This window comes from Rana temporaria, chromosome 3 (assembly GCF_905171775.1).
Source record: "Rana temporaria chromosome 3, aRanTem1.1, whole genome shotgun sequence".
Taxonomy (NCBI): Eukaryota; Metazoa; Chordata; class Amphibia; order Anura; family Ranidae; genus Rana; species Rana temporaria.
This window is the reverse complement of record NC_053491.1, coordinates 294,548,977-294,621,065: the sequence shown is the minus strand read 5'-3', so window position 1 is coordinate 294,621,065 and position 72,089 is coordinate 294,548,977.

Here is a 72,089-nt window from a genome sequence, read left to right as displayed (position 1 = left end):
TCCTATTCCTGTTTGGACTCCCCCATATGGGGGAGTCTCTTGGTTTAATCCAGCCGCGTGAGCCGCGTGACGTCATCGGCCGGAGGCGGGGAGGACTCGGAGCGTGCAGGGAGCTGTGTCGCGACTCGTCGGAGCATAGGCTGAGAGACTGAGGCAATCACACTGCCTGCCTAGGAGGAACCTAGCAGTGTCCTCCACTACAGTAAGCAAGCACTCTAAGTTCAATATGTACAAAACCAAACCTGTTAGGACTAACTAGTAACTACTGTGTTTAATCTGTTAAATCGCTAGTTCCTGGTGGGGGGCGGAGGCAAGTGGTTAACTAAGGTGACCAGGTAAAAAAATAAATAATTATCTGCCATTTTTTCACAGTAGCACAGTGAGGCTGCAATTGATATTTGTTTTGGTAGTCAGATAAGGCAAGCATTGCTCAATAACACACAAACGTTTTTTAAAAAAAAAAAAAGTTTGTGTTATTGAGCCATGCTTGCCTTATCTGACTACCAAAAAAAACATTAATTGCCGCCTCACTGTGCTATCACATGCAGCCACTGTGCCCATTAAACGCAGCCACTGTGCCATCACATGCAGCCACTGTGCCATCACATGCAGCCACTGTGCCATCACATGCAGCCACTGTGCCAACACATGTCGCCACTGTGCCCATCAAACGCAGCCACTGTGCCATCAAACCCAGCCACTATAACCATCAATTATTGCCACTGCCTGTTTGCCCCATCAATTGCCGCCAGTGTGCCCATCACACGCAGCCACTGTGCCATCACACGCAGCCACTGTGCCATCACACGCAGCCACTGTGCCATCACACGCAGCCACTGTGCCCATCACATGCAGCCACTGTGCCCATCACATGCAGCCACTGTGCCCATCACATGCAGCCACTGTGCCCATCACATGCAGCCACTGTGCCCTCACATGCAGCCACTGTGCCCTCACATGCAGCCACTGTGCCCTCACATGCAGCCACTGTGCCCATCACATGCAGCCACTGTGCCCATCACATGCAGCCACTGTGCCCATCAAATGCAGCCACTGTGCCAACACACATCGCCACTGTGCCCATAAAACGCAGCCACTGTGCCAAAAAAATGAAATAGGGGGGAAAACAAAGAAAAGTAATTTTCGGTTTCGTTTTCGGTTTCGGACTGAATTTTTTTTTTATTTCGGTTTCGTTTCGGTTCTGAAATTTCCATTTCGGTGCATCCCTAATATATATATATATATATATATATATATATATATATATATATATATATATATATACATATACAGTATATATAAATAAAATAACAATTTGTTGTTGGGTTCAAATACACATTAATGTCAAAGTGATTTAACCACTTCAGCCACAAAAGGCTTTACCCCCTTAATGACCAGGCCATTTTTTGTGATGGAACAGGCCTCATCCTGATGGCCACAGGACAAGCCTGAAGACTCCACACATTCTGCTATCTTCACTTCTAAGCAGCCCATGGATCCGGGACGAGGACTACAGGATGTTACAGATGAGCCTTCTTTCCTTACCTTATTGTAAGTGTGTTTTGTACAATGTGTCATTAAAAGAACCTCTTTAATATTGCACTTAGGTGGCGCTTCCTTTCTCTACCCCTCTTTTGTTTACCACAGAGTCAGCTCTCTGAGGGCAGCAGCCGCCATTGAACAGCCACATCACCTGCATTTTTAACCATTGAACTGCCTGTTACTATTATTTCTAATGGACTAATCACCATACCCCTACTTATACATGCACTTTGTATCTGCGCTGACAGCTACCTCTCCTATTGTATATCTGTGTACCATGATTGTGGGTCGTCTGCAAACTTTGAATACCAAGGATCCACGGGGGGAACTCCCGCGAAGTGCAGCTGGTGCACGTGCATGCCCACAGTGTCGCATTCACGGATCGCCGTACAGGTATGGCAGTTTGCACAATCAAGCCGACCTGCCGCTGTATATATACAGTGGCTGGTCAGCAAGTGGTTAAGCTAATTACAATGAAAAATCACAAAAATTATTGCCACGTTTCCTGATTGTTAATCTGGTTTTGCTCTATTAGTTTGCATGGGCATTGTAGTTGAACAGTCTTTTTCAAATCCAGCCACAAATTATTCGATTAAGATCTGGACCCTGACTTTGTGATTCCAAGACATTAAAGTGATATTAAAGGCTATTATTTAAAGTGTAACTCCACTTTTGTTGAGAAAAAAAAACATTCCCCTCTGGATGATCTATGAACATTGCAAGGATTTTAACAAACTTTGTTGTAGATTCCTACCATTTGTTATTCTGAAGAAATCCATGTATGTTTGTATGTGCTAAGCAAGTCTAATGGGAGTGGTTTTATAATTATCAACTGCTGCAGAATCAGGGCTCTAATGAGGAATCCCTTTAGACATTGGCCCAGATTCAGGTAGAATTTGCCCCTTTTTTACGGAGGCACAGGGCAGCGTTTTTGCCCTGCGCCCCCGCAAATTATCTGCGCTGCGCGCGATTCACGGAGCAGTAGCTCCGTAAATTGCGTGTGCGCTCTTTAAAATTGCCCTGTGTAAGGGCGCCTAATGTAAATGATCCCGTAGGGGGCGGGAATCATTTAAATTAGGCGCGCTCCCGCACCGAGCGTAGAGCGCATGCTCCGTCGGGAAACTTTCCCGACGTGCATTGCGGCAAATGACGTCACAAGGAAGTCATTTGCTTCCAAGTGAACGTGAATGGCGTCCAGCGCCATTCACGAGTCACTTACGCAAACGACGTGAAATTCAAATTTCACAACGCGGGAACGGCGGGTATACTTTAGTATTGGCTGCCCCTACTATTAGAAAAACCGGTTTAAAATATATTAAAAACAAAGCGTGGCCACTTACGCTAACAAGTGCCCATCCCGGCACTGGGTCTGCAGGCTCAGAAAAGGAGGCGGCTGCCTCAACTCCCGTGTCGGCGTGCGTCCGCCGACGATCGTTTCGTATTACGTCTTCAGGGGGGCGTCACGCCCCCCTGAAGACGTAATACAAAACGATCGTTGGCGGCGTAGCCTGGTCACGCTTTGAATCTGATCCCCCATCCGCACCTGTCTATTGCGAGGTGATAGGAGGACGCACGCCGACACGGGAGTTGAGGCAGCCGCCTCCTTTTCTGAGCCTGCAGACCCAGTGTCGGGATGGGCACTTGTTAGCGTAAATGGCCACTTAGCCCCGCTTTGTTTTTAATATATTTTTTTACAATAAACCGGTTGCACTATGAGCTGTCTTTGTATTTTCATGTCCCATCTGTAAACTCCGTGGAGAGGTGTAGCCTGTGACAACAGTGGATGACGCATCATATGCTTGCAGGCATAAATCTGCACAAGCGATTTTGGCTTCCTTTTAATTAAGAAAGCCCAATCGCTCTGGTAAGAGCCCATTTCTATCAGCACTTCCTGGGTGTCATCTTATAAGCGGTGGAAGAATTTAAATATATGCACATGATCTGAGAAGATTGCATGTTCCTCTGATTTCCATATATAAGCTGAAGTGTTATCATTTGGGAGAGTGGTCAATCATCACTTTAGGATTTCACGGACGTTGTTTATCATTTTTTTCTTCTTTTGGACTTTTTTTGGCCCATGGCTTTGGGAGCACTGTTTCTTTACTGTGTTTTGCTTATATATTGTTCACCTTTATGCATAATATTGTTTATTGGCACTGCTTACAAATTTCAATTATTTATATTTATTTCTGCATATATCACCTTTACTTGCAATTCATATTGTGAGTGTTAGATTTGCACATATTTATTCACATATTTATTTATGTTTAATTTGGGTTACACCTTTTTGTCACTTCAATAAGGTTATCCTTATTGCACCAGCGCCCCCTATCACTCAATTATTCACTGGATCAAGAGGTATAATAATCCCTCCTTTTTCTCTAGGGGAGCAGCTTTGATATATATTTATATTTTTAATTATTCCACGTTTTAGTTTTAATTTTTTTGGCGCGAAAATCACTTCTTACTTATATTGCAGTACTGGATCATGAGAGAAAGCAATGCCCCGTACACGCCATTGAAAATTCTGCCAGCAAAAGTCTGATGTGAGCTTTTAAACGGAAATTCTGACCGTGTGTATGCTCTATCGGACTTTTGCTGTCAGAATTTCCGCCAATGAATGAAGGAGAGCTGGTTCTAAAATTTTCAGACGGAAAAAATTCCTATTGGAAAGTTTGATCACCTGTAGGCATTATTAAAACTGCAGTTTTTAAAACTTTTTTTTGCATTGATATATGTCCCCTGGGGCAGGACCCAGGTCTCCAAACACTTTTTATGACAATAACTTGCATATAAAATTGTTCGCTGTTCGCCGAACGGGCGAACAGGCAATGTTTGAGTCAAACATGAGTTCGACTCGAACACAAAGCTCATCCCTAGCTAAAAGTACTGTTTAGATTATTGTAAAAGGGCTATTTTGTGACATTGATGCAGCAAAAAATAGCTAATAATTTACAAATTATAGTTTGAAGGTACCCCATGTAATGTCTGGTTATAGGCGAGGCATGACAATATTTCAAACTTACTGACAAGGCTGTGAGTAGATCACAGACTTCGATCAAAAATTGTCAATCTGTCACCCATAACCCATTTGCCACCCACCCACAGTAGTTGTACTAAGAACAGGCGGCAGCTGCAGGCTGGGCTATGTACTGGTACATTGAGGCATTTCCTACGAGTTCTGGGCTTGCATGTGTGCACCCCCTGTTGACCAGTGCTGTGATTGGACACAGCACAAGTATGGCAGCTTATTTCAGCCAATGATCTCGGATGAAGTCAGCTGATTGGCTGCGGTCAATTACACACAGAGCTATGTGTTTACAAAAAATACAGAACTCTGTATACTGTGAACAACGATCTGGCTGTTTCTTCTCCCTGCAAAGCAGGGAGAAAAAAACAACCAGATAGTAAAGTAAAATCAGTACCCATTACACATTGCTAGGCACACAGTTTTTCGCGTTCGTTACGTCGTCGCTAGTAATTTTTTCCCGTCGCAAAGTTAAGCATGCTTTTACATGGCTTAACTTTAGACGAGCCATGTTAAAGTATGGCCTTCGTTCCCGCGTCGAATTTCCCCAAAAATTTTTGGCGTAAGACGTCCGGGAATACGAAAGTACGTTACGCACGTCGCCGTTCAAAAAAATGACGTCACTTCACGCAAAGCACATCAGGAATTTTAAAACGGAGCATGCGCAGTACGTCCGGCGCGGGAGCGCGCCTAATTTAAATGGTACACGCCCCATTTGAATTAGGCGGGCTTGCGCCGGACGCCTTTACGTTACACCGCCGTAAGTTTACACGCAAGTGCTTGGTGAATCAGGCACTTGCGCTGAAAACTTGCGGCGGTGTAACGTATAGACGATACGTTACGCCGCCGCAGTTATATGTGAATCTGGCCCTGAATGTTTAGGGATTGATGCACATTTTCTTGAAGCAGATCACATACACTGCAGAAAGGTCAGTGAGGAGTTACATTTTTTCAGCTGGGGAAGCTAGGGGTGAACGCCTCTTCAGCAGGGCTGCCAACCTCTAGCGGAATTTTTTACTGACAAAACATAAGGAATTTACTGACAGAACACATTTTTACTGACAAAATTAAAAATGATAGAATTCCTTTTAAAAACTAAGAGAATCAATATTTAAACAGTATAAACTTGAAAGACTGACAATACACATAACATGTAATTTGCCTGGTTTACACTTACAAAAGTCAAAACAGCATGACAGGTCCTGATATTTACGGACAGTTGTAAAAGTCACAGATCTTTACAAACTGTAAGTAAATTACATAGTTACATAGTTAGTCAGGTTGAAAAAAGACACAAGTCCATCCAGTTCAACCACAAAAAATAAAAAAACAAAATAAAAAAACACAGTAAAATCCTATACACCCAACTCCATACCCACAGTTGATCCAGAGGAAGGCAAAAAACCCCAGCAGAGCATGATCCAATTTGCTACAGCAGGGGAAAAAATTCCTTCCTGATCCCCCGAGAGGCAATCGGATTTACCCTGGATCAACTTTACCTACAAATCTTAGTACTTAGTTATATTCTGTACATTTTACTGACGGTTGGCAACCTGGCTCTTAACTAGCTGCTGATAACTGAATAGTTGTTGCACATACACTGCAGACTGGACACTGATGGATTAATTGGCATAAACTGCAGAATAGTCACTTCTGGATTCATGCTCATGCTCTGCTGGTGTAAAACTGGGTAGAGAGCTTCATGTACTGGAGGAGCATCTTACTACTAGTATGGACACTAGTTAATGATGTGTGTGTTCTGGATGCAGGATACAGAGAAGAGACCAATGTGTGTCCTAGCAAAAACACAAACACAACAGGGCCTTTGATAATTTGTTTCCTGGGTTGGGGTTTAGCTCTCTCACATTTTAAAGCTGGCCATAGACAGGTAGCATTCTTTTTGTTCAGCCCATGGGCTGAATGAGAAAAAAAAAAACTGTTTCCTCTATTCACACAAATTAGGTGAATGGAGAAATTCCCTCTGACGAGGCATTGTATTCTGACAGTAGGACCTGCCACTGTCAGTGTACACTGATCAATGGCTGCAACCAGTTGTGTTAAAAAAAATGTACATGAGATTGCTTTTAAGAGATTAAAAAATAAATACAAAAAAATCAGTGAGTGTACTGCCTACCAGAGGATTGTGCCATATGCATCTGGTTAGTAGGGTTGGCTATTATCCAGTCTTATGTCACGTACACACGATCGGTTCATCCGATGAAAACGGACCGATGGATTTTTTCATCAGATATTCAATGAAGCTGACTTTCATCAGTCTTGCCTACACACCATCAGTTAAAAATCTGTTCGTGTCAGAACGTGGTGACGTAAAACACAACGACGTGCTGAGAAAAATGAAGTTCAATGCTTCCGAGCATGCGTCGACTTGATTCTCAGCATGCATGGATTTTTAACCGATGGACTTGCCCACAGACGATCGTTTTTTTCTATCGTTTTTTTAACCATCAGATGATTTTAAAACAGGTTCTAAGTTTTTTCACCGATGGGAAAAAAACGATGGGGCCCACACACAATCGGTTCGTACGATGAAAGCGGTCCGTCGGACCGTTTTCTTCAGACGAACCAATCGTGTGTACGCGGCATCAGTGTGCAAATTGAGCAGGTGCAAAGGGCACAATATTGTGGTAGGCAGGTCTCTCACTCAAACTTTTTAAACTGTCATAAGGAATTTTATGAAGTGCACTGCCTACCACAAAATGGTGGCCTTTGCACCTGCCAGGGTGATACACTAAACCAAACTTATTGTGCAACCTGAGCATTGCAAGGGTACCATATTTGGAGAGCAGTGCAATCACAGCTTCAGAGTTAAAAATCTAAAAACAGTACACTGCCTGACACAATATGGTGCTCTTTCTTTGCATCTGCTCAGGTTGTACAGTAAGGCTGAGGGTTGCTGCTGCCTATGTCAGGTTAGGAGGCCCTGGACAGACATGTTGGACTCAGAGCACAGTGGTTAGAAGAGAGAAGAATGACAATTTTACCGTTATGCTGATCCATCTGTGAGATGCCAAGCAGCTCAGTGGTGGGCTACAGGCAGATACTTGGATGTTTGCTGCCTTACCTGCGCTGCATGTTTCTAGACACTCCAGACAACAGTTCCCAAGTGCCAGCAAGAGCTGCAGTAGAAACCAAAAGTAGAGTGTGGTGGGCTGGACTTAAGCAGTGTGCAGGTTATATTACATCACATTGTGATGTTCAGTTGTAGATCACTTGGCCTGTCCAACTGGCAATACTTTATTGCACTGTTGAATCTGTGTACTGCGCTGTCACTGCTGCTCATTAGCATTGGGCAGGACACTCTAGGCCAGATCCACGTACCTCGGCGTAAATATAAGCGGGCGTAGCGTATCTCAGATACACTACGCCACCGTAACTTAAAGCGGAGGTTCCTTATCCACAAAGAATTTGCGCCGTAAGTTACGGCGGCGTAGTGTAAATGTGTCGGCGTAAGGGCGCGGAATTAAAATGACAAAGATGTGGGCGTGTTTTATGGTAATTCAACTTGACCCCACGTAAATGACTTTTTTTTTAACGGCGCATGCGCCGTCCAAGGGGGTATCCCAGTGCGCATGCTCGAAATCATGTCGCAAATAGTCAATGCTTTCGACGTGAACGTAATTTACGCCGATTCGCACATTTTTTAACGCAATTGACGTAAACAATTGTCCATGCTTTACATTGCGTACGCCTCATAGAGCAGGGGTAACGTTATGCCGAAAAAAGCTTAACGTAAACGACGTAAAAAAAATCACCGGCCGGACGTACGTTTTGAGAATCGGCGTATCTAGCTAATTTGCATACTCTACGCGGAAATCAACGGAAGCGCCACCTAGCGGCCAGCGTAAATATGCACCTAAGATCCAACGGCGTACTAAGACGTACGTCAGTCGGATCTAGCCCCCATTCAGGCGTATCTTGTTTTGTGGATACAAAACAAAGACACGCCGGAGCATCCTAGAAGTTACGTGGCGTATCAATAGATACGCAGACATAACTTCTTTGTGGATCTGGCCCTCTGGGTGGAAGGGGTTTGGACCCCATATCCCTCCCCCCCTTAGCTACGCCTCTGAAATTGAATCATGGTCTACTTAATGGGAAGAAATAAGAAACTTACTCCTGCAGAGGGGCAGAGACTGATGTTGGACAAAGCTTCATTCTGATCTCTGAAGTTACAGGCTGTATGGTTGGGCTCTGTGTGCAATGTCTATGGGGAGGTCATGTTCATGAACAGGGTTCAATTAGAAGTTTTTGTGGTGGAAGTTAGACTGAAGCCTGATGAAACTCTGGGGGAGAAACTGGGGAGTTTATGCTGGAGGAGGTTTACAGGGGTAAGACCAATGTGTGTGCTGAAGGAGGAATCTTACTGGAGAAAAGCTAATCTCTGTGCTGGAGATGGGATGTCACTGTAAAAAAAGGCCAGTCTTTGTGCTGGAGGTGGGATGTCACTGGGATAAACCAAAAAGAGGCTAAATTTTACAGTGGCAAAGTGAAAACAGAACTGATAAATTATATAATAATAAATTAGTTTTGACACCATAAAAGGGGCAGAGGGATAAAAATCAACAAAAAAATAATAATATAGCAAATAGGTCTCTAAGGTTAAGTTAAGGCAAGTTAAGGCAAACCTAAGTTTTCTTAGGTAAGTTAAACTTACACAGGCTGTATGTTTCTCCATTAGCCACTCTTGTATGTGCCCTTTCTGCTCATTTCTTTAATTTTGAACACTGATGGCTCTCTATTTTAAATAAAAATTAAAAAAATAATGCTTTTTCATGGTAAAGTTGAAGTATTAGAGCAGACCATTTCCCCTTCCCACTTAAAATTACATCTTCATTGGGGATTAGCTGGACTGCCTTGGATTTAGTTTGAGTGAGGTTCAGTGAACTTCAAAACAATTGATACTGAAAACCATTGAAATCAATGGGAGCTGAATCTGTAAAATCAAAAATGCCAATTTCCTTGTGCTAATATGCAAGGAGTCTGCCTGTGAAAGGGCGCATTCCCCGTGATGTACAGAAAGTGCCGCATCAGCACTGACATCAGCAAAGGAAAAAAAGTGTTATACATTTCCCTGCTGGCTTCTTAAAAAAAAAAAATGGCGCACATACCTCTCCAAATAACTCCCAAAATAAATTTGCAGGCAGTGGGGTTGATTTACTAAAACTTGAAAGTGCAAAATCTGGTGCAGATTTTCTTAAAAACCAATCAGCTTCCATATTTTTTGTCAATGCTTATTTGAACAAGCTAGAGTTAGAAGCTGATTGGCTACCATGCAAAGCTACACCAGATTTTGCACTCTCCAGTTTTAGTAAATCTTTCCCATAGGGTCTATTTACAGGGCTCAAAATTTCAAATCTTGAGCTACTAGCCAGGTCTTAAGAGTAACTCGCCAGCAGTTCCCCCACCCAAACCCCACCCTGCCCCGCCCTTAATTCCCCCCTATACACGCCCTTGTAAATTATCTCATGAAATGACATTTTTTTAATGCTTTATTCAGTATTAGGTTTTGTTTCGCCTCCCCTAGTACGCCTCTACCTCCAACACCTCCCCCCGATAAACCTCTACCTACAACGCTTACCTTAGTACACCTCTACCTCCAACTCCTCCCCCAGTACATCTCTACCTCCAACTCCTCCCCCAGTACATCTCTACCTCCAACCCCTCCCCCAGTACACCTCTACCTCTAACGCCTCCCCAGTATGCCTCTACCTCTAACACCTCCCCCAGTACGCCTCAACCTCCAACGCCTCCCCAAGTACACCTCTACCTCCAAAGCCTCCCCAGTACACCTCTACCTCCAACGCCTCTCCCCAGTACACCTCTACCTCCAACGCCTCCCCCAGTACACCTCTACCTCCAACGCCTCCGTAGTACACCTCTACCTTCAACGCCTCCCCCAGTACACCTCTACCTCCAATGCCTCCCCAGTACACCTCTACCTCCAACACCTCCCCAGTACACCTCTACCTCCAACACCTCCCCCAGTACACCTCTACCTCCAACACCTCCCAGAGTACACCTCTACATCTAATTCCTCTTCCCAGCATATCTCTGACTCCAATGCCCCCCCATCTGTGCTTTTAACTACCCCCCCCCAGCACACTTCATCTTCTGTTCACCACTGCTCTTTGCTTATAACTGTTTAGTCTTGCTTATCAAATAATTAATAAAGTTCTATTCATGCATGGTTAAGTAAGCAAGAATTAAATAACGTTTAAAACAAGTGATATTCCCTATGTGTAAGTTCAAATATACTTAGAGAAAAAAATATAAATATAAAAAAATACAAACTTATAAAATGTCTTTCTGCAAAATATATATATATATATGTATATATATATACAGTATATATATATATATATATATATATATATATATATATATATATATATATATATATATATATATATATATATATATATGTGTATAAGTAGTCCCAGTGTTTCTCTTCAGAGATGATCAGCTGTATCCTATGTGCTCAAAATACAGGATGCTTCCTGAAGACGCAAAATTGATTGTGAAACGTGTAGATTGGGTAATGACAACGTCACTTCCTGCCATAACCCACCATAACCCACACAGAATCGAGGCTTGGACCGCACGCCAGCCACAGAGAAACTAACGCTATACACTAGCTCCAAAAGCACTGCTAGAAAGACTCTGTGCCAGTCTCTAGGCACATTAACTTGTGAGTGAAGATTTTTATATTTTTTATATTAAATAAAGCACAAATATATTGCACAATGATTGATATTTGGTTTTTATATGGTATATAAAGTGAATATTGGCATATCGGTTGGATAAACTATAGATAGGTTCCTAGTTGTGGATTGGTTAACCCTGAGATAAACCAAAGGTGTTTATGCATCTAGTTTCTGGTAAGTGTCCATTTCAGAAGGTGGTGGTGTCTGCACGAATTGGTGGATAATTAGTTGCTTTCAGTCACGAATGTCGATTTGAACACATGGGATGCAGCTGATCATCTCTGAAGAGAAACACTGGGACTACTTATACACATATATATATATATATATATACCGTATATTTTAAAAAAATTGCAGAAAGACATTTTTTAAGTTTGTATTTTTTTCTATTCTATTTTTCTATAATTTTTTTCTTTAGGTATATCTGAACTTACACATAGGGGATATCACTTGTTTTAAACGTTATTTTGACTCTTGCTCACTTAATCATGCATGGAATAGCACTTTATTAATTATTTGATAAGCAAGACTTAACAGTTATACCATTAATTATCCCACAATATTGGTGGGGAATACTGAACTGCAGCAGATCCATTGTCTAAAAGGTTTTTGCGCCGGTGACACACACATCAAACTGTCTATTGATTATTTGCACCTTTTAAGTGAAGTGAGAACACTTGTTAGTGATAGCAGCTATTATTAATTATTCAAAATAGTTCACACCACTTTATTTCATGATAAAGATTGATATTCACTTTATAAACATTCCCATAAACACACTCCTATACCTTGTGAACAGCCTTCCCAGAAGAGTTCAAGCTGTTATAGCAGAAAAGGGTGGGCCAGCTCAATATTGAACCCTACAGACTAAACAAGAATGCAATCAGTGCAATGTAATGTCCTTATAAAAAGTCCAGTTGCCAGGTGCCAAGTGATTCTTAAAGCGGAGGTTCACCCAAAAAACAAGTATATAACATTACATTCAGTATACCTCAAACATGTACAGTATGCCGTTTTTTTTTGGGGGGGTGTACATACGGTATTATCGGTATTTTCCTCCCGGCTTCCGGGTACTCCCTCACGCGATAGTGGGCATTCCTGTGCAGTGCCGCAATGTCATCTGGGACTTCGCCCATATGATTGACGTGCCTGAGAAAAACTCCCCCCGGCGGATAAGGCGCGTCACGACTTTCCGAAAGTAGCCGAACCGCAAGTTGGCTCTATACGGCGCCTGTGCAGTCAGCTCTACACGGCTTCTAGTCGATGCGCAAGCGCCATATAGAGTCGACTTGCGGTTCGGCTACTTTCGGAAAGTCGTGACGCGCCTTATACGCTTGGGGGAGTTTTTCTCAGGCACGTCAATCATATGGGCGAAGTCCCAGATGACATTGCGGCACTGCACAGGAACGCCCACTCCCGCGGGAGCGAGTACCCGGAAGCCGGGAGGAAAATACCGATAATACCGTATGTACACCCCCCCAAAAAAAAAAAAACGGCATACTGTACATGTTTGAGGTATACTGAATGTAATGTTATATACTTGTTTTTTGGGTGAACCTCCACTTTAAGGTGCTTCGTGCTCAGTGTAAGAAAATCTTGTTATGTTCCGTGATCACTGCAATCCGTGCTCTTACACAGCCCGCACTCACCAACTATTCCACCCCTTCTTAGGGTCTGGTGCCTTCACAGTGTAGGCCACTGGCAGTCACTCGTCCCCCTGTGCTTTTGTTTGTGGAGAAATAATTATTTATTTCACCAGCTGGATATAGATTTTCTTACACTGATCACAAAGCACCTTTAGAATCACTTAGCACCTGGCAACTGGACTTTTTATAAGGACATTACATTGCACTGATTGCATTCTTGCTTATCTGCACAATTTCAAATTAATAGGGGCAACATAGGTACCCCAATGCAATACTCATAGAATAGGTTGTATTTGCACATTTTTTCTACTTTGCAGTGTTTGCACAGGCACATCAGCACTTTGGTTTGTATAGCACTTTGGTATATTTATTTTTTATATTTTTTATTTTATTTTATTTTACTATTATTGTTATTTTTATCAATTTGGATATATAAGCTGTCTTTCGTGTTACATTATTGTGCAATTAATGCAGTGGATTGCATAGGCACATTGGCACTTTGGATCATATAGCACCTTGGTACATTATGAAGTTACATTTGCACACTGCACCTTATACTAGGATCCTTTTTAGGGAGTATCTGGCTCCATAGGGCCTCAAGGGACTAGCGCCAACTCTGCTTTCTTTTCTTTTCAATACTTTCTTGCTCCACTCAGGTGGAAGCAATCAGTAGAGGCAGCTGTCCACTGATCGCCTTGAATCCAACCTATTTTAATTATTCTATACTTTTGCTGGCATTGGTGTTTTCAAATATACTTGCGCGGATTTATTTTAATACACATCTTTGTTTTTATAGTGACATTAGTAAAAAAAATGCACACAAAAAGTGTAAGACGTAATTGAATAAAAATGCATTTGTTAAGCTGTATAAATGATATCTGTAGCACTACCCCCGAAGGAGCTGCTGGTTTGATTTGGGTGGCACGTTATCTCTGTCTTCTCGCCGTCTAGGGTACTGGATGAGAGCTGTAATAAAGTCAATGTCTTTTCTGTGCTTTTATTACCCAGCTGGGTAAAAACGATAGAAGTAGAAGTGGGTGAAGGGATAGAAGAAATAGAAATGGCGTATTCAGGGTTAACTGGCGTCGAAACAGTCCTGATTTCAATGATAAATCTCTTCACCACTCTAGCCAGAGTGGGTACAGTGCACCTGGATAGGCCTCTCTCATTAGGCTAGCAGCCAGGGTGTCACTCGGAACTTTAGGTTAAAGTCTCTGCCACAGACCCTCCTAAAGGTGGAGAGAGTCTCGGTCCAAAATCCCTCTCAACTCGATTCAGCACCCGAATCTCCTTCAAACAGCTTCAATTGCATCAATAACCGATAGGCGACCACCGTCCAGCCTCTCAGGTACGAAGTGTCCTTCAATGAGCAGATAGGCCTCTCCTGCGACACCAGCCTCGTGCTTGGTGTCCCCCAAACAGGTTCTCCATCGACCGGCTTCCTCCACTTTGGACGGACAGCACAGAACCACTTTTAAATTTGTAGACCCAGTCTGCTTACTGAGCCTACGAGGTAGATTAATGCTCCAGACCAACGTGGTCCCGGAGCCAGGAACACAGCAACACACACTGTGTGTGTTGCTGTGTTCCTGGCTCCGGGACCAGGAGGGCCACACACAGGGGTGGTGGGACGACTTCCCAGGTGGAAGGCCTGGGGCGGCGACGACCTGAACCAATGGCGTCTGCCCCTAAATACCCCCCCAGCATGCACAGCGAGGCAATCAACCCTCCTGATTGGCTGCCGAGGAGAAGTATCCACACGACCCTGATTCTACTGCTACCCCCTACCATCCGGGGGTGACTGAAGTTCCCAGACAGGAGGATAGGCACACAGCACAGCCAGGGCTAGAACAGAGGCCTCAAATTTAGCCAAATTAACATGGTCAGAGCCAATTAACTCTCTGACACCCTATTAAATTTACAACAGCACCTGCTATAAAAGTAGCCAGGCACTACATATCATATAACAATTTGTTTTGTTCCAAATTCGTTTTTCAATAAAACTCGACAAATTCGTTAATTCAGAAATATTTGAATTAACGAAAACCCATTAAACAAATTTTCCCAGAAAACCCAAATTCTTAAATTAAGAAAATCGTAAACTAGGAAAAATTCAAAAATACGAAAATAAGAATGAAAGTCTGAAAATTCAAAAGAATGTAAATATGAAAATAGGAAGCGAAAATCCCAAAATTTGAAAACCTGAAATAATAACTAACTAATAATAACCATTACAAACTATTAAATTATAGGTATTGGAATTTCTTTTCAAATTTGGCTGTTAGTGAATGTAACGAATACAAATTTATCCGAAGTTACAAGTTATATATAACATATATTTATATATATTTTTATATATTAAAAACATTTTATTATTAATATTATTAATAATATCATTATTATTATTTATTATTATTCATTTGTTGCGTTCCAATCATTTAGATGCGGCATTCGTTATTTCGGATAGTTCGTACCTTCGGATAAATTCGTTTTAGTTATGTTCATAAACAGCCAAATTTGAAAAGAAATTCCAATACCGCATGTACTCGAGTATAAGCCGACCCGAATATAAGCCGAGGCACCAAATTTTACCACAAAAAAATGGGAAACTTATTGACTCGAGTATAAGCCTAGGGTGTCCATCTGCATGCCTCACTGTGCCTCACTGTGTCCATGTGCATGCCTCACTGTGTCCATGCCTCACTGTGTCCATGCCTCACTGTGTCCATGCCTCACTGTGCCCATGCCTCACTGTGTCCATGACTAGACTGACGTTTAACATGGGAGTTTATGTAAGGGGTGCCCGAATTGAAAAATCAGTGCTCCCCAGCCATAGGTCCCCCAGACAAATAACTTTGCACACTTGTAGAGGAGAAATGGGGCTACATGTGTGCCAAGTTCCGGGTCCAGGGAACCTAGGGCCGGCCGGTACCGGGTCCCCAAAGTCCCCAAAGGGTACCCAAAGTCCGGGAGATCAGGCGCAAAAAGGTGACTCGAGTATAAGCCGAGGGGGGCATTTTCAGCACAAAAAAAATGTGCTGAAAAACTTGGCTTATACTCGAGTATATACGGTACCTATAATTTAGTTATTATTAGTTATTAATAGTTATTTATTCTTTCCGATTTTTTAATTTAAAATTTTTGGGGGATTTTAAAGTTTTAAAATGTCTGAATTTCAGAGTTTTTGAATTTACGAATTTATGGATTTTAAAATTTACGAATTTTTGAATTCACGAATACCGCATATAAACGAATGGAACATGACGAATTAAAACATTTCCGAAGTTACTAATTTATTCGAAATAACAAATTTCGATCATAACGAATCACCCGAAAAATGAAAAAAGGAAAACAAAACTAAAACAAACAGATTTTTCTGCAGTGCACATACCTACATATAACAAGCAATTCATCCAGATTTTCGAATAAGATAATGTGATTAAAAAAAAAACATGAACAAAATATTTTGAATGTGAAAATAATTACCGTATCATTTTGGCTAATATCCATAAATATATTCTATTGAGATATTTTAATTCAGTTCTTCCAGCAGCAATGTTGAATTTGTGTTTGGTGCCCAGTTGACAAATATATGTTTTTGACTATTTATGTTGTCACCAAAGCATCAAGTGTTTCTATATTGTCTTGGACACAGTCAGTTATGGTTCTTTTACATGACTTAATTTTCTGTTTGTTCAAGTGCTGACATCCATACAAAGAGAATAAAGAGCACTAGTGTCTGCTCTCCAGCTACCATTCTGCATTCCAGGTTTGCTTGTTGTTTACAGGCATTCAGTGACACTAAGAGAACCTGCTTCCAATCTAAATGTAACCTACTCGTGAACTTAGATAAGTCATGACTAGGTATTATTGATTTCATGTAACAACATTATTCATTAAGGCACTACAATGAGAAATGATTATGCGCAAATGCAGAAAGACATACTGTAATAGGCCAATTAGATTTCAAGTCAGATCAATAGAAGATTAATTCTGAATTATTGCTATGTATCACTGCCCTGTGCAGTTGCCCTGATTTGATAAGACCCTCTATGTGTAAAAATAAAGACATGGAAGTATGGTAAAGTAAAGTAAAGGATAAGTCCTCCTTTTAGTAACATGTTACATAGCACGCAGAGGATCTTCTCCCCACACCCGACCAATCACAGCGAACACATAACAAGCAAACACAACTGTAATGAATAGCTTTCATTCATGACAGCTTACTTACTATTGTGATCTATGTGATCGGTACAGGCATGGTACAGGGCCAATCACAAGGGCCCTGTATAATGTGATAGCTGTAGCCAATCACATCAATCACAATAGTAAACAATAAATCGTGAATGAAAGCCATTCTTGATAGTTAAAATATTACCAAAGTAGTACAGTACAGTAGTAGTATCAGTATAATTTTATTTTTGTACATACTGTCACCAGTCAGTGTTCCTAAGTAATCACCACCACCCACTCAGAGTGTCCCTAATTACCGTTGCACCAGTCGCAGTGCTCCAGTTTACTATTATACCAGTCATATTGTCCCTAATAACCATCACAGCAGTTACAGTAACCCTATGGTGCCACACTATTCACAGTGTTCCTGATTGCCACCACACCAGTTACAGTGTTCCTAATTACCGCCACCCTAGTCATTGTGCCCTAATCACTGCCACCCCAGTTACAGTGTCCCTGATAACTTCCACCCCAGTCACAGTGTCCCTGATCCCTGCCACCCCAGTTACAGTGTCCCTGATCACAGCCACCCCAGTCATATTGCCCTGATCACCGCCGCCCCAGTTACAGTGTCCCTGATCACCGACATCCAAGTCATGTTGCTCTGATCACCACCACCTCAGTTACAGTGTCTATGGAAAATTGGACTAGGCGACCAAAGGGTGGTGGCTGCTAGTACCGCCTATACCCATAAATGGTCACCTAGAGGGAACATGTTGATTGGACTTTCTAGGTACTGATAACAAAACGCAAAAAATTGATACAAAATGATTTATTATACATAAAACTATACAAAACTAAAACCACTTGAGCCAAACCCCACATTCAGAACAGTAGTTGTTAATGACGGGCACCCCGTCAAATGTCTTTTGCAGTGGAGGAACAGCCACTAAAGTTTGTGCTGTTCATTGGTGCTATTTGTATCACCACTAACTGCCTGCCACACCATTGGAACTCATAATCCGTCCTTTACTGCCATCTTGTTATCCCAGCATACCTAGTCTCTCCTAGACTGTGGTAAGAAATATACTTTTAAGTGCCTATGGTGGTGGTATCCTACAAACTGCACTGCCAGTTCCTTGGACTTCACTCCCTTCCTCCCCTCCCCCTTCCCCCCCCCCATTCCTTCCCTCCCCTTCCCCCACCTCCCCCCTTTCCTCCCTTTCCTTCCCTGCTCTCCTTCCCCTCCCCTCCCCACCTTTCCTATTCCCCCTCTTCCCCCCCCTCTCCCCCTCCCCGCCTTCCCTCCTTCCCTTTCTGTTTCCTTCTCCCTTTCCAAGGCTGTCACCATACCTCACGTGGTGTTTCCTATTAACAAGGTATATCTCTAACCTTGTATTTGTACTATCATCTAATTACCTTATCAGAGAGCGATACACATTCCCCCTCGACCTCCGCTGGGGGTTCCTTTCGAGCCGCTGCCTAGGTCATGGACCCAACTTGGTGAGCAGTTTGACACAATCGTTTTGACATTGACTGTACACAAAATGCTAATTTACTGCAATTCATATTTATCTCATTGTTATGCTTTTGCTAGTTTACTGTATTATATTTTTTGTCATATAGATATCTCTCCTGAAGAAGCGGTCCATTCCGCGAAACTGTTTGAGGTTTTCGGCCTTCCTCCACTGCAACAGACATTTGACGGGGTGCCGGTCATTAACAACTAATGTTCTGAATGTGGGGTTTGGCTCAAGTGTTTTTAGTTTTGTATAGTTTTATGTATAATAAATAATTTTATATCAATTTTTGCGTTTTGTTATCAGTACCTAGAAAGTCCAATCAACATGTTCCCTCCAGGTGACCATTTATGGGTATAGGCGGTACTAGCAGCCACCACCCTTTGCCTAGTCCAATTTTCCATAATATCTCATTGATGATGGTACTAGTTTATTCAATTACTAATTAGTTTTAACTGAGGCTATACTCACATTCTGGTCCAGTTACAGTGTCCCTGATCACTGCTACCCCAGTTACCATATCCCTAATCACCACCAGTCCAGTGACAGTGTCCCTTATCACCGCCACCCAGGTTACAGTGTCCATGGTCATTGTCATATTTTTTCCACCCAAATGCATTATTTTACATTTTTCTACATTAAACCTAATTTGCCATGTAGTTGCCACCCCATTAATTTGTTCAGATCTTCTTGCAAGGTTTCCACATCCTGTGGAGAAGTTATTGCCCTGCTTAGCTCTGTGTCATCTGCAAATACAGAGACTATGCTGTTTAACCCATCCTCCAGGTCATTTATGAACAAATTAAACAGGATTGGTCCCAACACAGAACCCTGGGGGACCCCACTTCCCACACCTGACCATTCTGAGTATTCCCCATTTATCACCACCCTCTGAACTCGTCCTTGTAGCCAGTTTTCAATCCATGTACTCACCCTATGGTCCATGCCAACGGGCATTACTTTGTACAGTAAACGTTTATGGGGAACAAGTCCAGATACACCATGTCTACTGGCCATCCTTTATCTAGATGGCAGCTCGCCTTCTCACAGAAGGCTAATAGATTGGTTTGACAAGAACGATTCCTCATTAATCCACGCTGATTACTGCTAATGATACTGTTTTCATTACTAAAATCTTGTATATAGTCCCTTATGCCTTAAGTGATTGTGTTCTATCAGTGTCAAAGGTCCATGAGCTCACACAAACCTGTTATCTTTATAGCTAGTTCTTCTTACTTTTGTACTTTTTTTAATGTTACCAGAATCTCGCTGGAGAATCTTAAACATCAACTTCAAAAAGGTGCATTGGGTGGAAGGTGGGGTATAAGGTTAAGTATATTTTTCTCAAAAAGTGTGTTTTTTCCTGCAGTGTTCTTACAGGGAAAGGTGATTAACAAGCAAACTTTAAACAGTTTTTCTTGAATACAAGTACATGGAAATGAAAAAGCAGCTTAAAACAAATTGATGCAGCTTAGAAGAAGGCCTTGTACACACGATAGGTTAACCAGAGGACAACGGTCTTAAGGACCGTTGACATAGGTTAACCTATGAAGCTGACTGATGGTCCCTCGTGCCTACACACCATCAGTTAAAAAAACGGTCATGTCAGAACACGGTGACGTAAAACACAACGACGTGCTGAAAAAAACAAAGTTCAATGCTTCCAAGAATGCTTCGACTTGATTCTGAGCATGCGTGGATTTTTAACCGATTGACGTGCCTACTAACGATCGTTTTTTTCCCATCGGTTAGGAATCCATAGGTTAATTTTAATGCAAGTTGGCTTTTTTTTAACCTAAGGTTAAATAACCTATGGGGCCTACACACGATCTGTTTGGATCGATAAAAACGGTCCATCAGACCGTTGTCCTCTGGTTCACCTATCGTGTGTACGAGGCCTAATTCTGCCGACTGCCTATTCTCAGTCTAAGGTAAGTATTTTAGTGGCCAATAGGGATGAGCTTCGAGTTCGAGTCGAACTCATGTTCGACTCGAACATTGCCTGTTCAACTGTTCGGCGAACAACGAACAATTTGGGGTGTTCGCGGCAAATTCGAAAATTCGTGGAACACCCTGTTAAAGTCTATGGGAGAAATTTAAGTGCTAATTTTAAAGGCTAATATGCAAGTTATTGTCCTAAAAAGTGTTTGGGGACCTGGGTCCTGCACCAGGGAACATGTATCAATGCAAAACTGTATCAATGTATCAAAAATGTATCAATGCAAAACAGTTTTTTTTTTTCGGGAGCAGTGAATTTAATAATTTAATAATGCTTAAAGTGAAACAATAAAAGTGAAATATTCCTTTAAATTTTGTACCTAGGGGGGGTGTAAAGTAAGCATGTTAAATAGCGCATGTTTGCCGGGGATCGAGAGTGGATTACCACCGCTGGATTTTTTATTTATTGTTTTTTTAAAAGTACTTTTTTCCACAGTGTGTGTGTTTTTTTACAACTATTTACACTTCCTTTGTGAAATGCTAGGGGTACAATGTACCCCATTACCAATTCACATAGGGGGGACTAGTACCTGGGGGTCCCCTTTGTTAAAGGGGTCTTCCAGATTCCGATAAGCCCCCTGCCTGCAGACCCCCACAACCACCGGGCAAGGGTGGGGGCGCTGTCTCTCGTCCCCCCCTCTTTTCTGCTGCCGGCCAGGTTATGTGCTCGGATAAGGGGTCTGGTGTGGATTTATGGGGGAACACCATTTTTTTTTAAATTTGGGGTGAAGTTCCCCTTAAAATCCACACCAGACCTGAAGGGTCAGGAATTGATATTTGGGGGGAACTCCACATCATTTTTTTTTAATTGACGGCTGAGTTCCCCTTAATATCCATACCAGACCTGAAGGGCCTGGTAATTGAATTTGGGGGGACCCCACGTTTTTTTTTTTTTTTTATGAATGAATTCTCTCTGAATTGCCGGGAGCCGACAATTCATTATAGCCACGAGTCAATTTTAAATGACTTTTTTCTTTCAGAAATTACACTTTGTGCAGAGACAGTTCTAAGTAAACATGCGCTATTTCACATGCATACTTTACACCCCCCCTAGGTACGAAATTTAAAGGAATATTTCACTTTTATTGTTTCACTTTAAGCATTACTAAATGCACTGCTCCCGAAAAAACGGGCGTTTTTAAAACTTTTTTTTTAATTGATACATGTCCCCTGGGGCAGGACCCAGGTCCCCAAACACTTTTTAGGACAATAACTTGCATATTAGCCTTTAAAATTAGCACTTTAGATTTCAAACGTTCGAGTCCCAAGGTTCTAAAGTTCGCAAGAACGTTTGGTGTATTCGCAGGTTCTGGTGCGAACCGAACAGGGGGGTGTTCGGCTCATCCCTAGTGGCCAATAAAAGCCATTCTCACTGGACAGTTACTGACAAGTGGCAGCATGTGCTTCATCAGATATTGAAGGAATAGCTCGAGAAAAATCAGTAATTATATACTTGTCTGAAAACATCTAAAAAGTAATATTGAGAGTCTGAAATGCAGAAAGTAAAATGTCCTAAAAAGTTTTCTCCACATATTGGACTTTTTCAATCATTTAAAAAATCTAATGTGATCAAAGTAGATGTAACCCTGAATTGAATGACTTTTCTAAATTTGGTTTGCTAAAGCATTGTGTATCAAAACAATTGTCATTTTGGTAAAATATAAATATTAGTTTTCATCATATTGACATTTTTTGTTCCATCTTTGTTCTCATTTAGCCTCTTTGGAGCCACTTCCTCTCTACATATGTCCACGTGATAAGGACAAGTGACAAGAGTAGATCATACTTGTGTAATGTGTGTTGGCACGCACACTTGTAGTTTCCTTTGTAAAAGCATATGACAGTATGCCAACACGGAAGTTGGAAGGCAAGGACAACAAGAAGTGCCTGAATAAGGACCTTCATGACAGTATCACCAGGTATTATTCTTAAAGAAAGCTACTGATTGAAAAATGTTGTTTAATTTGTTTTTATTTAAAAAAATATACTTTTGAAATTACTGTATATTCCGGCGTATAAGATGACCTTTTGGGTTTTAAAAACTTGCCTCAAAACCTGGGGGTCGTCTTATACGCCGGTACCAGACCTTGGGTATCCATTATTCAGGCGGAACACTTGGTTTCCCAGTGGAGCCTCTGTTCGGTGTTCCGCCTATCACTGAAGTCTTCTCATCCTCGGCTTTGGACAAGAGGACCTCCTTGATAGGCGGAACACAGGCGCCTATCACGGAACAGCATGAGGAGGAGGCGCAGCTTTTGAATAATGGATGCCCGTAGTACAGGACTAAAGGTATGGCACAGTGAGGCATGGGGTGGCACAGTGAGGCATGTTGATGGCACAGTGAGGCATGTTGATGGCACAGTGAGGCATGTAATGGGCATAGTGAGATTGGAAAAAGCTGAATAAAGCATGTTTCTGTCAGCGTTTTTTCGTGTCAGCGGTTGTTCTGGCTACCCCTCGGCTTCCAGATAGACTAGTCGGAAGGGGGTCGTCTTATACGCCCAGTCGTCTTATACACTGGCAAATACGGTACATTAACTTCATAAAGCTTATATGAGAATTTAATGTTTGGGTTTGCATACATTTTAAGATGATTTTTCAAACATCATTTCCTGTTATTGACTATAAGAACAGCTTGATCACCAATAGCAACTGCTACTACTTACTACTACCTCTGCTAACATTACTCTGTTATTACTTATTCGATCTTCACTGTCTTGAAGAGATCACTGCTATAGAATATTCTTTACCAGTCACTCTTTGAGTTATGTTGGATGCCTGGTCCCTGTTGTGTGCTGTGGTTCAGTCGACCAGCCCCTGCATTACTACCTTGTCATGTAGTACCAGGATCAGCAGATGAAACAACAGAGGGCTGGGAGAGTTTTTTCATTATTTACAAACTTCGAATTTCCAAAATTTCAAATTTCCGAAATTTCTCATTTCCGAAATTTCTCATTTCCGAAATTTCTCATTTCCGAATTTTCAAAAATGCGGAAGTACGAAAATCAGAAATTCGAAAATTCTAAATTTGAAAATTCGAAAATCCGAAAATTCGGAAATTCGAAAATTCGAAAATCCAAAAATTCAAAAAGCGGAAATTTTGAAAATTGAAAGTTAGGAAATTCAAAATTTAGAAAAAATCTAAAGAAAAAATCAGAAAGCACTGGTCCTGTTTAAAACCCCAGTTTGGTGCCGGGAATCAGCAAACGTGCACCAGCCAGGCCAGCAGCAGGATTCCTTCTGAGGTGCATTTCCTGATACTACCTGAGCCTGATGTCGATCCAGTGCTATGATTTAGAGCAGCAGCTTTCTCCACTCTCTCTCTCCTCACAGGACAGAGAGGCAGCAGCTGGAGTCATTGGCTCTTGCTGCTGTCACTCAAATCCTGTGCCGAGGGAGTGGGGGTTGGAGCCAAGCCACACTGTCTGTGTTTATTGATTGCAGACAGTATGTCTCAAGATTGAGCCTGCACAAGTGCCCCTATATGAAGTAGCTTCTTATGGGGGTACTCATTGAAAGGAGGAGCCAGAAGTACTGGGAAGGGATATGAGAATAGGACAATCAGGACTACTCTGTGCAAAACCATTACACAGACTATGTAAGTATGACATTTTTGTTATGAAAAAAAAAGGAGGTTTAGAATCACTTTAAGCCCTGCCTTGCTGTCTTTTGCTAGACTACTGAATCCTTTCACCCATCCTCCTGTCTCATTCATAGTGTGTAAAGTTGGGTATAGATTACTCACATTTTGGCCTTTTAGCTCACAAGAGACAGAAAAAAAATCAATTGATTCCCTATCCATGCTAAACAGTGGATGAAGAAATCTCCATTGTATTCAGGCAGCTGATAGGATGCAGTCACTTTTCAGACAGAAATTTTCAACTTGGTTTAGTCGACTTGTAACTTAACATTTTGTGAGATTAGGATTAACTGATATTTTTAATTTATAGAATAGATATATAAAAATGCTTTTAAATGTATATTTCATAGAGGAAAAGGGAAGAAATAAGAGAAGTTTTTTATGAGGTTGACATACACTTTAATGGTAAGAAAAAAATCCTTCAAGGTGCAATGTAAAATAATGTAATAAGTTAAATATTTCTCAGTGAGAAATACCCGAGAAATAAGTAATTGAGAAATAAGTTCACTGTCATTTAATGAATTGATTTGAACGTGTTTGGAAATTCAAATTGAAAAAGAATGGCTGTCAAAAAATAATAATATTAAAAAACAAACAAACAGGCTGCTTTTGAACCACAAATATAATACAGGTACACCCATACAGTACATTTGGGTTGAATTGTGTGTTCTAAAAGGTTTTAGTGTCTTTATTACCCACAGAAAAGAATTGTGTATTGGGGCACTCTTTCTAATAAACATCAGAAAATGCAAGCATGAATCTTTTTTCCGGTTTTTGAAACAGTTCAACTGACTGATGTCTTCCCAAATAAGTTTGATTTGTCTATTATCCATCTTAAAGAATTAAAATATTTATTAAATAACTTTCTGAATGGAAATATCCCTGTTTAAAAAGTCTGCTTTTTGGCACAAAAGCAATGAATTGGAAATACTTTAATGGAAGCCTTTCCATCCAAACTCAAATCTTTATTTTACATTTTGAATTGTGTGATTTACCATATTTAGTCTTTTTACAAGACCTCCCATACCTTGTAGTAAGTAGTGTGTGTATAATGTATTTATTCCAAGTAAATAAAAGTTATTGACCAGCTGCTGCATTTCACCCTATTTATCCATCATTTTTCTGTAAACATTAAGTAGACACATTTAGAAAATACTGTTAGTGCTTTTGTTCTAAGAAATAACAGATTATACATCCCCAACACTCAAACTGAGAAAATTGGAAGAAATCTTTGAAATATGATCCACACTTTTTTATTTCTGTGTTTTTGTATTTTTCCTGTTGCTTAGAGCTGTATAACAATATTGCGTTTTGTGTCTTTTGTTCTTGTGCTGTAATGTTTAAATAGAAAAAGCTGCAGGGTTGATTTATGAAAGCTGAAATCATGAATACTGGATGTAGAAACAGGGCAGTTGTCCATAACAACCATATAGATACAGTACATCTTTCTAATGAAACAAGGAATTTGCTTAGGGCAAAAGATCTACTTTAGCTTTTTTTTTTTTTTCTCAGCTAACAATATTTTCATACTACTGTCAACAGACATTGTCTCTCAGTTCATGTTCCATGTAAGTTTTTACAACATTGTCAATTGTATGTTTTAATTGTCTTTCAATAAAACTTTTGATTGTAAGAAAAAAAAAATCATACATTAGCACACTTTTCTCCAAATCTTCAAAATTGCACCAGATGATCTAAAAACATCTAAAAACTAAAGGCAGGCAGTGGCAGAGCAAACGTTAAACAGCCGCCTTGGGCCAATGGTAATACAGCCAACAATGAAAGTTAGTTCTGTGAGTCACCTAACACGCCTCTTGGATTAACATTTGTCTTTTTTTTTCTGATAATGCTCTTTCTTTCAGATAACTGATATAATGGTAGCTAACCGTGTTTGATCCAGTTGTATGAAATGGACATGTGCCATTAAGGATTTCCATTTAACCAGTGAAATCTCACTAGTTGTCATACCTATACATAGGGTAATCCACTTTTTTTTTCTTCAAAATTGAAAAATGATTTGTGTTCACATATTTATTTAGTGCTTAGTTGGTATATTTAAATTGATGTATATATTAAAGTTGTTTTTGGAAAATGTGTCACTCATCATTTAAGAACAATGCAATTGCTATTATTTGTAGCTGAGTTCTGAACTGGACCAGAAAATATATATTAATCATCTGCATTGGGCTTCACTAATATTAAAGTGGTAGTAAACTGCAAGTAAAGAGCACTGCACTGCATACTAGCACATTAGACTTACCTTAAAACAAAGCCCTCCACCAGCATGCTGTCGCCACTGACAGGGCTTCCATCTTCACCCGGTCTTCCTTCTGGGTTTGTGGGCGTTGGCCCTACGAATGGCCGAGCCAAGATGACGTCACTACCATGCATGCGTGCAGCTTTCATGACATAGCTCTCTCCAGGAACAGCACGACAACTATTAAGAGTGAGGTGCCCATGCGCCGGTGTTGTCACTGGTGAAACTAAAGTAAATATCTCTTAAACAGAGCACATTTAGGAGATACTGGGCCAGATTCAGAAAGACTTACGACGGGCGTATCACTAGATACACCGTCGTAAGTCCTAATCAGAGCCCGTGCACATTTAAGCGTATGCTCATAATGAGATATGCTTAAATGTTGCTAAGATACGACCGGCGTAAGGCACTTACACCGTCGTATCTTAGATGCATATTTATGCTGGCCGCTAGGTGGCGTTCCCATTGTTAAATATGCAAATGAGCAAATACGCAGATTCACGAACGAACGCCAGGCCGCCGTATCTGTTTACGTCGTTTGTGTAAGACTTACGTCCGGCGTAACGTTACCCCTGCTATAGTGAGGCACAGCCAATGTTAGGTATGGACGTCGGGACAGACGTAATTTACGTTGTTTGCGTAAGTCGATTCACAATTGAGCTGGGCGTTCACGTCGCTTTCATTGACAAGTAGTGACGTGATTTGGAGCATGCGCACTGGGATTCAGTCGCGGCCGGCTCATGCGCAGTTCGTTTGGCGTGGGGACGAGCTTCATTTAAATGATACACGGCCCCTACCCACCGAATTTGAATTCCGCCGGGTGCTTTACGCTACGCCGCCTCAACTTTACAGGCAATTGCTTTGTGAATAAAGCACTTGCCTGAAAAACTTGCGGCGGCGTAACGTAAATGACATACGTTACGCCAGCAGAAAGATCTGCTGATCTTTCTGAATCTGGCCCACTTACTGTAACTACAGCTAAGCCTTATTATAAGTTTACCTATAGGTATAACTAAATAAAAGGACTTTACTACTGCTTTAATTGTCCCATGAAGTGTCTTCTCAACTCCATTAACACTCCCAAAAGACAAAAAGGGTGTTATATTTATATGCGAAAAAGATCATGTAATGACATAAGTGGAACTTTTGTTAACTTAACAGTAGAAGTCCAACTGCTACGACATTTAACATGACATTTGACCTGCGAATGCAGCTGGCTTCAGCTTCCAACCATGTGCTGAGATACAGAGCCACATATCAATCATGTAGCCGGGTGGATCCTAGCAGTTTGGTTAGGATCCTTTCAGAGACTGGAACGGCTCTGTGATGTCACCTGATATTGAGCAATAGCCCACTATAAGCTAACTCTGGGTCATAGGAGAGCAAAAGTAACTGCACTGCTGTGATTCACAAGAGAAGTACAACAAAAAAAGCATTGACAGTACTTTTCTCTTAGTCTGGGTTCACATATAAACCGCATGCGGCTCACAGCGGGGGTTCGGTGCATCCTGGTTCACCGTTTCAGGTCCAATTTCAGCCTAAATTTTAGATCAGACCCATTGCTGAGATATGTGAACCAGCCTGTCAAACTCTTCTGCTACTGCTATTGCGAATTGGATGCAGGGAAGCCTCATCCAATTTGCAATAGTGTGAACCCAGCCTAAAGTTATTTAGTTGACATATGTAATTATGTTTTAATAAATGAACCCACAAGCAAGTGTAGCACCTGGCTACTTTCATAGCCTTTCCTGTTGTAAATTTAGAGGGTGGTCAGAGAATTAGTTGCCTCTGACTGTGTTTATTTTGCTAAATTCAGGACTTCTGTCCCAGCTTTGGCTGTACTGTGTGTGTACACTGTCGTTGTCTGGGGAGTTGGTCCCACCCCAGGCCGACAGGTGGCAGCAGTAGAGTCAGGGTAGTGTGGATATTTCTCCTCGGCAGCCAATCAGGAGGGTTGATCACCTCGCTGTGCATGCTGGAGAGGGGTATTTAGGGGGTGGACCCCATGAGTTCAAGGTCGTCTTCACCGCCATCCGCCTGGGCAGTCATCCCACCACTCCGTGTGTGGCCCTCATGGCCGGGGTGTGTGTTTCAGTGTTCCTGGCTCCGAGACCACGTTGGTCCAGAGCAAAGACTCTACCTGGCAGGCTCAGTGTGTAGACTGAGTCTGCAGCTGCTGTGCTGTCCGTCCCGAGGGAGGAAGCCAACCAATGGAGAACCTGTCTAGAAAATACCAAGCATGAGGCTGGTATCTCAGGAGAGGCCTACTGCTTCATCGAAGGACACTTCGTTTCTGAGAGGCTGGACAATGGTTACCTTACAGTACCAAGATTACTAAACGCTGTTCAAGGGAGATCCGGGTGCTTAATCCAGTGTTGAGAAGGATTTTGGACCGAGAAAATCTCCACCTTTGGGAAGGTCTGTGGCAGAGACTTTGCTAAGTCTGGTGAGAGCGGCCTATCCAGAGGCACTATACCCATTCTGGCTGAATGAATGAATGAATGAAAGACTTATATAGCGCGGCACATGCGAACTAAATCGCCTCTGGGCGCTTGTTGTTCCTGTCTCTTGACATCAGAAGAGCAGAGTTTTAATCTGTCTTCTGAAGGCCAGGTGGTTTTCCTCCAACCGAATGCTGGTTGGTAAAGCGTTCCATAGTCTAGGACCTTGGAAAGCAAACCTTCTTTCTCCTTTGGACTTGTATCTTGCTTTGGGTACCTTGACCAGATTTTGGTCGGTGGATCGCAGAACGCGATTGGAATTGTGGGGTTCTATCTTGTCGCAAAGATATTGCGGAGCCTTCCCATGGATGCACTTATGCGTCAGACAGAGTGCTTTAAATGCAATTCTGTCCTTTACTGGCAACCAGTGAAGGGTTCTCAACGAAGGTGAGATTGATTCCCATGTTTTTTTCCCAGTCACAAGTCTGGCGGCCGTATTTTGAACGACTTGCAGACGAGAGATTTGGTACTTTGGGAGTCCGAGGTACATGGCATTTGCATAGTCCAGTCTGGAGTTCACAATTGTTACCACCACGACTGCTACGTCTTCTTTGGGAATAAATGGAATAAGTCTGCGTAGTAGGCGCAACAGATGGTGCGATCCGCTGACTACTGACCCAATTTGTGCGTCTATTGTCATGTAGGTGTTGAAGATGACCCGAGACTTTTGACTTTGGAGCTAGGGGTGATGATTTGGCCCAGAATGGGCGGGGGTGTCCAGGTTGGTGCCAGTTGACTCTTGCGGCTGGCATGAAACATGAGAAGTTCTGTTTTAGAGCTGTTGATTTTAAGATAGCTCTTAGTCATCCAGTTTTCTATTAAAGAGAGACATTTCTCTAAACTGAGATGATGATCCTTTTTGTTGCAGATGCGAAAATACAATTGCGTATCGTCTGCATATGAGTGATAGAGTAGTTCTTGGCTACTGATGATTTCAAAGAGAGGGCGAAGATAGATGTTGAAAAGCACCAGCGACAGGGGGGACCCTTGGGGGACTCCACATGACACAGTGCGCTTCTCAGACATGAAAGATCCCAGTTTCACTGTTTGTGATCGGTTTTCTAGAAAGGAGGAAAACCATAGTAAATCACCTTCTGCGACTCTGGCTACTTCAGCCAGTCGCGTCAGTAACAGTTTATGGTCTACCGTGTCAAAGGCTGCACTTAGGTCCAGCAAAACCAGGAGACAAGATTCTCCTTCGTCTGCGGCCTCAAGAGCGTCGACCCATATTTTAAGTAATGCTGTTTCCATCCCGTGTCCGGGACGGAAACCTGATTGAAATGGATCAAGTGGATTATGGGTATCTAGATGCTGTTGCAGCTGTTGTACCACTACTTTCTCCATTACCTTGGAGAGAACGTTTAGACCTGTTATGGGACGGCGATGAGTTGGGTCCTTAGGGTCTAGGGTAGGTTTTTTCAAGATGGGCTGGATTGTGCCCTCTTTCAGCAGGGAGGGCACTGTGCCTTCCTTAAATGACTGGTTTATAAGCTGCGTGATAGGTGGTGCCAGGATGTCGGCACATTCCTTCAGCAGTTTAGTAGGAATAATATCATTAGGTGCTGTGCTGTTTCGCAAAGTACTAATGATAGTTTTTGTGGCATCGATGGAAGTGGGTTCCAGAGTGAACATTGTTGATTGTGGAAAGTTTTCGTGGGTGTTATATGGTTGATTGAGGGGGGGTTGAAGGGGGTATTGTTTTGCCAAATGCTTTCCCGGATTCCCTCAATTTTGTTGATGAAGAAATCCGACAATTCATCGCAAAGTTCTTGGGAATCTGAGTTGGGGGCTTCAAGACATCCTGGATTCATGGTCTGGGTGACCATCTTGAAGAGTTCGCGGGGGCGGTTTAAGGCGCTGTTGATAGCCATAGAAAAATGATGGTTCTTGGCTTTGAAGATTTCTTTATGGTATTTTCTTGTTATTGCCTTGTAGATGAAGAGGTTTTCCTCTGAAGCGCTTCTTTTCCAGGCGGCTTCCGCCCTTCTGCGCTCTTGCTTCAGTAGCGATAGCTGGTTGTTGAACCAGCTGGACTTGTTTTTCCGGATACGGGCTTTGCGTTTCGGGGGAACTAAGTCGGCTGCCTGTAATAGGGCTGCATTTATGGCATCCATCTGAGGCTATTTGATGTTGATGGATTGTTTTGATTTTGTTTCCCAAGGTAGATTTGAAGAGTTCCGAATGGAGCTTCTTCTGAGATCTAGTCCAGTGTATTGTCACCGGCTTGGGTGCTTTTATCAATGGGGGAGTTTTGGAAATTGTGAATTTAATTGCATGGTGATCTGTCCATGGCAATGGTTCATATTCCAGAATGCTTATTTTCAGATTTTGTCTGAAAATTAGGTCGAGTGTGTGACCTGAAGCATGTGTGGGCTCACATACTAGTTGCTGTAGCCCTAATCCTTCCAGGTGATCAATACAGGCGTCGGCAACGAGATCCTGTGAGGAGTTGCTGTGATTTTGGCCCGGGTGGCCTAGAGCAGAGAAGAATGTGGACAGTCTCCTGGGGGTTTGTTTGCAGTTGAAGAGTAAGGGTTTCCATGAATGGAAGAGGATTTTGAAGGACCGGCTTGGTGATTGCAAGGTGAATCTTGTGGATCACCGCCAGGCCTCCTCCTCTTTGCCCTATCCTATTTTCCGTTATAATCCGATAGTTTTCTGGCACCAGTTCTCCGAGAATGGTGTTACAGTCGGCAGAGAGTAAAATTAACATTCAGCGCCAAACATAATAGTTTAAATTGAAAATTATAAAATAAAATAAAAGCTGCACCTCAAAAACAATACTGATTGTGATGATTGAAAAAATGTGTAGAGGGCGCTAAACCACTCAGTGCTACTGAATAGTAAACCAGCGTGCTGGGTGAAATTTTAATACAATAGACTTCTATTATAAAATGTAAATATAATAATAATATAATAATAAATTCCAAAGAGAGTCTCTGTGTCCAAAAAAAGGGCCCCTCAGAATCTTATAAAAGTCCCAATAAGTGTTCAGTCAATGCATAACATGTAAAAGAAAAAACAAATCTTCTTTCTTGAATATTCTTTATGTGCAAAAAAGGAAAAGGAAAGCCGTCACCAACAAATCCAGTCTTCTTAATCACCCTCTAATTGGTGTTGAAGCAAACAAATGTGCTTACCAGAATTAGTGGACTATTATGGTTAAACAATAGTCTGCTAGACATATGCAGGATTGTGCCTGCATGCACATCGGACAGGAAATCAATAATAGCCTCAATGCCAGGGATTCCAGATAGGATATAAATGAAAAAAGAAAGGCAATGGAGATGCCAATAGTGTATTATTGCTTAAAATTTATTGTATATAAAAAACATAAGTAAAAAACAAGAGACAAATGGCCTAGATGGCCTCTTACTTCTAAAAGTGCCTACCCGGCACTGGGGCTGCAGGCGTATCACCGCTACCTTGCGGTGCGGTAAGAGGCAGGGTCGTCTGGTCCGGTGCTAGCTCCGTAGCACGGCTCGGCGTCCCAGCTGACAGCTCGTACGGGCAGGGAGGCACGTCACGTGATCGGGTCCGCCTCCGCCTCCTCGGCAGAGAGCCAGCTTTCTGTAATAAAGAGGCAGTCTAGATCGTGTTGTAGTATGAAATCGTGGATTTCTAATCAGTGTTTTACTGCCGATCTTGTGTTGATCAGAGCACATGATATGTGCTTAAGCTGGGATGAATGGCTTAAATTTTTGATAGTCGATCGTCGATCGATTCTCAAAAGTTGCTCTGTTATTAAGGCTTTTTTGGTGACGGCTGGTAATACTGTGGCGAATCACCTCAGACCCCAAATAGTTTCTGCAGTGTATCGCTGATTGGCCATAGTCGGCAGTCGCTGGGGGGGGGTGCAAGTGTTTAAGTGACGATGGAGAGAAGATTCACTGAATCCTCTCTCTCGGCTTGGTCCAGAGGAAGGCAAAAAAAACCCTGGCCGTGCTAGGCCAATGTGCTGCGGCAGGGAAAAAAATTCCTTCCTGATCCCTGGAAAGGCGATCGGACAATCCCTGGATCAAGTGCTGTTGGTTGTGGAGGGGGGAAAAGTGTCTCTGTTGCTGGGGTGTACCAAGATGGCCGCCAGACGAGACACAGGACCCAGGCTTGGGGGGCTGTCAGCTGGGTGAAATGCTGGCAGTGCTGAGCTGGGTTGCTAATCGGGGGATGGTGGGGTCCTCCAGGGGTAGGGGGGATAATCTGGGAAATTTCTAGGCAGTTTGATGGCTTTGCTGGGCGTATGGGCGGCGCGCCGCTAGACCACGGCTGAAGCCGCGGTCTTTCCTAAGATGCGGTCGCCGCGAAATGGCCTAGGCTGGCGCGGATGTGGAAAAAGGCGCCGAAACACGCCGAAATTAAGCCAGGGGGTGGCGGGGGGATGCCTCAATCAAGGGTAGCCGTGTGGGGGGCGATGCAGGGTAATGGCGAGGCGGAGAGCCGCAGTGTGGGGCTGGTGTAACGTCTGTCCTGAAAAGGACGACCGTCAATGGTTTCCGGGGGTGGAAGGCCCTGAGAGACAGGGTCTTACCTGCGGAGAAGAGGGGGTCCAAGGGGAGGAAGGAGCTGGTCCTAGGAGCTGCGGTTATCTCGTGCAGCACGGGGTTTACAGGAGCCTGCCTGCCTAGCTTCTGTTTGTCTGGTCCCTGGGTGAGAGCAGACTCGAAGCGGAAGGTCCGGAGCGTCCTACTCCACCACTGACTGACACTAGACTGAGGTGAGCTTGACAAAGTGATCAGAGTGGCGACGCAAGTTGTTGTTGGAAGCAGGACTGCTTCCCGAAACCCTGTTATACACCTGAATCCATTATCGACCACTTCTTTTATCATCTCACCTACTTCTACTTTTACCATTTTTACCCTGTTGGATAATAAAGCACAGAAAGAAACATCTACAGTGTGGACATTGACTTTCTTACAGCTCTCATCCAGTACCCTAGACGGCGGAGAAAATAGAGGTAACATGCCACCCAGATCCAACCAGCAGCTCTTTCGGGGGTAGTGCTACACAAGCATTTATTATATTGCAGTTTACCAACTCTTACATGTAATGGCTGTATTCTGTTTTTTTTTAATAGGCTTTCTTTAAAAAAAAAATTGTGACTATGCCAGTAAGTCCGTTATTTTTCAACAGCACAAGCTCTCCTGCAAAAGTAGCAGTTAACGGGTAGACATGTGCAATTTGTTTAGTTTCTAATTCGTTTTTAACGAAAATTTGGAAATTCGTTAATTCCAAATTTTCGTATTAACAATTTTTTTATTTCCAAATTTTCGGACTTCCGAAAATTTTGAATTTCCGAATTTTAGGATTTCCGAAAATTCGAATTTCCGAATTTTAGTATTTCCGAATTTTTCAATTTCCGAATTTTCGGATTTCCGAAATTTCGAATTTCCGATTTTTTTGAATTCCGGATTTCCAAATTTTTCATTTCCGAATTTTCGGATTTCCGAATTTTTCATTTCAGAATTTTCGTATTTCGGATTTTCGGAAATTCCGATTTTCGGGAATTCGGATTTTTTTTTTAATTTTCGAATTTTTTAATTTTCGAAATTTCGAATATTTCATTTTTTATTTTTCGAAATTTAGAATATTCAAAATTTCGAACATTCGATTTTTTTATTTTTGAATTTTCATTTTCTAATTTTCTAATTTTTTATTTTTTCATTTTCGAATTTTCGAAATTCCGAATTTTCGAAAAATAAAAAATTTGAAATTTCAAAAATTGAAAAATTCGAAAATTCGGAATTTTGAAAATTGAAAAATTCGAAAATTAAAAAATTCGAAAATGATAAAAACCTGAATTTTTGAAATTCGGAATTTAACCACTTGCCGCCCACCAATGACAGATTGACGTCGGCAAAGTGGTTTCAATATCCTGAGTGGACGTCATATGACATCCTCAGGATGTTGAGCCGCTGCGCACCCCCGGGGGCACGCATTGCGTTGATTGTTGTTGCAGGGTGTCAATCTGACACCCCGCAACACCGATCTAGGTAAAGAGTTTCTGACGGAGACTCTTTACCACGTGATCAGCCGTGTCCAATCATGGCTGATCGCGATGTAAACAGGAAAAGCCGGTAATCGGCTTTTCCTCACTCGCGTCTGTCAGATGCGAGTAGAGGAGAGCCGATCGGCTGCTCCTCTGACAGGGGGGGTTTATGCTGATCGATTATCAGCACAGCCCCCCCGAGGATGCCCACTGGACCACCAGGAATGCCACTAGACCACTAGGTATGCAAAACCAAAACACAGGTATTCCACCCTAGACCACCAGGGATGACAATGACACAAATAATGGATGCCAATCAGTGCTCGCAATGGATGCCAATCAGTGCCCACAATGGGCATCAATGATTGGCAGGCATTGTTTGGCACTGATTGGCATCCATTAGTACAACACATACAATAGTGCCACCTATCAGTGCCCATCTATGCCCATCCGTGCCACCTATCAGTGCCCATCCATGTCGCCTATTAATGCCCATCCATGTCGCCTATGCGTGCCGCCTATCCATGCCCATCCATGCTGCCTATTCGTGCCACCTATCTGTGCCCATCCGTGCCGCCTATCCATGCCCATCCATGCCGCCTATCAGTGCCCATCCGTGCTGCCCATCAGTGCCGCATATTAGTGCCCATCATCAGTGCCCATCAATGCCACCACATCAGTGCCACCTCATCGGTGCCCATCAGTGCCACCTTATCAGTGCCTGTCAGTGCAGTACCATCAGTGCCCATCAGTGAAGGAGAAAACTTACTTATTTACAATTTTTTATAACAGAAAGAAAGCGTTTTTTTTTCTTAATTTTCAGTATTTTTTTTCTTTTTTTGCAGAAAATAAAAATCCCAGAGGTGATCAAATACCACCAAAAGAAAGTTCTATTTGTGGGTACAAAATTATAAAAATTTAGTTTGGGTACAGTGTAGCACGACCGCGCAATTGTCATTCAAAGTGCAACAGCACTGAAAGCTAAAAATTGGTCTGGTGTATAAGTGCCCTGTATGGAAGTGGTTAAGAAATTTGAAAATTAAAAAATTTGAAATACAGAAGATGTGTTATTGACCAGATCAGCAGATAAAAACAAAGGAAAAAAGCCCCAAAAAAAGAAAAAAATGCAGCCATCACGATTAATGATTGGTAAGCTGCAATATATAACATTTTTGGTTTTGAGTTTAATACCGTTTTAAGCATTGTCACTCACAAGCTTGTTTCTCAGACCAGACAGTTTAGCACTTAAGCATTTTGACTCTGTTGCTTAAATAAATGTTCCCATAAAAGAGTTCCCAGTATATAGCCACTACATACCTTCTCCTTCCACTTTCTGCACTGCCAAATGCCAATTTAATGCAGAAATCATTCTATAAAGTCTCTTCCAAAACCCACACATCTGGGATCGCCAGATTCCTAGTCACCCCTTCTGCTTAGTGGTTCTTCTCAATAACCCCTTTTTCAATACTGTGCCTTGCAGCAGTGTCGTGGTCAGTGAGAGGAGCCACTGATGATTGACAATCCCCAAAGTTTTGGTTTCTGAAGAGACTTATAGGGATGCTTTATCTTCATTACAGCAGTGTTCTGCAGCACCAGAAAACAGCAGCAGCATCAGGACAGGTAAGTATTTATTATGTCCATTCATGGGCACTATTTCATTCTAGTGACAAAGTCACTTTAAGTTCTTCTAATCATAGGAGCATTGTCAAGGTACTTTATTAAATTCACGTCTGAGTGCATACAAGCAATGTACTGGCTTATTTAACTTAACAAACATAGTCTGCAAAAGATTTATTTTGTAGTGAAATGTAATTGACCACTGATTTTCACACTGATATAGATGTAGCATTCTGCACAAAATGAAAGGAAATTTAACTTTGCAACATGGTCCGTAAATGTTATTACTTAAAGTTCAAGTTTGGGTATTTTAGTGCTTAAAGCTTTAAAAGCCATTGGAAATACAATAGGCTAATCATTTTCTTAAAGTCAGTCTGAGAACATAATCATTTCTCGTCTTCAAAAGACAAATTTCCTCAGAACCATTTTTCTAACCTATATTATTTCCTCTCATTTCCTGAAACCCTACAAAGAAATGATTATTTGTTTGTGATTAAGCATGTCCTATTAGTGTGTACAATATTATCCCCATAATCCCTGTCCTTATGAGTTATGCAGTTCATGTGGAACCAGCTAGAGAATAATGGAATGTTATGTGAGCCAGTAGTGTACACAATGGCATTTGAAATTCTTTGTTAGCGTAACTTATTTAATATGTAGCAGAGTTATATATTGTTTGTTATTTGTTTGTTTGCTTTTATGGCACATGGCATTTTACACAGTGCTGTATAGTTTATAAAGTGCAAACAGGATTAAAAATACAATACAAAGTAATATACAAAGTAAAAAAAAGCATAGTCTGTATTGCTGCCATCTGGCAGAAATACCATGAAAACAGCACATTGTTAGGTCAGGTATCTGATGGACTCTATAAAAATAATAGGATCAAACTAAATTATAATGGTACATGTCTGGAAGTGTTTATTTCCCAGAATTGTTCCCTCCATGCAGACCTTATGCTAAGGAGGAAGCTGGCAAAGGGGGCTTCACATTTGTAGATAATGTAGGCCCCAGCTTACTTTGAGCATACCAAGCAATTTTTTTCTGTACTGGAAAGGGTTAGAACCCCTGTTGGGTTTCACTGGGGCTCTGGTAAAGAGTTTAACTCTCCAAAAGCAACCCAAAAAAATGGGGGTGGCAAAACTTCTGTCGGATTAAATATGTCTCTGTCCTAGTTGACGATTTCCCTCACTTCTTGATTAGCAACATTGTTGTCATCAGGACAAAAATGTAGTATGTCTTTTCTGACAGAGCCCTATAAAGCAATAAAAGACAGGGGCTATAATCCTTTTCTTAAAATAAAATAAAAAACACTGCACTCAGAAGAAAAATTGTTTAGAAAAAGCTGCTAGCACTGAAAGTCCACATACAAAAATTCAAATATAAATGTGTAAGTAGTACAGCGCTTGCACCTCAGTAGATAAAGACAAACATAAGAAAATAAACAGCAAAAAAAAATGTGCCACTAATACCAAGTGATAAAATGGAAAACAAAAATCAATAAGTCCACCAATCAAGTTTCCAGAATACTCGGTGATGAGATACACTTGTGTGCAGGATCTGTGACGCTGAATGAAAAAAACTAAATCAAGCGTTCTGCTCCCCAAGCCAAGCAGTATATTGCACTACTTACCAGGTGATATTGACCATTGGGTTACAGGTGGTCAAATAGCACATAGGGGATTAAGGTTCCCCCTCCGAACATTCTCTGTCCATGTGACTCCAACAATGCTCAAAGGTAAAACAAAAATAGTGTTCTCATAGTGTAGTAGTGTAATTTCAAAAAGCACTCTCCATGCAGTTAGTAGTCCCCTGTACCCAGTGTCATCAGGAGGGGGGCTGAGGGGGGCTGGAGCCCTGAGTGGGTCCCCAAAAAGCCCCAGGTCTCAGGCATTCACAGCTCTATTATTAGCCCCGAGCCAGAGAGGGGACAGATCTAACTTGGAGCGTGGCCAAGTGGCATAGCAGGTCTTGCCTTCTGGAGCATGCAGCGCCTATGCTGGATGTCCCACTGGTTCAATGCTGGGACCACGGGACATAGGCGTTGAAGGTACCAGAAGGTGGGAATTACATTGTGACCGCAGTGCCATGTCACTGTGAAAAGATCCCCGCTCAGCGCTCGGGCGGGCGGCTCTCCTCTCCTGGCTCTGGCTACCTGCTGTGATGCTGATGATAATGGGTGTGCCGCACACTACGACTAAGCTGCAGGACACCTGAAGTCTGGCCAGGTAGGTCAGTGTATGTCAGTGTGGGTAAGGTAGGTCGGTGAATGTCAGGTTGGTCAGTGTATGTCAGGTAGGTCAGTGTCAGGTAGGTCAGTGTGTGTCAGGTAGGTCAGTGTGTGTCAGGTAGGTCACTAGTCAGTGTATGTCATGTGTGTAAGTGTGTGTAAGTGCATGTCAGTGTAATGGTCAGTGTTGCAAGGAAATAATAGCTGAGTTTTGAACATGGTCTGTTTCCAGTCCCAACGGTCAGATAAGCCCCCTGCAGGAATGTAAGCTGTTACACCGACTCCGAAATGTCTAAGAAAAGTCTTTCATTTGCCCCTTGCCAGACAATAGAGATGTGCGACCATCAACATAGGTGCAATGAAGAAAGGATTAGCAATCTGTTGGAGATTATATGGACAATATCGCCCCCCAGAGGCTGGGTATGGCATGACAATCATGAACAAGGATGTGAGACATGGAAGTGAAACGATTGGTCGAACATCAGATGGGCAGGCAATGGGAGGTAGTGTGAATGAGTAATGAGTGAGTTTTGTAAAAAGGAGTGTTTGAAAGAGAGCTTGGTCTATTCTCATGAAAGCAAGCTTGCAGTGAGGTTATGGCTCTGTTATCTGAAGGCCTATGCTGAAACAACATGGACTAGGCCTCATGGAAGCCTGGCCTGTATTTTGGGCCTAGCCATGTGGCCAAGGCCCGAAGCCTTCTCCTCTTTTTACATTGTGAGCTCAGCCAGGGAGGAGATCCAGTGTTCAGTATATTCTATCTTATTTGCCAGTATTGTTTGTTAGGCCATAAACATTTTCTGTTAGAATGTGATGTTCCTACTTTGAAGGAAATAAATATATGTTGAACTAGCAATGCATCTGTCTTTATAACTAGCATTATAGCCGTATGCCTAATATACACTCTGGTCTTATATACTAGCAAAAAAGGGACTCATATACAGTAATACAGATGCAATAGTTATAATATATATATATATATAATATATATATATATATATATATATATATATATATATATATATATATATATATATATATATATATATATATATATATATATATTATAGTAAAAGACAAATAGACACATAGTTATTATTGCATGATTGATCTTACAGTCAGTATGGGTCAGGTAGCTCAGTGTAATGGTCAGTGTGGGTCAGGTAGGTTAGTGTATGTCAGGTAGGTCAGTGTATGGCCTAACAAACAATACTGGCAAATAAGATAGAATATACTGAACACTGGATCTCCTCCCTGGCTGAGCTCACAATGTAAAAAGAGGAGAAGGCTTGTGAGAGAAGAGCAAAGTATCTTGGAACATGTAGTTTGGAAAGCCACATTTGCATGGGAGTCAGACTGTTGGGGACTACAAGTTCCAGCCAGCTGAAGTGAGAGAACAGAATGCTGGGAGAGGGGATAAATGCCTGTGTTGGGGGAGGAGTCGCTCTCTTGAGACCACGGCCTTCACCTGGAAACAGTGACCCAGAGGGTCAGGGAAAGCGAGTCAGTGCTGCGACCTAGGCAGTAAATGAAGAGCCTTCGGTGAGCAGGTGCAGATATATCCATTGTTTGGCGTTGTCCAGCCAGCCCAGTGACAGTTGGAAGGTTATCATTGCCACCTGCCTTGCAGATCCAACTGAGCTGAGGCCTCAAGGAATGCATAGTCAAGCATTGTTTCCTGAGCATCTGCAGAAGCCTGCAGCAGGATCTTCATGTTATCCCTTGAGTCTGGTATTGCCCAAACTGGTGAGCAATAGCTCACCTTATTTTCATCAAAGGACACTGCATACAGACACCTTTACTTTACCTTCTTCATAAGAGCTCTATAAGGAAACAGCTATAACATCTATTGTACTGGTTAATGTCGTTATCTAACAATTGCTTTAAGCCCCTTCATTTGAGCTAGCTTAAGATTCAAGACACCTTCATCAGGAAAAACAGGACTCCTTTGTTCCCCCCTCCCCCCACAAGGGGCAGGAACGTTGGGCATCTATTTGGCCTCATATTACCAAGGAACTCTCTTATGTTCAGAGATCAAGGTTGCCTAATTTAGGTACATCATACCAGGCAATGTTACATGTTTGTGTAAAGGGGGGCTGTGGCGTCAGGAGGTTAAAGTCATCTGGTTTACTGTGAACTATTCTGTGTCTGCATTCCATAAGTTTCAGAAGTGTCAGGAGACTTGCAAGGTCAGTGCAACCATTAATACAGGAATACAGTATCTTTTACCACTTAAGTGCCGTGCCATTTTGCTGGTCAAAGACCAGGTCACTTTTTGCGTCGCTTTAACTGAAAATTCCCAAACAAAATTGACGTCCTTTTTTTCCTTTTTTTATTTTTGCGTACACACGATCATTTTTCGGCATGAAAAAAACGTTGTTTTTAAAAAATGTCATTTAAAATGTGTTTGGGTTTCACATCATTTTTCGGGTTCTGAAAAACAACAATTTTTTTTTTTTTCGAACATGCTGCATTTCTTAACGACGTTTTAAACAATGTCGTTTTTCGGGTTGTGAAAAATGATCGTGTATGGGCTAAAACAGCGTTAAAAACCCGCGCATGCTCAGAAGCAAGTTATGAGACGGGAGCACTTGTTCTGGTAAAACTACCATTCGTAATGGAGTAAGCACATTAATCACGCTGTAACAGACAGAAATGCCCAAATCGTCTTTTACTAACACGAAATCAGCTAAAGCAGCCCCAAGGGTGGCGTCATCAGCATGGAACTTCCCCTTTATAGTGCCGTCGTACGTGTTGTACGTCACCGCGCTTTGCTAGAGCAGTTTTAAAAAACGATGGTGTGTGGGCAACGTTGTTTTAATGATGAAGTTGGAAAAACTTTGTTTTTTCTACATGCCGAAAAACGTCGTTTTTTTCATGCCGAAAAATGATCGTGTGTACGCGGCATCAGAGTTCTCTTCTTAGTGAGCTCTGCAATGTTCAATTTTAGGTCCTACATCTGTTTTTCAGAGAGAATCTGTGTATAATATTATAGTGTTTTTGGAAGACTAGAGAGCTGCAGATAAACAGGTATCTATTTCAAGTAGTTTTTTTTTTTTAATTGGCTACCCAATGACCGGGCCATTTTTTGCGATACTGCACTGCGTCGCTTTAACTGACAATTGCGCGTTCGTGCGTCATTGCACCCAAAAAAAATTATGTCCTTTTTTTCCACAAATAGGGCCAGATTCACAAAAGAGATACGACGGCGTATCTCCTGATACGCCGTCGTATCTCTGAGATACGATTGTCGTATCTATGCACCTGATTCATAGAATCAGGTTACGCATAAGATAGCCCTAAGATCCAACAGGTGTAATTGACTTACACCGTCGGATCTTAGGCTGCAATTCTAGGCCAGCCGCTAGGTGGCGATTCCATAGTGGTCGGCGTAGAATATGCAAATGACTAGTTACGCCGATTCACGAACGTCCGCTTTGCCCGTCGCTCTAAATTTACGTTGTTTCCGTAGAGATACGCGGCGTAAAACTAAGGGTGCCCTCTAGGTGGTCCAGCCAATGTTAAGTATGGCCATCGTTCCCGCGTCGTTTGCGTTAAATTTCACGTCGTTTGCGTAAGTCATCCGTGAATGGCACTGGACGCCATTTACGTTAACGTCGAAACCAATGACGTCCTTGCGACGTCATTTAGCGCAATGCACGTCGGGTAATTTTACGGACGGAGCATGCACAGTACGTTCGGCGCGGGAACGCGCCTAATTTAAATGGTGCCCGCCCCATTTGAATTAGGCGGGCTTGCGCCAAGCGGATTTATGTTACACCGCCGCAAGTTTACAGGTAAGTGCTTTGTGAATCAGGCACTTACGCTGTAAACTTGTGGCGGTGTAACGTAAATGGGATACGTTACGCCGCCGCATCGTAACGTATTTGTATGTGAATCTGGCCCCTACAGCTTTCTTTTGGTGGTATCTGATTACCTCTTTGGTTTTTATTATAAACAAAAAAAGAGTGACAATTTTGAAAAAAAAAATCTTTTTTTTACTTTTTGCTATAATAAATATCCCCAAAAAATATATAATAAAATTAAATTTCTTTTTCAGTTTAGGCCGATATGTATTTTTCTACATATTTTTGGTAAAATAAATCGCAATAAGCGTATATTATTTGGTTTGCGCAAAAGTTATAGCGTCTACAAAATAGGGGATAGTTTTATGGCATTTTTATTATAATTTTTTTTTATTAGTAATGTCGGCAATCAGCGATTTTTATCATGATTGCGACATTATGGCGGATACTTCGGACACTTTTGACACTATTTTGGGACCATTGTCATTTATACAGTGATCAAGGGCTATAAAAATGCACAACAGAAAAAAAGAGAGAAAAAGAGAGAAAATACCGCGCTCCCTAATGGTGACTAAACACAATACAATTGAGTGAAATAAGGAAAATGCATCTAACCCAGCAGTAAATGCAATATTGTAAATTAAAGCAGCAGTGAAAAATTGTGCGATAACACAAATAATTATGCAAGAGAAAATGTGAAAAACTGCACTATAAACCAACATGTAAATAAACAGTGGAAAATGTCTTAAAATATAAACAACACAAATACCACATTCGATGCATGAATGTGAATGTAACCCATGTGATTGTATATTGAATAATGTAAGAGTCCAATTACTAACAAATAAATGGCAGCAAAAAAGAAAAAAAGTCCTAATATATGTCAAGAAAAAATGATTCCACAATGACAAAAGTGTGAAGAAAAATCTAGGATCACACCATTACCACACGTGTCCCTTCACCAGAAGTACAAGCCTGCTTACCAGAACACAGGCTAGATAGGCCTGTAAAACACACTTTAATCTGGAATAGGTCGTACGCCAGGAAGATGGTCACAAGAAATCCGAGCGCATCCAGATCAATCTCGTCAATAGGGATGGCTGGAGGGTTGATGGAAATGATCCGAACGAGTGGAAACGATCACCTCACTCACACCAGATATCAACTTTTTGGCCAGTCCAGCAGAGACGGGCCAAATTTCAATCAATATGTGGGCTTCCCTGCCCGACGGAAGTCAATTGTTTCATAAACTCCTTTTTGAAGGGACAGGTGAATGGACACTGGCAAACAAAAGAAAGGAAGCCAACATATTCTCTCCCTTGCAGGGCTTACATTTTTCTACCAGTGTCTGAAGGTGATGGTCATTGCTGTGCAGCTCTCTGCAGCATTCTGTCTTAAGACTTTTTTTTTCTTTTTTGCTGCCATTTATTTGTTGGCAATTGGACACTTACATTATTCAATATACAATCACATGGGTTACATTCACATTCATGCACCGAATGTGGTATTTGTGTTGTTTATATTTTAAGACATTTTCAACTGTTCATTTACATGTTGGTTTATAGCGCAGTTTTTCACATTTTCTCTTATAAAATTGCACACTGGCATGGAATGGGTTAAACACTAGGGGGCGATGAAGGGGTAAGGTATGTCCTAGGGAGTGATTCTAACAGTGATCACTGCTCCCGATGACAGGGAGCAGTAGATCACTGTCCTGTCACTAGGCAGAACAGGGAAATGCCTTGTTTACATAGGCATCTCCCCGTTCTGACGCTCCGTGAGACGATCGTGGGCACCCAGCGGACATAGAGTCTGCGGGCATGCTCACCGAGAACGTGGCAGGTACATTGCTTTGTGCAGCAGTGCCATTGTGCCAACGTATATACACATGCAGCGGTCGGCTAGTAGTTAATTTAGAAGCATTTTACCCTCTTTAGATGATATTGTGATGTACACAGGCATATAAAATCAGTGAAAAGCATTGTGTAACTTTAAGATAAGAAAAGGATGGACTTTGCATTGACAACATTTACATAATGTCAGTGTGATGAATGAAGTTGCACATGCTTCATTGAGTGTTGAGAGTAATTTTAAGTTTATGTAATTATTTTTTACCTGTTTGATTTCACAGGGGTCCGATTAGGCCAGAATGTCACATGCACCCTTTGCAGCAACAGATCACCTTAAGTAGCTATTTATGGCTTTCTGCTACTAACAAGCAGTGCTACTGATGAAGTAAGGGTAAAGAAAATACATTGGACCCTGTCTATAGATGGCTTTGAAGGGTTTATGATGTCACAGATGACATTGATGCAATTTGCTTAGACAGAAAGCAGAAGCATTGTGTTGCAGTACACTGTAGTATGCTCAGATTGAGTGCTTTTAGCAATATTTCAGGCCTAGGAGCTGACTTTCTGGCCTATAGCCATAGGCCAGCAAGTCAGCTGGTCAGCAGGTGACACACAATGGATTTCATAAAGGGGTTGTAAAGGTTCGTGTTTTTTCACCTAAATGCATCCAATGCATTAAGGTTTAAAAATAACTTGCTCTTACAGGCCCCCCAACCCCCATTTTATTTACCTGAGCCCGTTCACCTGCTCTGCGCATCCCCCAGCATTCCTCTTATACACGGAGTCTCTGCGTTAATTGGATAGATTGATAGCAGCGCAGCCACTGGCTCCCACTGCTGTCAATCAAATCCAATGACGCGGCTGCCGGGAGGTGGGATCAAGTTATACACTTGGCGTCTATGAACGCCGACAGTATGACACAGGAGCGCGTCCACAAGCTAACCCGGTTGGGAGAGAGCTTGCCAGAGGGGGTTAGCTATTGCGGGGAGGAGCCGCCGTGGGACCCCAGAACAGGAGGATCGGGGCCACTCTGTGCAAAATGAACTGCACAGTGGAGGTAAGTATGACATGTTTGTTGTAACGGAATGACCCGGGACAACCAGAGACTTTGTGAGGATGGGGGATACTCCTGTGTCAGCGTCCCTGATAACTCTTGGGTCTGAGTCCACTCTGTGCCTTTGGGCATGGGGTGGCAAGTGAATCATAATTCATGTATTACATGAGATGGGACATCACTGATATTTCGTATTGCAGGATTTTGAGACACTGCAAGATGTTGGTTAATTGTGACCCCAACCAGTCAATAGTGACTCATCTCTCTGTGAAGACTGTTAATATGTTAAATAAGGCTAGCTTTTGAAAGGCCTTTAATTGTGTGATAACACTGTCTAAAACCTATTGATGCTCAGAGGTGTGAATAGGTGTCAAGCTGTATGCGGAGACGAAACGTCTGCCTAGGAAACTGAGTGGGTGAAGGTGTTTGTTGTTATACTGTTAATTAAGGAATGTTTAGTAATTAGCCTTAGTGTGTGATTAGGGGGGGTGGAGATCTCATTGTTGCTTTAATGCCTTGTACTGTATAAAAAGCTGAGAAGAAACCATTAAAGTATCATTACATTTGGAACAAGCACAGAGCGGTGTCTCGTCTTGATTCTGGGCAAATGAAATGGGATCGGGTCCTGTCGGTTGGAGTGTCGATAAGCTGTCGTGACTGGGATGGAAGGTCGTAAACGGTGGTGACCGTTACATTTGTTATTTAAAAAAAAGAAAAAAAAGAAACCTTTACAACAACTTTAAGCAAAAACACCAGTAGAGAACCACCAGGGCCACTGAACCTGGACGATATTTAGAAATGGCACTGGGACAAGCAAGTATAATTATATTTGCATTTAAAACAGCACCTTGCAAACATTTTATTCCTGTTTTTAACTATTTAGCTACAACAAGTGCCTCTGGCTCACTTTAGCGGTGAAAATACAGTTCATTTTTTTCTATTGATTGAGTCTAACGGTATTTTTTAGCATACTGTCAATGTTTCTGAGTCAGTAAGGGGGTAAACCATATACTGCTCCACAACTGCTAAAAGGACTTGGAATCACTAGTAATAATCCTTGAATTTTAAGATTCTTGTAGAGATTTTTAAGTATAAGCCATCAAGTGATTTATGTTTCTCAAGGCTGAAAGTATAGCTAGTTGTTAAAGGAAGATATAGGATTTAACAAAACAAAGCCTTGTGCTAGTTTGGGTATTAAAAAAATGTCTCCCAGTTTGAGCTCGATTAAATGTCTGGGGTGGTAATATTTGCTACTTGAATGTGTCTTGTGTCACATCATGATGACTAAAAATGATTTGGAAAAATGCCTACTTCATGTGAGCAAGACTTAACAATCCATGCTCTAGGCCTGCAGTGCATAAAAAAGTCTAATTTATTCAGGGTGAACCTAAATACAAACAGAACTCAACCAATGCAAACATTCCTTTAAAGCCAAACATATAACAGGAATTTATCACCTTATATGACTCAGCCACTTTTTTCAAATGCGCTTTTGTGAGATTTTCTCTTGATTTGTTATTTTGTTTTACCTTGCATCCAACTTAAAATGTAAAAGTTAAATAAAGTTTTAAATGAAAGTATTTCAAATCAAGGGCATTCCTAAAACTTAATGTGAAGCATTTTATCTTCAATAGTTTTTTATTAATATGTTTTAAAGAGCAATAACAATCCTTACATACATTAAATACATTGCAGCATAACATGGGTCACGAAGATGCATAGTAATGTATAACAAGGTATAACAATATTAGGGTGCATAGTATCACAACTAGATACGCTAACTTGATTCCAAGTATAGGAATACATAATCATGTATATTGTTAACCACAACTTAGTATCACACAGTGCCTCCAGGATTCACATAGGCTGCGGAGTCAATTGTATCGAATCAGGTCGGAATGGGCTTTCCATACCGCCGGCGCCCCCAATGGGAACAAACTGCACCAGCAGCGAGGGAGCCCCTCCTCCCGATGCTCAGTAAACAATAGCCAACAGTTGTAATGACATTGTTTGAACCTTCTGCATCTATAGTGATGAAAAACTAATTGGTGCGTATGTAAGTAGAACGGAGAGCAGTTAGAATAGGAAGAGGAGAAAGAAAAGGGAAAGTGTAATAAGAAAAGAAGGGTGAGAAAAGGGGGGGAAAGGAGAGGAAAATAGGGAAGAGAGGTAATGACTGGATGTGTCTCTTCAGTGTGTTGTAAAAAGGGCCAAGTGTGGATGGGAAAACCATCAGATTAGATCTAGAACCTGCATTCGTTAGCCACGTACCAATCTACCCAGGGTTTCCAGGTCTGGGTCCTATTCTCAAATCTGTGTTGTGATGTTTCAAACATTATTTCGTAGTTGATGTGAAGGTTAGTAGATCTAACCACCCCTTTTAGGGTAGGAACTTCGGTGCTCCTCCATTTCCTCACTAGTTCTAACCTAGCACTCAGAAGTATATGTGTAACTACCGCTCTGTAGGCCGCGGAGAACAAGTCTATCCCCAAGGATAAAATAGCCAGATCCATTTGAGGGGGGCATTTACAGTCAGTAATCACGCTTATAAGGGCAAACACTTCGTTCCAGTATGTCGATATCTTAGGGCAGTCTCCCAAGACATGGAACAGTGAGCCCCTATGTCCTCATGCTCGCCAGCATAACGGGGAAGATTGGGCTTGGAAGCTCGCCAGCCTCGTGGGGGTCAGATACCACCTCAGTAAAATCTTCTGGTAGAGTTCCCAAAGATTAGCACATCTAGTGGCTTTGTACACTGATGTAATGGCACTCTTCCATTGGGATATGTCATATTTACTAGCGAGGTCCTACTCCCAAGTTCTCATAGAAGGTGTTTTATTCAATAGGCTCTTCTGGCTCAGCAAACCATAAAATAAGGATATACCTTTAATAGAGGTAACCGGGTTGGTGAGGTATAGGAAGACTCTCCAAGGAACGTCAACAGACAGTTCAGGAGTATTGTTAAGGAGGTGCGTTATTTGAATAGTAGAATACTGATCTCTGGAGGATAAGCCATATTCAATTTGGAGAGATCTGAACGACTTAGTCGCAGGGCCGACTCGGATATCAATGTGAAGCATTTTTATCAATTTATGTATGTATATGGTGCACTGTTGACATATGTTTTCAACACTACTAACTAGAATAAAAAAACAATTGAAAAGTGCTTCCAACTTTTTTTTTGAAGATAGATAGTGAAAAGTATATGCAAACAGTAACAACAAAAATCTCTTACTTACTCCCTTTAGGTCTATTAAATATGCAATTGAAAGCATTTTGTTGTATCTGTCTGATAAAAGCATAAAATGCAGTAGCTGTTAATCATCCCATGCATACTAAACCATTCAACCTGAACTTTGCAAGAGCAAAGGGAAAGAGGAGAAAAGCACCAAGCATGCTCTGGTATAGTACAGTTTATTCACAATAAAGTAAAAACGTTAAAAATGTTCCACTCACAAAGGTATCAACAGAAGAGGCACCAGAGCATGCTTGGTGCTTTCTCCCCTTTCCCTCTTCTCTTGCAGTAAGGGTCTCCCAGCCCTTTTAGATATAAGCAGCCTTGCACCTCTCTTGGACTACCATTACCTATTATAAATTTCCAGGCTACATGCTTTATCGATTATCCAGGACATTTATATGAACAGTACATCTTTACATTTTATGGACAATTTCTAATCTTTATATTTTTGAATATTTGGGACCTCCACAAAGAAGGGTAGCACTGAGAGCACTGTTTTTTTTGTTCGTGTTCAACCTGAACTTTGCATGTTTGATTTTCGTGGGCCGGCTGAGCAATTTGTCTGGTTTAACAGCCAGAACAAGTTATTCATTTAATTTACATTGCCCCCAGGCCACATATCCCCACGCCTACAGACGTACAGAGTCCACAGGAAAGGTTCCCTACTCATGTTGAGGGCAAGTGACTTGTTTGTTTAGGAGGGGGTACACGCTTGCTGCTCCTCGTTTTCTGATCAACAAGGCTGCATGCTCAGATGGCAAGTTACCATGGAAAGGTCCTCTCATTATGCTGAGGAAAGATATGATCCAAAAGAGGCAGTAAGTGTGCACTCTCCCCCTTCCTGACCAACCAGGCTGCATGCTTGGATAAGGGTCTGGTGTGGAATTTGTGGGTGAATTTTTATTGTGCATGTTTTTTTTATTTTGTGCATGGGTTCCCCTTAAAATCCTTATTGGGCCCTAATGAACAATAAGGGTCTGGTAGAGATAACGGGAATTCCCAGCCACTTTATTTTCAAACAGAAAAAAAATATGTAATTTACCAGCGGTCTTAATGTCGCTTTTCCTGTAGTAACTTGTATACATTGTACAGGCGTGATACTTCATAGGTGTATTTAGGGCATCCCACAAGAGAAAGTTAGCATTTTAAAGGTTTTTCTTTAAACATTATTAAAAAAACTGCTCCCTGCTGGACAGAAATTCTATATACAATCATGTTTCATTGGTACATGTCCCCCAGGGCAGTGCTTAGCAACCCATGCTTGACAATTCTTTGCCTATGAGACTTAAAAATGTTCAGAATTTTTTTTTTATATATATATATTCAGTTCAGTTCAACATATTCAGTTCCTATTGACCTTAATAGAGTTTGAATTACCATACGCACATTACCATACGCACATTTTGACCAACCTCCCGCAAACCCAAGCCAGGTATGTTAATCTTATCCCAAGCAGTGTTAACAGCCCTGCCAAGTTCACCTACTTCACACCTTCCCCCTATGTAGGGATGGGCTTCAAGTTCAGGTCAACCATGAATTTAATCCAAAACCAAGTTGTTTGCAGTGCAAGAAATTTGAAAACATATGTGACTAATCATGTCTATAGGAACCAATTACTAGGAACGCACTTCCTGGTCCCTGAACTGTGACCATTTGAGTTACAAGAACCAATCATGGGGGGGTTTCTTATATGCCAGCCCCCTCCTTATAAAAATTCAGGGTTCCTGGGAGCCTTTTGTAATTGTGTGTTGGGGAGACATTAGGTTGGATAGATTACAGAGTTTTTGCATTGCTGATATATGTAAATTGCATCATAGACACTCTCTTTGAGGCTGATATACTAAAGACAAAAAGACTGTTCATTTTTCACTTTGCAAGGGAATTATCCCCAGAGCTAGTGAATGAGGTGAAGCTTTGCTAACTTCCATCATCCAATCATGTACAACCAATAAAGCTGTTTTTTTTTCTCCTTGACTGTGATTGGGTATGAGACTGTAGGCCACACACATACCATATAATAGGTACATGCGACTGGGGAGGGGGGGAGGGAGCACTTCGCCTGTTGATCTGGTCCAGGGGGAAGAGGATGAGCCCCACAGCAGCTTGCTCTTTTATAGGCCTACCTGAGGGCTTCCAGTACCTTCCCTGGATTATTATTGGGTCAAGAACACCTGTAAGGTAAACTGTACATAATTAAGCACCTAGCTATCGCTTAATAACTACAGGTGTGTGCTGGCCACACTCTCAATCAGGAGGGCCCCAATTAGTGCCCTCCTTTTACATGAGACTGTAGGCCACACACACACCAGCACCCATCTTAATAAATTATTCTAACTAGTAAATAAAAGAAACATACACCAATTAAATCTTTTTTGGCAAATATAATGGCTGCGGTACCTTTATTGGTTTTAAACATCATAACAACAACCACTTTATTTATTAAACTCATTTACCAATTTTTCAATAAACACCAGCATCCTACCCAGTTATCCAAAACTCGGGCAGACAGTTACCATCATTTTATTAAACAACAAAAAGTCCCCACCAGGCAGGCTTGTTTCAAGCCTGGCCCACCCCCACCACCGCGGCCATTTCAATACTGGATTGCAAACCAAGATTAAACAGGTCCAAACCTATTTCCGAAAAGTGGACCCCATCAGATCTGTAGAAACCGGGAACGTCACCTTCCAGATCAATATGCCGATAAGATAGCCCACCTATGGTGGGCATGAATTTCTCCATGGCCCTATTCACCCTTTTCCTCATCCGTTCCATTACCCTCCTCATATTAGAGGAGAGCCATGCCAGGCGAGGAACTATTTCCGAAAATATGATGACCGTATTTGGGGAAACAGCATGAAATCTACCAAGATCCCCTTTGATAAAACTTAAAAGATCCACAGTTCTGAGATTCCCTAAATCGTTACCCCCTAAGTGCAGCACCAAGATAGAGGGAGGTGGCCAAACCTGTAATAAACGTGACAAATGAAAATGTAACTGGTGCCATTGGAGGCCACACACTTCTTTCCAAAGCAACCTGTAGGATTCCGGTTGTAGTGATAAATTTACCGTATATGGACGATGAGTCGCTCTCTTATGAGCCCAATGTATGAACGAATGTCCCAGAATCCAAACAGTGCGATGTAAATCTGAAATTTAAACAAACAATTTAGGTCTTATGTACAATTTAAAAGAATCCGACCTCCACCTCCCCATTTCCCTAATAGCAGACTCTTCCATACCCCTCCTAGCTGCTTCCGAGGCCGCACCTATCCGGAAAGAATGTGAAGAAAATTTTAAACCTTGTAAACCCAGAAAACTTAATTTAATTGGTACCTGGATAAAGGCGCTAAGTTATTGTGTATAAGCAATTGGCCTTTACCTTGCGGTCTTACCTTTAGAAATTGATGAACCAAGGATACTGGACATACCCCTTTATTGATCCGAGCCTGCAATGTAACCCAAGAGCCTCTACCACATTGATCCGTTTTTGATCGTTGCAGCCAAATGTGTATCACAGAACCTTCCAACACCACGTGCTCCGAGCGGATGCCCGAGACACCATATTTTGAATCTGGTACTAATTCTGAAATCCGTAATGCACCAAAAAATGCTAAAACAAAAGCGGTTTTGAAAAGCAATGCTTCATAATCTGAAAAACACACCAAATTAGTCCCGGCACATAGACCGGACAGTATTTCAAGTGAGATAGGCCTTCTGCTATCTGCAACAAAGGTTCTCCTTCTGTACCCTTTAATTGCCTGTTTAATTGAAAAATATGACATGCAAGATGGCAGACCTTTTAGCCGACAAAAGAATGAAATACCTGCTAATGATTTTACTAAATGACTGTAAGAAAAACCATCTTCCATGAGATAAGCTACAAAAGCCAGTAGCCCGCCTTCCGACGGCGTACTGCCATTGAAACCTGAATTATTAGCAAAAACCGTCCAATCCCTCCAGGAGGCCGAATAGCCTGCCCATGTCTTGGGCACCACGGAACTCCTGATCGCTTCGGCCGCCATGCTCATACTATCGACCATAAGTGGTCTGGGCACCTGGTGCCCACCTCGTCTGCCTCTGGCAGCAAACTCCGAAAGCGGTCCATCTGAAAACGCGACAGAGAGTCAGCGATTGTGTTAAGTACACCAGGGGTGTATTTGGCTTTTAGCCAGATGTTATACTTGAGACAAAGAAAAACTATTTGGTGTAAGGCTTTTACCACCCATAAAGAGCTAGATGACAGGCAGTTTACAGCAAATAACACTCCTTTGTTGTCTGTTTCTACTAAAATACGCTGGTTTGCAAATGACTCACCCCATAATTCTACTGCCACTAAAACCAGGAAAAGCTCAAGCAAAACTATATTTTTAGTAGCTCCCAGTTGTATCCAGGAATCTGGCCAAGCTGCGCAACACCAATGGGATCCCCAGATGGCTCCAAAACCCTTAGAACCTGCTGCATCCGTAAATAACTTAAAATCAGGGGCAAACACAAAATCCTTCTGAAAAACCGATCTCCCATTGTAAGATTCTAGAAATCTAATCGGCATTATCCTACACGCAAAGACCAACATGCCTAATAAGGACTGCAGCTCCTTTAACAATACCTTTTTCTTCTGCATAAAACGTGTCAACAAGAACCTCAATTTTTTAATCTTCGCTTCAGGCAGGCTGAATTCCATCTTCACTGTGTCAATATATATCCCTAAAAATTCTAAAGAAGAAACTGGCGTGCATGTTTTCTCCTCCACTAGCGGGATGCCAAAAGCCTGCGCCAATGACTGAAAAGTACACAACAAATCCGCACAACGTGAATCATCCGCTGGCCCAATAAACAGGAAGTCATCCAAATAGTGCACCACACTGTGTGCCTTTGCTTTGGAACAAACTACCCACTGCAAAAATGTGGAAAAAACTTCAAAATATGCACATGACAATGAACAGCCCATTGGAAGACATTTATCAAAAAAAAAAAAACAGTCATCAAACTGAAAACCTAAAGAGTTAAATGCCCCAGGGGAAATGGGCAACAGACGGAATGCTGACTTTATATCTGCCTTAGCTAACAGAGCCCCTGGACCACAAGACCTGATTTTCTCGATTGCCTCCTCAAATGTAGCGTAAGAAACTGAACATAAAGATGCGTCTATATCGTCATTCAAAGACTGCCCCATTCAGGAAGGATAAGTGATGGATTAGGCGAAAAGAATTAGGTTCTCTTTTAGGGACTACCCCCAGCGGTGACAGTCGGAAATTCCTGAAAGGGGGGGCCCCAAAAGGACCTTCCACCCACCCCTCACTAATTTCCTTCCAAATCTTATCCCTTGCCACCTGGTGATAGGCCGAAACTGATTTCAGGTTTTCCACCATCTCAACTCCTACCTTAAAGGTAGGTATCTGGAAACCCTGGGAAAAACCTTTAATGAGAACATGGGCCTTCTCCCTGTCTGGATACTGCTCCAGCCATGGGCGCATTCTTTTCAGCCTCACTGGAGTGCAGGCTTTTGGGAAAAATATCTCTCTGTCCAGGTGCGGATACGGCGGCATTCTTTTTAAAACATTTCGCCACCGGATGCGCACCAGCACAAAAAGAACACTCGTGCCTATATTTGCAAGAGGCATTCCAGCGGCATTGCTGTTCGTTAAAAGCAAAACAGCAACCCTTCCTAAAGTTGGCTGCTGTTTGGGGAACACTCATACCCTGCCTAGGGGCATGCTGTTTTTGGGGCACCATTAAGTTGAGCCATAGGCCTACGTCCTTCATGCCCCACCTGAGAGAAGGGTGGATAGCTAATTTTTGACGGAATGCTTCGTCATAAAAGAACCATTCTAAACCTCCAAAATTTTTATAGGCTTCCAGTATGTGGTCTAAATGCTGGAACAACCCACCGCAAACACCTGGGTTCTTTTCAGCCATCACACCTGAATAAATGAAAAATGCCTGGAGCCAATTGTGAAATGATCTGGGAGCCTGCCTGCGTCTATCCTCCTCCTGCTTCTCCTCCCTCCTGTCAGTTTTAGAAAACAGCTCTTTTTGCATGGGGAGCAGGGACAGAATTTCTATGAAATCACCTTTCCAAATTTTCTCTTTTACCTGCCTACTAAGGTGGTAGCCTAAGGGAGAAAATTCACATGGCATAACATCTTTCATAAGAGTTTCCGGAAGCCTTTGCTCCATTACAACCATTGCATTGTTAATATTAGAAATTTTTTCCGGCTGATGTGACATAGCATTAGAAAAACCAGAGACATTAGCAAGAGAGGTAGATTCTGCAGCAGTAGAGGGAGCAGCAGTGACAGAGTTAACAGGAGGAGAGAGAGATTTTACCAAGGAAGAAAGGGAATCCATAATAACCTGCAGTGCCTGTGTTTGATTACACTCACCAGCCACTGGGGGTCCTCCTGCTCCCTGCTGCGACGCTCTATCCAGCAACACGCTCTGCACTGTGGAGTTCTGCAGCTTGTTAGCCTGGCCGACTGCCGGCTGCTGGTCCCTTTCAGCGCTGGGAGGCCTGGAGACTTTAAAAGGGGATGGCCCCCCTTTTCTTGCCTGATTCGCGGGCTTCTTTGGTCCGCCCCGCCGTCCGCTGCTTTCTGGTGACCGCGAGCTGGTCCCCCTCTTTCCGCCTGTCTTGCCGCCCGACTGGCCGCCGCCGACCTCCGCTGCCATGTTCTCCTCCACCGCCGCGTCCTCCGTCCCCGCAGCAGCTGGGCTGGATCTCCTGGTCGCCATTCCGCCCCTCGGATAGCGCTCCTCCGCCGGCTCGTCCACCCACTGACCCGCGCTTGTCCTCTGCGACATAGAGCAGCTTGCTTCTTCTTCATCCTCACTTGCGGTGGCAGTTTCAAGGCATCGACGCAGCCAGGCTTCACCTCCCTCTTCACTGGCCCGGTTCAGGAGCAGCTTCACCAGGGACTCCATTATTCAGGTAGGATGTTGAAAAATCCGGCAGCACTTCGCCTGTTGATCTGGTCCAGGGGGAAGAGGAGCTTGCTCTTTTATAGGCCTACCTGAGGGCTTCCAGTACCTTCCCTGGATTATTATTGGGTCAAGAACACCTGTAAGGTAAACTGTACATAATTAACTACTTAAGCCCCGGACCAATACGCTGTCTAAAGACCCAAGGTGTTTTTACAATTTGTCACTGTCAATTGCGCGGTCATGCAATGTTGTACCGAAACAAAATTTGCGTCCTTTTCTTCCCACAAATAGAGCTTTCTTTTGATGGTATTTGATTGCCTATGCGATTTTTATTTTTTGCGATATAAACGGAAAAAGACCGAAAGTTTTGAAAAAAAATGATTTTTCTTATAACAAAAAGTAAAAAATATCGAATAAACTAAATTTTAGTCAAACATTTAGGCCAAAATGTATTCAGCCACATGTCTTTTGTAAAAAAAAATCGCAATAAGCGTATATTTATTGGTTTTCGCAAAAATTATAGCGTCTACAAACTAGGGTACATTTTGTGGAATTTACACAACTTTTATTTTATGACTGCCTATTTCATTTCTTGAGGTGCTAAAATGGCAAGGCAGTACAAAACCCCCCCAAATGACCCCATTTTGGAAAGTAGACACCCCAAGAAAACTGCTGAGAGGCATGTTGAGTCCATTGAATATTTTTTTTTTTTGTCCCAAGTGATTGAATAATGACAAAAAAAATAAAAAATAAAAATTTACAAAAAGTTGTCACTAAATGATATATTGCTCAAACATGCCATGGTTATATGTGGAATTGCACCCCAAAATACATTCTGCTGCTTCTTCTGAGTACGGGGATACCACATGTGTGGGACTTTTTGGGAGCCTAGCCACGTACGGGACCCCGAAAACCAAGCACCGCCTTCAGCATTTCTAAGGGCTTAAATTTTTGATTTCACTCCTCACTACCTATCCTCCCTGGCGGTATGATTCTGTCTGGAATTACGTACCAAAAGCGGTACATTTATTTTGCAAGGAAATTGGCGTTTTATACTGTAGGCCTGTAATTTTTAGAAATAACTCACTTAAATCTGACCAAGCAAGAGTCTTGTAGGCATCTCGGGTATGATTTTTTTTTTAAAACAAAATTATAAATTATAATATAATAAATAATTATAAATAATTATAACAAATAATAATATAATTATAATAAAAATTATTCAATAATGTAATCAACTCAAAATCACTGAAATTTGCAGTTGCAGAATTGTCGCTGTCATTATTTTATTTTTTTTATGACGAATTTCCCCGCAAATCGCTATCGCACATTTCTGCAAGTGATTATAATTTATTATCGCTGTTTTCTAGCTGATCTAAAACCATTTTTGACATAAAGGGACACTTTTGGACAATCTACAGTTTTTAGGCAGAAATGACATTTTTTATTATATAAAAGTACATGTAGGACACTGGGCAGACCACTAGGGACAAGGGGGGTGTGTATTTTTTACATACAGTACTGTAATCTATAAGATTACAGTATACTGTATGTAATGTGTTTGTTTACTTTTTTGAATTTGGCGCCGTTCTCCGTCCCCGTGCGTCGTAACGTCGCAGGGAACGGAGATCGGCGTCACACGGGGACTGTGAATCGAGCGAGGAGGTCCCGCTCGCTCACACAGCGGGTGGCATCGCTGGATCCAGGGACAAGGTGAGTAAACCAAGCCTGTGGATCCAGCGAAAGGTAAGCCCGTCCAGCCCGAGCGTGACTCGGGTTTGCCGATCCTAACATGTAAAACCAACCCCGAGTCACGCTCGGGTTTACCGTCAGGGGGGTTAACACAGTTTCGAAGGCCATAAAATGCCTAAATAGCACAAAACCCCCCCAAATGACCCCATTTTGGAAATTAGACACCCCAAGCTATTTGCTGAGAGGCATGTCGAGTCCATGGAATATTTTATATTTTGACACAAGTTGCGGGAATATGACAAACTGATTTTTTTTTGCACAAAGTTGTCACTAAATGATATATTGCTCACACATGCCATGGTTATATATGGAATTGCACCCCAAAATACATTCTGCTGCTTCTCCTGAGTACATGGATACCACATGTGTGGGACTCCTCACTACCTATCATAGTTTTGAAGGCCATAAAATGCCAAGATGGCACACAACCCCCCCAAATGACCCCATTTTGGAAAGAAGACACCCCAAGCTATTTGCTGAGAGGCATGTTGAGTCCATGGAATATTTAATTTTTTGCCCCAAGTGATTGAATATTGACCAAAAAAATAAATAAAAAATAAATTACAAAACGTTGTCACTAAATGATATATTTCTCACACATGCCATGGTTATATGTGGTATTGCACCCCAAAATACATTCTGCTGCTTCTCCTGAGTACGGGGATACCACATGTGTGGGACTTTTTGGGAGCTTAGCCGCGGACCCCGAAAACCAATCACCACCTTCAAGATTTCTAAGGACATACATTTTTGATTTCACTCACACAAATCTTGAAGGCGGTGATTGGTTTTTGGGGTCCCGTACTTGGCTAGGCTCCCAAAAAGTCCCACACATGTGGTATCTCCGTACTCAGGAGAAGCAGCAGAATGTATTTTGGGGTGCAATTCCACATATAACCATGGCATGTGTGAGAAATATATAATTTAGTGACGTTTTGTAATTTTTTATTTTTTTGTCAATATTCAATCACTTGGGGCAAAAAAATTCAATATTCCATGGACTCAACATGCCTCTCAGCAAATAGCTTGGGGTGTCTTCTTTCCAAAATGGGGTCATTTGGGGGGGTTGTGTGCCATCTTGGCATTTTATGGCCTTCAAAACTATTATAGGTAGTGAGGAGTGAAATCAAAAATTTATGCCCTAAGAAATCTTGAAGGCGGTGCTTGGTTTTCGGGGCCCCGTACGCGGCTAGGCTCCCAAAAAGTCACACACATGTGGTATCCCCGTACTCAGGAGAAGCAGCAGAATGTATTGTGGGGTGCAATTCCAATATAACTATGGCATGTGTGAGCAATATATCATTTAGTGACAACTTTGTGCAAAAGAAAATCAGTTTATCATATTCCCGCAACTTGTGTCAAAATATAAAATATTCCATGGACTCGACATCCCTCTCAGAAAATAGCTTGGGGTGTCTACTTTTCAAAATGGGGTCATTCGGGGGGTTTTTGTGCTATTTTGGCATTTTATGGCCTTCGAAACTGTGATAGGTAGTGAGGAGTGAAATCAAAAATGTACACCCTTGGAAAGCCTGAAGGCGGTGATTGGTTTTTGGGGTCCCGTACGCGGCTAGGCTCCCAAAAAGTCTCACACATGTGGTAGCCCCGTACTCAGGAGAAGCAGCAGAATGTATTTTGGGGTGTAATTCCACATATGGGGGGAGTATGCTTTGCACGTGGGTGTAAGCGTTACTGGCACTAACTAGCTACCTAGTTAGCGACACTAATACAGCGTTCAGAAAAATGATCGCTTAGTGACACTGGCAATAGGGGGGTGAAAGGGTTAACTCTAGGGGCAATCAGGGGTTAAAACCTTTATTAGAAAATGTATGGGGGTACCTAACGCTATAAAAACCTAGCGGGCGAACCTCAAAAAATAACTAGCTACCTAGCGGCACGAGCGACACTAATACAGCGATCAGAAAAACGATCGCTTAGTGACGCTGGCAAAAAATGATCACTGCTATTTAGTGACAGTGTGACAGGGGGGGCTGGGGGGGGTGATCGGGGGGTATTGTATGCCTATGTGTCTGTGTGTCAGTGTAGTGCTTGTGTACTCACTGTGTGATGTCTCCGCTCCTCCGCCGGACGAATATACCGGCGGGAGGAGCGGTGACATCACTTCCTCCTCTGCCTGTGTTTACAATGCAGGCGGAGGAAGGCGGTGAAGGAAGCAGATTGGCTGGGGAGCGATCCTGAGGGGGCGGACAAAAACGAACCGGCCGCCCCCTCATCCCGGATCGCACGTGAAGATTACCGGACCGCCGCAAGTACTGGGGGGGTCCCGATTGGACCCCCGACCCACGTCAAGCAGGGCACGTACAGGTACGTTGATGTGCCTGTCCGTGCCATTCTGCTGACGTATATGTACATGAGGCGGTCCGGAACTGGTTAAGCACCTAGCTATCGCTTAATAACTACAGGTGTGTGCTGGCCACACTCTCAAGCAGGAGGGCCCCAATTAGTGCCCTCCTTTTACATTCTTTGCAAAGTGAAATATAACCACATTTACTAAGCTCTGGTGAACCTTCCCTTGCATTGTTAATAGCCTACAGTATTTACAGTACCTTTAGTAAATTCACCCTATTGTGTGTTGGACTGTACTAAAGTATAGAGGGATATAATACAAAGTCTGTGCAGGGAGAGGTAGTTTCTGCTTGTGATTGCTGAAAACGGCTGCATTTACACTGAGACACTTGTGTACTTTTGCACTGAAGTTTTATTCATTTGTTTTCTTATTAGCACTCTTTTTGCACATTATGATTTCTAAATTGCACTGAGCACGTTATGTGTAGCACCCTTGTAGATACAGTAGGTGCTAGGAGCAGTTAGATTTAATGCTGATGAGCTGTTAAAATGCTGCGACTTAGGGTTCTGATGTGAGCAGATGTGCATGAGCAGGGCCGCTGTTAGAAATCATGGGGCCCTGTACAGCCTACCTGATGGGCCCCCCCCCAACCCCGCCTCAAAAAAGTGATATTTTAAGTGATATTTATCTTTGTCCAGGCTAATCACATACCTTCTAATGAATGAGAGTGCTGCAGCTGACTTTAAGGATTCAATTTTCCTTAAGCCAGCACATCTATTATGCCTTTAAATCAGCTGAGGCATGCACTCCAATAACTATTTAAATCTGTATGAGCTAATCCACACTAGTATTGCTCTCTGAAGAGTGATCTGCATGCGGATTGCTCTTCTGACAGAATTTGGCTGTTGGTGAACAGGCATTGTATCACCTCCTCACAACCTGTGTTAACCACTTAAAAACCCTGACAGTAGTTGAAAAGTAAAATGCTCAGCAGGAAACATGGTGGGTGGTTACAGTAGTTGCTTTGCAAAAAGCATTGTGGTTGCAGCATATGTACTTTCCCCACCACTACCTTTCCAGCATGAGGGCTCTTTCACACAGTGCTGCTCCACTCAGCAAGGGATCAGTGAGTGGATTCTCTGCAGAATTGGAGCTAAATGGGACAGATGTGTTCTGATTTCCAGGTCTGTTCAGTTTGCATCTGCACACAATGCACAGCCGAGAGGGAAGGACTTGTAATGTCTCTATGGGTGGCCAAATGGAAATTTGGACTTGTGTCCACTCACAACAGGTAATGTGGAAGGAAGATTGACCACACAGCATCAGAAAAAAAATAGCTTTAATGTCCACAAAGAAAAGCATCACAAACCCACAATACAGAGAGATAGCAGCATTTTTTCAAATCTATGTACCATCTGGATTCCATCCTATAATCCTATATAGAGCTTTCATACAGATCCACATGAAAAAATGGCAGGCAGACCTAATTGTAAGGTTTGGGTGAAAGCTTCTTTAAAGGGTCACTAAAGGAAAAACAAATTCAGCTAAATAGCTTCCTTTACCTTACTGCAGTACTGGTTTCATGTCCTCATTGTTCGTTTTTGCTTTGAAGTTGCTGTAATTCTGCTGTGATCTCCACACTTCCTGCTTGTCTGGCTCCTTATAACCATCATACTGGGAGATTTTCATGGTGGTCTAAGCTGTCATTACTGTGTGTCTAAAACTCCTCAGAACCAATCAGATTCATTTTAAAAACAAAACACTGCCCTGGATTTGTTTGTTTTTGTTCTGTGAGTCTTACTGACTCACCTATCACCCGGAACTTCATGTATGTACCTTTAAAACCGAAAGTGAAACTAGAGGCACATTATATGATAGATTAAATTCAATTTTTAATCATTTTTAAAAGGAATCGGTTAACTTTTATGTCTCTATACCCAATAAACAGTCATTTCAGCAAAAACATTTTTCTCCTTTAGTGACCCTTTAAGGAGGGGTGGTTGGTGGGCGGTTAAAAAAATGCAGCTCAGCTGCATGTTTTTACTGCCCCCCCTTCCATCCAAACAAGTAGCAAGTGTAAAGTAGCATCTCATGCTTATGATTATCATCATTATGATGATCACAGAACTTTAGATCCTCTATTGCTCTTCCACAGTGCCACATGGCTATTGAGTGCTGACTTTGTTATGGCTCTATTGTGTGACAGTCTGTACACACTCAGACCCAATAGCCATGTGACACTGTGGAAGAGCAATAGAGGATCTAAAGTGCTGTGATCATCCTAATGACGATAATCATGAACACAGTGGGGAGTCAGGGGGCTGTACCTTCTTTCCATGGTAGCTGGTGTGACTGTGTTCCGCCCCTTGCCTGTAGCTGTGCACCGCTGCTGGATTAAGTTTCCTGCATCCTCTCAGCCAGACAGCCACATACTTCTCTCACTCCCACAGGCAGCACTTACTGAGGGAGCCCTGTACACATAAATCACTCTGCCAGGGATGGTACAAGCAGAGGGCAGCCGGAACTAGAACATGTGCAGCGCATTATGCGGCCAGGCTTTATCTACCTGCGCCCCCCGAAAATGGAAATAAAGTCCCTTCAGTGATTTCACTTCCTGGGCCCCTCTGTTGCCCTAATGGGGCCCAGGATTATGTAAGTACACCCTAAAAAGCAAGCAGGAGCGGTTTAGAAAAACATTTTAATTTATTCTGTCAGAATTTAAAGTGGAGTTCCACCCATAAATATAACATTACATCAGTACTTTTAAAAAAATGTCATTAGTCCTTTACGAATTTTTTTTTTTTTAGATGCCTTCAAAGTGTTGTTGCTAGGTGCTTAACGCTTCCTAACCTACACCGCACAGACTCCTGGGAATGTAGTGGGTGTAACTTTCCAGGAGTCTGTGCACTCCCCAGTCTCAAAGAATCATGTGACTTGGACAGCACAGGTGTTGAAACCTGATCTGACACTGCTTGTGCAGCACTGAGCATGTGCTAGATCTGCAAGGCTGAAATCCAGGAAGTCATACAGTCTGGCTTCATGATGCCCACACTTAAGATGGCCCCAGTCAATTTCTATTTTAAAAAGTGTCTAAATGCTGTAACAACCTAACAAAACGGACCTTAGTTTACAGACTAACTTTACTAGAATACATTAAGCTTGTGTATTACAGGGGTATTTATATTTAAAAAGTGAAATTGTGGCCGACACTCCGCTTTAACTATAAAGCTTCCTGGGCCCCCTTGCTGAGCTGATGGACCCGGGCCCGGTACAACAGGGCTGGTTGTACTGCCCTATCAGCGGCCCTGTGCATGAGACGTACTCTGGCTCTTCCCATCCTGTTGACAAAATTCCCAGGATAAGTGCCCAGTGTGTCTGGACTAGTAAGTGTCTGATGTGGCTTCTCTTTGGCTCCAGTGCATGGCTCTGCTGAATTGTGAGCTAAATTGTGGGCAGCAAATGTTACCTCTGTGCCATCTGTGGTGGGTGTGTTGTCTGCTACAGTTCCCGCCTGTCTTCTCCTGTGTCATCTTCTGCTGCCCTTCTCTCTGGGTTTGTTCAGGGCTGCAGAACTTCCAGACTACATCGGTTGGGTCCTTCGGTGCCTGTGGAAATTCGTGGAGCCTCGGCCAGGCTCTGAGCAAGGACGACTAGCTGGCTCTGCAGATCAGCTACACTCGGCAGTGCTCGTGGAGCCTAGGGAAGTCTCCGCTGGCCATACTCAGAGCGGGGACACCTGGCAGCTCGGCTTCTTCAGAGGGATTGGCTACAGGAGTTTGAACTGCCTGCTGGCAGTTTTGTAATATGGTCAACCTCAGTTTTAGGGCTTAAAGTGTTACTTAACACAGAACATGAAGATGCTATTATTTTAGTGCTTATAAACCACTAAATACCTTTTCTCATCAGCAGTTGGAGCAGTCTTGTGACTTATATCATTGTCCAGGCAAGCACTGGTTAAAGCTTGGAGAAGGAGTTTTATGGCTGTCTTATGAGACTGCAAAAGCCCTGACCCTCTGTATAGACAGTGTTGATTGGCCCTGTGCTGATCACATGCACTCTCCCAAGAAATAAAAAACTCTCTAGCAATGCACATCAAACTGAGCATGTGCAGCCTGACTCCATAGGCTTTGTGTTATCAGGAAATTATCAGGGTACAGTGGAAGAAAGGGAGGATCTATGCATACAGGATGAAACAGCCTTTTTACACAATGCGGAGGATTAACCCCTTGTGCCCCGTACACACGATCGAAAATTCCAACAGCAAAAGTCTGATGTGAGCTTTTGTATGGAAATTTCGAACGTGTTTATGCTCAATCGGACTTTTGCTGTCGGAATTACCGCCAACAAAAGATTAAGAGCTGGTTTTCAAATTTTCCAACATGCAAATTTCCAACACATGCTCGGAAACAATTTGCGCATGCACAGAAGCATTGAACTTAATTTTCTGGGCTCGTCGTAGTGTTGTAGGTCACAGCGTTCTTGACGGACAAAAGTTCCGAGAACTTTTGTGCGACCCTGTGTATGCAAGCCAAGCTTGAGCGGAATTCCATCAGAAAGACCATACAATGTTTTTCCGACAGAAAATACAATCATGTGTACGCGGCTTTAGGCTCCACAGTGAGTATAGCAAGCATGCTTTACAACATATACAGACTGATTTTACTGTTGTGGGTTTAGTAACACTTTAACTTCTGAAATTAGGACTGTGTGTGCTACTGCCTGCTAACCTAGTTTGCTAACTATAACAATGTACTAATATACAAAAATGTATAAAAAAAATTATTAAGCATTCAACCAAAACTATTCATCACAAACCAACTCTAAATTATCTAAGGGCCGGTACCAAAGGAGATGGGAGAAAAGGAGTGGGAGAAGAGAAGGGAAGGAAAAATAAGCGACATTTGTCATTGAACCGCTCAAGTGGAAGGACTCAGAGAAGAATTTACTTTTCTTTGTCAAGATGTACAGAAATGAATGAGAATGCATGTCCACTTTGGAAGGCTGTGTTGGCAAGATAGAGGATACTCTTCAGCCAATGTGCACAGATGTTAAAGATGTTAGAAGAAAATAGTTACTAATACCGACAAGAAGACCTGGAAAATCATCTCTTGACGTAACAATATCAGGCTGGTGGGCCTCCCAGGGAGGGCTAAAGTTTCTAACCCCACAGAATTTGCTGAAACATGGCTTTGGGGAATTACTAGAAAAGAAATGGCACATTGAGTACCTACCAGGCCCCTGCTTTCAGGGAGCCCCCCCATTGCCATATTTAGTGTGGCCATTTTAAAAAGAGTAATGGCGCGTACACACAACTGTTTTTCGTGTTCTAAATATTTTTTTTTATGTCATTAAAAACGACCGTGTGTGGGCTTCATAGCATTTTTCACGATCTAAAAAATGGGCATTAAAAATGTTGTACATGCTCTATTTTTTCACAACGTTTTTAAGGTTGTAAAAAATGGTCGTGTGTGGGCTTTAACGACGCGAAAAAAACATGCATGCTCAGAAGCAAGTTATGAGAAGGGAGAGCTTGTTCTGGTAAAACTAGCGTTCGTAATGGAGTAAGCACATTCATCACGCAGTAACAGACTGAAAAGCGCGAATCGTCTTTTACTAACACAAAATCAGCAAAAGCAGCCCCAAGGGTGGCGCCATCCGAATGAAACTTCCCCTTTATACTGCCGTTGTACGTGTTTTACGTCACCACGCTTTGCTAGTGCATTTTTTTTGTCACGATCATGTGTAGGCAAGGCCGTTTTATTGATCGGGTTGAAAAAAACATAGTTTTTTCTAGACCCTGTAAGATTGGGGTTATTAGACTCCAGCGATAGATGCGTTTTCCAGTGAGTACGCCAATCCAGAACTGAGTTTTTAAGGGCCTGGTAGCCCACTTTTATTTAAAAACACGAAAGTTCACAAATACAATAGTAGCCCTTGCAGGGGGTTCCACCATTCCTGTATCTTGACAAATCCAACAGTTTAGCCTCCTGGCTTTCACACATTGCCATCCAGCTGTTTCACGCCTTTAGCCTAGGCCTAGTTCTGTTCCTCAGAACACACAGTTTCCTAACGTTAAGCTCAAACCTCGCTTTCTTCTGTCAGCGTCCTGCTGCTCAATCTCTGTTCGTCAGAACAAACAGCCTCCTGGAGTTAAGCTTTCTCCTAATGACATCTGCCTCTTGCAGACCTGCACACAGCCCCTGACTCCACTCAGAGGGATTTTGGGAATCCACCTGATTTCCCGGGACAGACTTCCTGTCTGTAGGGTGGGGCCCTGAGCTATAGTCAGATCAGAACTAAATAGCTGAACACACAGCTGTCTAATTAGTGCGTCTTTCTCTCCAACATCTGGCGTAACCCAGCAATCTTTCCCATAGCACAGGGTCCCGCCCTCACAGCCCTTAAAAATGTAATTTTTTAGAACCCGAAAAAAAGGTTGTGCATTAAATTGCTGAAAGAAGGTTTCTTTTACCACTTAAGCAACGGGCCTATTTTTCAGACTTTTTCAGAGTTAAAATCATTTTTTTGTTGCTAGAAAATTACTTAGAACCTCCCAAACATTATATATATTTTTTTTTCCTAACACCCTAGAGAATAAAATGGCAATGGTTGCAATACTTTCTATCACACCGCATTTGCACAACTGTCTTACACTTTTTTGGAAAAAAAATACTCTATTTTGTGCTAAAAAATAAGATAACAGTAAAGTTAGCCCTTTTTTTATATCGTGAAGATAATGTTATGCCGAGTAAATTGATACCCAACATGTCACGCTTCAAATTTGTGCACACTCATAGAATGACAACAAACTTTTACCCTTATTCCCATAGGCGACGTTTAAAAATTTCATGGACACTGATAGAAGTCACAAGACTGCTCTAACTGCAGAAAAGGTATTTAGTTGTTTATATTTACTAAAATAATTGCATTTTTCATGTTCTGTGTACTGTGGGAGACCAGATATAGTGAATGCAGGGTCCTAGGTTATGTAACACTTTAAGCCCTAAAACTCAGGTTGACCATATCACAAAACTGCCAGCAGGCAGTTCAAACTCCTGTAGCTGATCTGCCAGGTGTCCCTGCTCTGAGTCTGGCCAGCTGAGACTTCCCAAGGCTCCACAAGCGCTTCACATCTGTGTGGTGGCTCTCCAAGGACTTGAAAAATATGAGAATATTGTCAAGATGAACCACCACACAAAACTGTAACAAATCTTGGTGGACTTAGTTAATAAATTCCTGGAAAACTGCTGGAGCGTTTCAGAGGCCAAATGGCATTACGAGGTACTCATAATGGCTTGCTCTGGTATTAAACACAGTCTTCCATTCTTCACCCTCCTTAATCCTCACAAGATTGTATGCCCCTCTCATGACCTTAGCCACCTTCTGAAAGCATGTCTTACAGCATTGTGGCGACCAGGAGAGAACCTCAGCACAAAGCCAATCGAAAGAGGGGTTGTGCCTCTGTAACCAAGGATAACCAATAACCAGCAGAAATTTAGGTGAGGAAATAACTTGGAATTGGGTTATTTCATGGTGAAGAGCCCCTACGGCCATGGACAGCGGTGCAGTCTCATGAGTCACATGGGCAGTGATCAGTGACGTGTCACTCGTAGCCACGTCCATATCAGTTAACCCCTTTACTGCCAGTCACATTTACACAGTAACCAGTGCATTTTTATAGCACTGATCGCTGTATAAATGTAAATGGTCCCAAAATAGCGTCAGAATTGTCTGATGTGTCCGCCATAATGTTGCAGTCATGATAAAAATCGCTGATTCCCGCCATTACTAGTAAAAAAATAATATTAATGTAGCGCCCCCTGGGTATACTGGGAGCACAGAGGTACCTCCAGGGACATGGAGCGAGCTTAAATTCACCCCAGGGCTGAGTCCATGGCTATAATGGGAAGTTAGAACAAATGTGGGCACCAGTCACTTTAGTATTTTTCAATGCTTTATTGGAGAACTTGGAAGCAGTAATAGGATAGAGAGTTAGGGGAGGTTTCAGATACCTTTAGCAGATCACTTATGGACTCCTTGATTTTAAAGGACAAAAACAGCTTTCTTTTAGAAGATCTTGAATACCTGGATAGGTCTCTCACACGGACCAAGCAACTGGTATGGTTTCTGCATAAGCCTCTCTCACAGGACTTAGCAGCCAGTAGAACTCCTGGACAAGCCTCTCTCACAGAATTAGCAGCCAGTAGCACTCACGGATAAGTCTCTCTCACAGACTTAGCAGCTAGGAGCTAGTTACCTTGATGTAGATTTGTAGAACAGCTTCACAGTGCCAGAACCTTTAAGCCAACCCAGCAGTACTGTGAGGGTAGTTTAGCTCCTCCTCCAAATGAGTCCCCAGGCCCTCCTGAGAGACCAGCCTTCATCCTGGTTCTCTCCAGCAAGGATGCTCCCTTGGATCTCCTCAGCTTGGCTCAGGTTCTTCCAAACAGGTAAGACAGCCTAGGACCACCTCAGGATTAGTAGGCCCCAGACAGGCTTCCGGGCCTACTTGCAGAGCTTGCAGTAACGTGGCCTCAGGCCTGGAAGGCCATGAGGTAAGGACTGACTAGAGCACATGGCGTCTGTCCCATAAATACCTTCTCCCAGAATGCACAGCAGCCAGGAACCTCCTACTGGGCTGTTTCTGGAAAAAGAATATTCATTACAGCTCAGCTTGTTGTAATTCTCATACTGGCCTGTGGTACCAGTGACACCTACTGGCAACAGTGAGAAATGCACAACTAGCCAAGTTCAAGACAGAAACCAAAAAAACTGTATAAAATCAATCTGAGCTGTTTACAGCTCAGCCAAAAACGAAATTTACATTATAGCCCCATTTCTTTAGGAAAAGGGGGCTACATTAATAAAAATGCCATACAAATATCCCCTAATTTGTAGACGCTATAACTTTTGTACAAATCAATCAATAAACGCTCATTGTGATTTTTTTACCAAAAATATGTAGAAGAATACTTATTGGCCTAAACTGAGGAAAAAATATATATTTTTTAGATTTTTGGGGGATATTTATTATAGCAGAAAGTAAAAAATATAGCTTTTTTTTCAAAATTGTGGCTCTATTTTTTTTATAGTGAAAAAAATAAAAACCACAGAGGTGGTCAAATACCACCAAAAAAAAGCTCTATTTGTGGGGAAAAAAAGGACGTAAATTTTGTTTGGGAGCCACGTCGCACGACCGCGCAATTGTCAGTTAAAGCAACGCAGTGCCGAATCGCAAAAAGTGCTCTGGTCTTTGGCCAGTCAAATGGTTCGGGGCTAAAGGTTAACTTATTTTCTGAAAATAACTGAAATACTGCTTCTATTCCAATGATTTTGGACACCATGAAGGCTTACTTGAGAGACCTTCTTATTAAAGAAATTAGTCAGGTTAAATCTGACAGCTGGAGAGCGATAAATCAAATAAATGAAACAGTGATTGCGTCTGAGTCCGTTTATGCGTAATGACCCGTACACACAATCCGAATATCGTATGAAAACGGTCGTCCGAGGAAGAATCGTACGATAATCGGATCGTTAGTACAGAGCTTTCGAGAGCCGATCACGACAATTCATCCGATATTATTTGATCGTACGATTTTGGTTAAGTCTAGTATAGTTGTCATCCAAAAATACAATACAAATACATTACAACACATGACATCACTTTTCTTTCTGTCGTACAAGAATTTTCGTGACTTCAGTAACCTATTCATTTTCTACTTGCGACTATTACGCGAAAAAAGCCGTACAATCTGTCGTACGATATTCGGGTGGTGTGTACGGGCCATTACACCCAACTCCTTCAAATTGTTTATCTTGGGTAGAAGCACATTCTCAACTGAAAAGAACACAAGATAAACAGTTTTTTTTCCAAACATCTCATTTGGGTAGATACGCGGTGACGTCAGCACGCCAACCTCCCAACGTTTCGTCTTCGGATAGACTTGATCACGGGACGAAGACGAAACGTTGGGAGGTTGGCGTGCTGACGTCACCGCGTATTGAGGACGTGCCTCGTTTGTTTGTTCTACTTTCTTCAATTATATTAAATCTTGGCGGTACTTCACTATGTGAGTCTGTATATCTTTCATGGTTCCTGGCTATCTGATCTCTGGATTGAAAGGACTTGCTTGACAAACGCCTCCCTGCTGTTGACCGTTACACACTGACATGCAATATTGATCCCTTGAGGGTCGCCTAGTTCTGGTAAGGGTCAGTGTGTCTTTATGGTGGTGGTACTCCAGCTTTACTTCACAGTGTCTGTCAATATTAGCCACCGGGAGTTAGTCTGAGTGTTTGTTCACCATACGTTTTTGCACTATTTTTTTCTTTTGTTCTCTTTTTCTACTGGGCTGAGTCCACTGAAGTAAGAGCTCCTGCACCGTTCCATGTTGGATCTTCTCTTGGCTACACCATGGATGGCTCTTTTTGATCCTTGGGGATCTATACTTCTGGTAAGGGTTAGCCTGAACGTTTTCACTCTGATATTGTTCCAACACTAACCACAGAATTGGATTCATCTCTTATTTTTTGGACTATTATTAGAAACAATAATTTCTTTACCAATTTTTTTTACCAATTTTGTATGTGCACACTTATTGGGACTCTTAACTTGTTGATCTTTTGGTCACCTTTACGAGCTGTCTCTAGTACAGCTCCTTTTATTTTTATTTTATATGGTCACTTATATATAATTTTTAGCGCAACTTCCACCTTTTATCATCCGTTTTTTATGTTGTATAACATTTTGAGTTTGCTGCTGTTTTAGAGGTTTTTTTTGGTATGCGCATTTTTTCACTTCTTACATTTAGGTTTTTAATGCAGCCTTGGTGACTGGCAGTCTCCCTTTGTCCATAATGAAAGCTGTTATTGTAGTACTACCTAAGAAAGGAAAGGATCTACTATCTCCCGAATCTTACAGACCATTTTTACACTTACTTCAGATATTACAATTTTAGCATAAAGTTTAGCCAATAAGCTGAATAAAATCATAACATCTATTATTCAAACCAGATTTATGTCAAATTCTTTGACTGCTGTGAATATAAGACGTACATTTTTAAACATCCAAATCCCAGTAGATAATTCGGTGAACAGACCATTACTGTCTCTAGATTCTGCCAATGCATTTGACAGTTATATTTGGAAGGTTCTCAGGCGCTTTGGTGTTGGTAGCACCTTTTGCAACTGGGTTAAGCAAAAATAATTATTTGATCCCTGTCAGGGCTGGGCTCAGTTAATTGCCAGCTTCTATCTCTCCACCGTGACTCACCTGCTCGTCCGTCCTGCTTACTTAAGCCGTCCAGCTCAGATCTTCTCTGCCTTCACCTGGTCAATATCACAGAGACTCTCTCCTGTGTGCCTATTAAAGACTTGCTTGGCTATCGTTCCTTCTGGTTCCAGATCCTGCTTGCTGTTCCACTACGCTGAATCTCTGGTTTCCTGATATCCTGGCCTGTTCTGAAGTACACTGATGCCTGGTTTCATGACTTCCAGGCTTGTCTGACTATTCGTTTCGGTTACCGAACTTTGGCTATGTTTTGTTCTATTTACTTTTTTTTATTATTTAACAAGTGAGATTTAACTGTACTCTGTCTCGGTCTGATTCATGGTTTCTGACAGTAGGCGAAGACCATGAATTCAGAACATGCAGTTAATCCACTTGGTAATATTTTTTTCCAGATCGGATGACCAGGATCACGCATGAATCAGTTTCATAAGAGGTATGTCTGGTTTTGCTCTGCTTCCCCAGTGATTTGAGGGCAATCCAATTCAATGCAGAGGGTTTCTCAACCAGGTTGAGATGCTGCCCCAGGCATTTCCTATGGACAAAAGCAAAATAGGTTTTGTGATATCTTTGCTTTCTGAGAGAGCCTTGGGCAAACCCTCTATGGGAGATGCACAAATCCATTGTCCAGGTTTACCCAGAGTTTGTGGCTTCCTTTAAAGGGGTATTTGACGCTCCTGCATGCTCCACTTCTGCAGCCAAAATCCCCATGTCCATCAAACAGGGTACGAGAACTGTTGTCATTTACGCTATTGACTTCCGTACTCTGGAAGTAGAGGTTGCATGGAACAGTGAGGCCCTCGCGGCTGCTTTTTCTCATGGTCTCTCTGATAGCATCAAAGATAACATAGCAGCCCGAGACATACCCACTGAGCTGAAGAAGTTTATCTTGTTTGCCATTCTTATTGACTCCAGACTCTGAGGCCCTGTACACACGATCAGTCCAAACTGATGAAAATGGACTGAAGTTCAGTTTCATCGGTCCAAACCGACCATGTGTGGGCCCC